The 72089-nt window shown below is 34.5% G+C and overlaps 4 protein-coding genes across 10 annotated transcripts; 1 reads left to right on the forward strand and 3 right to left on the reverse strand.

Annotated features, from left to right (window-relative positions):
- Nucleotides 1-16625: 16625 nt before the first annotated feature.
- Nucleotides 16626-22936, reverse strand: VIPP1 (membrane-associated 30 kDa protein, chloroplastic). Of its 7 annotated transcripts, none has more exons than XR_007795389.1 (13): nucleotides 22690-22936; nucleotides 22464-22570; nucleotides 22267-22377; nucleotides 21472-21536; nucleotides 21308-21389; nucleotides 20605-20679; nucleotides 19149-19219; nucleotides 18969-19051; nucleotides 18444-18508; nucleotides 17540-17614; nucleotides 17192-17321; nucleotides 17054-17104; nucleotides 16626-16823 (listed from the first exon to the last, which is right to left on the reverse strand). XR_007795389.1 is itself a non-coding variant. In NM_001427046.1 (12 exons), exons 1-11 carry the CDS (start codon nucleotides 22796-22798, stop codon nucleotides 17193-17195), a joined length of 972 nt encoding a protein of 323 aa, NP_001413975.1. In that variant the 5' UTR covers nucleotides 22799-22923; the 3' UTR covers nucleotides 16692-17104; nucleotide 17192. The 7 variants fall into 7 exon arrangements, 3 of the variants coding, with proteins under 3 accessions (XP_050899683.1, NP_001413975.1, NP_001413976.1); XR_007795391.1 differs by having other exon boundaries at nucleotides 17054-17112; XR_007795390.1 differs by having other exon boundaries at nucleotides 16626-16853; nucleotides 17054-17112.
- Nucleotides 22937-29362: 6426 nt separating this feature from the next.
- LOC127106437 (peptidyl-prolyl cis-trans isomerase FKBP16-3, chloroplastic) lies at nucleotides 29363-31003 on the forward strand. Its single transcript, XM_051043730.1, has 7 exons — nucleotides 29363-29531; nucleotides 29613-29896; nucleotides 30025-30108; nucleotides 30253-30302; nucleotides 30409-30457; nucleotides 30544-30618; nucleotides 30695-31003. The coding sequence occupies exons 1-7, from the start codon at nucleotides 29495-29497 to the stop codon at nucleotides 30812-30814; spliced, it is 699 nt and encodes a 232-aa protein (XP_050899687.1). The 5' UTR covers nucleotides 29363-29494; the 3' UTR covers nucleotides 30815-31003.
- Nucleotides 31004-31150: 147 nt separating this feature from the next.
- Nucleotides 31151-36838, reverse strand: LOC127106436 (GTPase-activating protein GYP1). The gene is made up of 10 exons (XM_051043729.1): nucleotides 36563-36838; nucleotides 35900-36056; nucleotides 35615-35804; nucleotides 34957-35027; nucleotides 34419-34556; nucleotides 34238-34329; nucleotides 33453-33724; nucleotides 32614-32699; nucleotides 32100-32201; nucleotides 31151-31643 (listed from the first exon to the last, which is right to left on the reverse strand). Exons 1-10 carry the CDS (start codon nucleotides 36649-36651, stop codon nucleotides 31482-31484), a joined length of 1359 nt encoding a protein of 452 aa, XP_050899686.1. The 5' UTR covers nucleotides 36652-36838; the 3' UTR covers nucleotides 31151-31481.
- Nucleotides 36839-68529: 31691 nt separating this feature from the next.
- Nucleotides 68530-68904, reverse strand: LOC127104347 (uncharacterized). Its single transcript, XM_051041530.1, has one exon. The coding sequence runs from the start codon at nucleotides 68902-68904 to the stop codon at nucleotides 68530-68532; it is 375 nt and encodes a 124-aa protein (XP_050897487.1).
- Between the last annotated feature and the right edge of the window lie 3185 nt (nucleotides 68905-72089).

Below are 72089 nucleotides of genomic sequence, written 5' to 3' on the forward strand. Positions count from 1 at the left end.
AGGTGCTGACAGAATTGACAACAGGGTTGGACTTGGATTGTTGAAGCAAAGCTAAGATGCTGTCATACTGCTCTTTAGTAAAACCAAATGATGGTGTGGTTGAACCTTGAGGAGATACACTAGACGTACTGTCAGTATTTGCTGCAGCTGCAGAAATCCCTTGAGATTTCGCTTTGTTTCGAAATCCTGGAGGGTATCCATGCTTAATGAAGCATGTCTCAACAGTGTGATTGTTACGCCTACAGTGAGTACAAACACGGTTGTTGCTTCTCTGAGCATTGGAATTATGATTTCTGGGACGAGAAGAGTTTGTGCCTTGTTTAGAGGCATAATTGCCTTCATGTGCCTGAACCTGCAATGCAGAAGCATCTTCAGCAGAACCTGCAGGAGCAACAACACTAGATGCCACACTATCCATTTCACGTTCTTCTTGAATTACAAGAGAAAAAGCTTTGTTGATGTCAGGTAATGGATTCATTATCATGATCTGAGATTTGGACTGAGCAAATTTTTCAGATAATCCTTTAAGTAAACGTATAACGTAATCTTGTTCCCTATACATCTTAACAGAAGCTATATCACCACACGAGCAAGGGATTGCGCAAGAGCAAAAAGGAATTGGCCGGTAATTCTCAAGTTCATTCCACATTACTTTCAGCTGAGTGAAATAGTTAGAGACGTCAAGAGTACCTTGCCGGAACTTGTATAAATCTTCTTGAATGTCAGAGATGCGGAAGATGTCGCCGTGAGAAAACCGTATCTGCAAGTTGTTCCAAACGCCAGCAGCATTGTCAATCCATAGAATCAATTTCGCAATTGACTCTGAGATTGAACGCTGAATCCACGCAAGAACCATGGTATTACAACGAATCCATGGCGCATATAGAGAATCAGATACCGGTGGCTTGGCTAGGGTTCCGTCGATGAACTTCTCCTTGTTCTTGGAGATCAGCGCGATGTGCATAGAACGCGCCCAAGTGTGATAGTTCTTGTCCGTGAGAGGAGGCGTAACGAGAACAAGAGCGGGATTCTCGTTAGGATGAAGATAATGCGGATTTGCAGAATTGGTTGTGAAATCGGCATAGCTCTGGTTTGCCATTGAAGAATCAAAGAAAACAAGAAAGAAAAGGTGCGATCGGAGAAGAAAAGGAAAAACGAGAAAGAAAAGGTGAGACTTGGTGATCCCTCTTAGTTAAAAGATGAGTTTTGTTATCTAGGTTCAGTGGCTCAGTTACAATTTTCTTTGGATGGTGTTCACTACACTCCATGTAGTGATCACACGCCTTATGGAAACCCCAAAGTTATCTTCCTGTACTCTGGATTCCAATATTTGGATGCGCTCATTCCACATCAAAACAACTTCATGGCAGAAGCACCCCATTTTTGTCAAAAACTAGTCTGAAATTTTATCATAGGATATATTTCAGATTCCAATTTACGAAATTGCAGGCGGGAAAATAAATTTGGTTTCACCTTGCATGTATACTCTCTTCAAGCTCTTCATGATCATAACACTTTTTTTGTTAAAAACTACAAAAACCTCCTTCCATTGTCACTCAATATTTTTACTTCAACAACATTCTTTTGTATTTTGGCCTTAAAGGGAACAAAAGAAACTGAAATTTTAGGTAATGTACATGTATTTCATTGCTCATACTTTAGATCATCTAGTTTCGTGAGTTGATAAATGAATGTTGTGTGCGGATTGTATAATCTAGATTATGTTCATATTGTGTTCGTAAAGTGAAATACTGACTGTTTTGATATGAAAGTACGAGATGCAACCTAAGAGGGGTCGAATTAAGGTTGCCCGATTTTTATCATTTTTGCATTATGATCTTAATTTTATTTGCATATGAAAATGATATGTTCTTAACAGTATTAAGTTCTGAAAAATTAAAGTACAGAAAATTAAAGATCACTAGAAATTATACTAGTTTCTCTTATCAACCAAGGGCACATCTAGATCATTCACACCTTGAAGGATTTTTCACTATGTTAGATCTTTGTACAATCCTCACACCAAGATCTCTCATATGATCTTTTAACATGAACATTAAATATATGGTGAACTTTGAATCAACCCAATTCAAAGGATCTTTTCTAAAATCATCAAACACTAGGATGATTCTCACATAAACCAGAAAGCACGCCATTTTTTGTTTACAACATTTTTTAGAAACCACATCACTTTCTATTACAAACAATTGTCACCATACTCTTGGTGATCAAAACAAATTTTGAATGTAAGAAATATTCTTGAACAAATTCCAATAGAAAATTGATCTTATCTTTTAATGTACAATTCAAATATATTAATCTTAATTGCTCATAAATGTTTTGCAAGGATATGGCATTTTATGCAGAAAAAGCTTCTATGAATTTTGAGAGTGAACACTTGATAAGAATTTGAATTGTTTGAAAATATATGTGAAAGAGGTGATTTGAAAAACATATGTATTTTGTCTTAAATACATCCTAGAATACCCATTGGATTAGATACAATGGTTTGGAAAAGTTCCATAAAGAATTGTATTGTATAGAATTCAAATGGTTCATATTTTTCAAAAAATTGCAGTGTGTAATCGGTTATACATTTGGTGTATCGATTATCACCTTTGATAAGTAATGAAAAATTGTGACAAAATGTTGATGTAATCGATTACACATATAGTGTAATCAATTAAACTATTGTGAAGATTGAAAGATCAGTTTGAAACTTGCTTGACTTGAGTGACATTGATATGTGGATGCCTCAGAATATTAGAGATGAAAATATGAATTATTTTCTGAGAATCTAAGGATATACATAATGTGAATTGTAATTGAATATCTTTGTTTCATGATTAATTTATTTTAATACAATATCCAAAGACTTATGCAATCTTGATATTTGAATGAGCTTAGACTTCAATATTTTTCTTTTTTGATAAGTGTCTTCATCAAAACTAAACTAAGATAGATAATGAATATCTTCTTCACAATCTTCCCATTTTTTATGATTAAAAAATATATGAATGAAAGTTTTTGTTTGACACTTGATGCTCCTCCTATCTTGTATATTTCCCCATTTATTTTGCAATTCATCCTTTGTATCCTGAAAATAAAGTTTTAAAAAACAACCATCTCTTATCTCCCTTATTGACATTATCACTATTATAAAATATACCTTTGGGAATATTATTTTACTACGATCTTTCATTCCACCGTTGTAATATCTCAAATTGGAAGCGCCTGATTTTATTTTATTTTATTAGAAGACATTTCATTACAGTTGTTTGAAACAACTGTGGTGATAAATTATTCGGTACAAGCTTTAAATCTCAGGAACAACATTTTTCAATTTTTCCTATTAAAAAAAGTGTGTGTCCGTTAAACTCTAAAGTTAAACAAAAATTGAAAAATGTTTAACTACGGTTTACTTATCCAGCATGGTAACATGTTATGTATTTCATTACGCTTGTTCTTATCAACCGTGGCAAAAGGCTTTACTGTCGATTAAAATAAAACAAATTCATTATTTCCTTTATAACACGCCCTAAGCGAACCAGACGACTGCGATAGCGAACTCTTCATCTTCACCATCTTCATTCATTTGGAACGAAAATCTTCATCATCTTAATTCATTTGGTCTCTTCCTCCTCCTTGAAGTACGATATGTTACTTTTCATGGTTGATGTTCATTGCTTTTATTCCCTTTTTGATGATTTTATCGTTACTTTTCATGGCTTATTTTCGTTGATTTCATTGCATTTTTGAAACTCCACCAACTTCGTCAAAACAGTACAATCACAATGGACATATATATTACAGTGTTCATATTATTATTGTTTCAAAGTTTATGGCGTTTTTTTTGTTAAATATTATATTATTATGATGGATATACATATGTTTTAGGTTTAATGTTATATATATTATTGTTATGAATATGTTATAGGTTTAGACTTTGGTGTGTCATTCACATTATTCTTTTGATATAAACTTCAGAATTCATTATGGATCGTAGTTGGATGAAAGTTGATAGATTAGGTCTGATATATGAGAAACAAGTTTTTGAATTCCTTGAATATGCTGAACAAAATCTTCTCGAAAATGATGGTATCTTTTATTATCCTTGTTTTATTTGCGAGAATGTCAATAAACGTACAAAGGGAGAAATATTCCATCACCTTTTAATGAAGAGCAGGGGTTTGACATGGATCTTAAACCTTTAATCGGGGATGAAGTTTATCAACAACAAAAACACATTGATGTTGTCTTTGGAAAGAGAGAAAAAGAAAAAGGGCAAGTTGAGAAAATATATGGAAAAAGAGGTATGTGTTTTTTGACTTTCCATATTGGTCAAGTCTCGATGTAATACATTATTTTGATGTGATACATGTGGAGAAAAGTGTGTATGATAGTTTAATTGAAACACTTCTATATATCCCAAGAAAAACTAAAGATAGTAAGAATTCATGTCTTAATATGGAGGCGATGGGTATACGAAAACAGTTGACTCCAATAGAAGCAGGAAAACGAACTTATCTCTCTTCGGCTGTCACTCTATATAAAAAAGAAAATGAATTTTTTTATGAGTGTTTGCATGGTATCTGTCATACCCCAAAATTTGCCCTTTAATTTTGCAAGACATTTTTCAAGGCACTCCAACTCATTACTCAAGGCATTGATCTTAAAAGAACAAAGACCCAGCACACAAGTGGTCAAATCCAGAAAATGACTTAAAATGGCTTGCTCGCTAGGCGAGCAAAATCATTTGCCTAGCGAACTCTTCGCTGCACCACTCAGAAACTATTATAAATACCAAGGACCTCATTCAGAAAAAGGGGAGATCAGTCAAGACAGAGGCAGACGGACAGAAACCCTAGCAAGGAAACCCTAATAGAAGCAACACAGCAAACCCTGGAGGCTAACCCAGAGAATTCAGAGCAACCCTAAAGGAAACCCTGAAGGAAACTCATCTGCACCAAGGTTACCTCCGCCCAACTCAATCCGGCGCCAACCCTAAGGGTGACTTGCCAATTCAAGGTTGCTATTCAGTTGCAAACAGGTTTGCACTACCGTTACCGCTTTATGCTCTTAATTTACATGTGGCATTATGATTGAATTTATAAAAATATCTTAAGTTTTGCATGTGGATTTAAGTATGCATGGATGTCTTAAATGTTTTACCATGTAATTGTTGTAATGGATGCCATAGGGTTTGGAACTCGCTGAAATCGTACTGTTCTTAAATTCAAAACCCACAGCCGTTCGCTAGCACATCGCTAAGCGAACCTGTAGCGAGTGTTCGTTAAGCCCTCGCTAGGCGAGGCAGCAGCGAACGTGACAGTCGCTGACTTTTCTGTTCCGATCTTTGCTAATCTGACATGTTTTATCATAGCCATGCATTGTTTACCTGAACCTATTACTGTTGTGATTCCTTTTGTTAGGTGCAATCCTCGATTGCACTCTGATTTGGTATTCTGACCTGTTTGCTGAATTTTGTAAGGGTTCACATATTCCCGGAAAAGGTAGCTTGCTAGGTATTCCACTTTATTTGTGGGATACCCTTGTGGAGATTCATCCTAATTATCTAATTGATTATAATGTGAAGATTCATCCTAATTACCTAATTGATTATAAAATATTACCTTTGAATATGTGATCTTGGACCTCTCTTTGTTGCCTTACGGTATTACGGTATTACGGTATTATGGTCATGTCCCGCGAATGTGGGGATACACTTAGCAGAGACCCTCCGATTAAATCATCATGTCCCTATAAGATAAATCATAGTCCCTCGGATGTTGCCTGCGAATATATGATTTTTGTCCCTCGATGACCCGTCGTTGTCGCCTACGGTTAAATGATGATCGTCCCTTCGAATGCTAAGGTATCCTTACATATGTTGCCTTCAATGACCAAACGATGACCCTACGATGTCCCGTTTACATCCAAAGGATAAAACTACTTACTTCTCAATAGAAAGGACAATTTTACCCTCATAAGGATAGGAAATGCCCATAAAGACCTTGGGTAGGTATAACTCTTAATTGCTAACTCACAACCTAAAACATTTTTTCATACATCACACTTTGCAAAACATCTACTAGAAAATCACCACTTGGTATACATTCATACTAGAATCATTGCCAAGTTATATTTTTCTAAACAGCTTTCAAAATTAGACGAGATAAATACTTTGTATACATTCGTACAAGAATCATTACAAAGTTAAACTCTCTTTTCAAAACATTTTCTAAGCAATTCACAAACACTTTTTTCAGACGAGGAAAATAACATAAGTGATCAAGCAATTAAGAGCCCATGGATAACCATGGATACAAAGGGTGCTAACACCTTCCCTTTGTATAATGTACCTCCCGAACCCAAAATCTAATTAAGGTCTTTCCTGTTCTTTTCCACCTTTCCTTATTGGATAAAAGAAAAGTCGGTGGCGACTCTTGCTATCCGCGACATTTGCTTTCCAAAGCAAAAACACACAAAGTCAGTTCACCGTATGACAGTATCAAAGTTCCCCAAGGTTACTCATAAAACATCAAGAAATTTGTATCTATGAAAGATCTCAAGTTAATTGGTTTAAAACCTCATGATTGTCATGTCTTGAAAATGATGCTTCCATAACCTTGTGTCAGGAGATGTATTTTCCTCCATCATTTTTTAAAATTATGGTTCACTTACTTCTTCATCTTGTCAGAGAAATCAAATTTTGTGTCCAATTTATTTAATATGGATCTATCCAATAGGGTGATACATGAATATTTTTAAAGGATATACGAATAATCATCACCGACTGAAAGATTTGATTGTTGAAAGGTAGATCACAGAAGAAGTTGTTAAGTTTTGTACAAACTATTTGTCGAAAGCAGAGTCTATAGGAATTCCAAAGCCTTGTCATGCTGACAACTATGAAGGTAGAGGTACTCAAGGTTTTAGTGTTAAGTCAATGGCTCGGGATTTAGTTATTCAAGCAGATTTCTATATATTGAATAATCTTGATGAAGTTCAACCTTACATAGCTATTCATAAAACATTTGTGAAGAAAACAAATCCCCGAATGAGTGACAAGTTGTTATTGACAAAGCATAAAAATAAATTCATTGATTGATTTAATAAAGAAATATCTAATGATGATATTGCATCCGAGATAATTAAATGGTTGTCGTACATGCCAAAATTTAATGTGATAACTTAGGTTGCATACGATATTGGTCATTTTTCCTTTTATACAAAATCTAAAGATGATTGCAGTACAATTCAAAATAGTGGAGCTATGGTTGAGGCCAAATCCATGTATTTCTCTAATTCGAATGATAAGAATCGTATATTGGCATCTAGAGTGTTCTATGGTGTCATTGAGGAGATTTGAGAGATTGATTATGTTATTTTCAAAGTGTCTTTATTTAAATGCAAGTGGATTTCCAATAATAATGGTATATAAACTGATGACTTAGGATTCACCCGGGTTGACTTAGGGAAGACAACTTATATGATCGAACCATTCATCATGGCTTCTCAAGCAAAACAAGTTTTCTATATGAATGATCCTTCAGACATATCGAGGAGATGGTCAATCATTCTCCAAGGAAAATATGTTCCTCGTAGTCATGAAAGTTTTGATATTCCTTCCATTACTTCTTACACAACACTTGCCTACCTCGTATGTTAAAATTGATAGAGATGATGTGCATGGTATTCGTAACTATCATAAATTAGGCAGATGGGAAAATTAATAAGTATAGTATTCTTTATTTATAATTTATTATTGTAAGTTATAATTTCTAAGTTTATTTACTAACAAGTATGGTTATTTGAAATTATATGTGTTTAAAGTAGGCATGACAACATAACCCGTATCCGTGGGCACCCACTCAAACTTGTCCTAAAGTTACGGGGGAAACCCGCTTTGACTGAGTTTGGGTTTGGGTTTGGGTTTTTCCCGATTAAAAAATATGGGGACGGGTCAAGTAATAGGGACACTAGTTCCCACCCCGAACTCGCCCCGTTTATTTCATTGTGTACATTATTATTTTGTTTTGATAATTTTGAATATTAAATATGTGGCCAATGTTTTGATATTTTGATTTATATTAATTATTAATTATTTAAAAAGTTTTAAAGGTATGTATGAAAAATTTTGAGATTGTTTTACTTTATTATTTGTAATGTAATTTAATTTTGAAAAAAATAATTTTTTCTTTTTAAAAAATTGATTTTACTAAATCGATGGTGACGGAGCGGGGATACCTGAACCCAACCTGAACCCGTTTGGGACGGGTTTGGATTTTAATTTTTCATCCCCATTGGGGTTTGGGGCAGGGAACGAGGATTGTTTGGGAGATTCGGGTTTGAGTTTGGGGAAGATAAAAATTGTTCGTGACCCACCCCTTGCCATGCCTAGTTTAAAGTCAAGACACCAAGAGACAAGACATCAAAAGACAAAAAACCAAAACACTAAGATACAATTGTTTTATGTAATAATGTGTAAATTGTAGGTTATTTTGTGTCATTTTGGTTTTGATGTAATATGAAACATTTGGATTTGATGTAATATAATTTTTGGTATGATACGATTCACAAATGTGTGTTGTTGTTTCTGATATGATATGATTCACAAAAACACAGGTTAAAAAATGAAAAAAAATATATATATATATATATATATATATATATATATATATATATATATATATATATATATATATATATATATATATATATATATAAAATAAGTGATTTTACCACGGTTGCTAAATCTAACCGCGGTTATATGTTGAACGCTATCCAGAATAATTTAAATCCCAAAAATGACGTTGATGGGAATCAAACCAATGACCTTTAAAATTTTTACAATGGTTATGTATCACAATTGTGGTGATAGGTAGCATCATTCTAGTTTTCTACAACGGGCACTAGATCATGATTGTAAGTAACGCATATACAACCACACCCTACTTAACAATGACTCATCCTCTGTGATTATGTATCTTTCTCAACCGTGATTGTATGTGTTTTTCATAGTAGTGTATCAAAAATAAAAAGATTAAAATCCAAAGTAAAGTAATATAGGGAAAAGATACATCATAAAGTGCTTGTCTTCTTCACAATGATTTGATGTCAATGTTAATATCAATGTTGATGCTCTTCTAAAGTGATTATGTTGATACCAATGAGGTTCTCTTTAAAGGATTCAATCTTTTAAAATCAAATGAAACTTTAATCTTACCATATTAGATGGTTCTCTTGTGTTTTGAACAATCCGTCTTTATTTTCCAATTCTAGCATATGGTCTCCAAGTAGACCTGCAAAATAGAATTAAAAGTTCTTTCAAGGTATCCTATTTTTTTTGGGTCCTCTTGGGTTAGTTCTTTTCTCAACCCATACATAATTTCCATTAGGTACACGAATATTTCTAATATAAGATGCATTAGAGGTATGACATTTACAATTGCAAGAAAAGTAAATAAACTTAAATAAATTAGTATCTTTAGAGACATAAGAATTATCTTTAATATAGGTCCTCTTAGGATGACTTTCAACTTGCATTTTTCTTGATTCCACATTATTGAATTTATTTCTAGTCTTAACAAATATAATTTTGATTGTACTTGGTTTATTAAATTTTGAGTATTCAAGCTCACTTTTATCATTAAAGTACTTTTGTTTGCTTAGAAAATTTTCTAGACCAAGTTGTCCTTTATCATACTTCTTTAGGACTCGATTCAATTCAATAATTTTTTGTTCAAGAGTTTAACATTTACTACATGTTAAATCTTTTACTTTGTCTAATTTCACTTTCATGTTTGACTTTTTTTAACTCCACTTTCATATTATTAGTCTTACTTTATAGAGATAAAATTATTTTCCTTTGTTTTGAACATGTTCTAGAAAGAGACAAACATTCTGCATGCAATTCAAGAAAAGTATTATGCAATTCATCATATATGGTTCAAGATCACTAACCTCATTTTCTTCATCATCAAAATGGTGTGAAGCTATTAATGCCATGTATACTTGTTCTTTATTTGAAGATGAACTTTTCTCATTATCTTTCCATGCCACAAAGGCTCTTTTTTATTTTATGTCCTTCTTATTATTGACTTTGATCTCGTTTTGAAGAGTGGGGCAGTCACTTTTGACATGATCTCTTATTACACAGTTAAAACAAGTAACGTTCTTTCTTAAAGTTGATGATTCTCTTTGACTATTTCCTTTGTCTTTTCCTTTCAGATTAAGATTTTTCTTCTTGATCACTATCATATTTAGTCTTCAAAGAAAGGGATCTTACTTTAACTTCACGCCCTTCATGCTTATCTGAGCCAATTCATGTATTTCCAATCGATCAAGTTCCATTTCATGTTCTTGAATTTTTTCAAATAATGCAGCCAATGACATTTCAGAAAGACCCTTCTTTTCGGATATTATAATCACTTTTGATTTCCATGCTCTAGACAATGATCTAAGGACTTTCAAGTTTAGTTCATCATTGGTGAGAACTTTTCCAAGAGCGTCCAAATGATTAGTTCGGACGATGAACCTTTTTGCATATCAAGAATACTACCATGGGGTAGCATTCTGAATAATTCATATTCTTGTAATAAAGAGTTTAGTTTAAATCTTTTCACTTCCTCTGTACCTTCATGTGTTACTTCCAAAGTATTTTAGATTTCCTTGGTTGTTTTGCAATTTGACATTTGAAAGAATTCGTCAATTCCTAAAGCAGATGCAAGTATATTTTTTCCTTCTTATCATACAACACTTTCTTCTTGTCGGCATCGTTCCAAGAACTTTGTACTTTGCTTGTTCTAAATTATTTATGACAATTGTAGGAATGAAGGTTCCATTCTTTACAACACTCCATATTTCATCCCCTTGTGCTTCTAAGTACAATTGCATACGAATTTTTAGAAATCATAGTATTCAGCAATGAAACATGGTGGTTTGTTGTTATTGTTGCCATCTAATAAGAACGGTTTTGCAGAAGCCATATCTACCCGGATCGAGGAGCGAGTTACCTTAATCATACCTAATGTCAATTGTAAATACGAGATACAACCTAAGAGGGGGTGAATTAAGGTTGCCCGTTTTTTATCGTTTTTGTGTTATGATCTTAATTTTCTTTGAATATGAAAATGACGTGTTCTTAGCAATATTAAGTGCAGAAAATTAAAGAACGCGAGAAATTTTACTATTTCCCCTTATCAACCAAGGATGTATCTAGTCCTTTCACACCTTGAAGGATTTTCCACTATGTTAGATCTTTGTACAAGCCTCACACCAAGACCTCGCCTACAATCTTCTAACATAAACACCAAAACTATGGTAGACTTTGAATTAACCCAATTCAAATGACCTTTTCCCAAATTCATCAAACACTATGATGATTCCTATATAAACTAGAAATCATGCCTCTGTTTACAACACCTTTTAGAAAGCACACCACTTTCTATTACAAACAATTGTCACAATAAACTTTGTGATTAAAATAAATCTTGAAACATATTTGAATGCATGAAATGTTCTTGAATCAATTCCAATAGAAAATTGATATGTTCTTTTAATGTACAATTCAATATAATAACCTTAATTACTCATAAAATGTTTTGCAAGGATGTGATATTTTATGCAGAAAAAGTTTCTATGAATTTTGAGAAAGAACACTTGATAAGAATTTGAATGGTTTGAAAATATGTGTGGAAGATGTGATATGAAAAACATATGCATTTTGCCTTAAATACATCCTAAAATACCCATTGGATTAGATGTAATGGTTTGGAAAAGTTCCATGAAGAATTGCATTGCATAGAATTCACAATGGTTCATATTTTTCAAAAAATTGCAAGGTGTGATGTATTCGATTACCATCTTTGATAAATGCTGAAATTTTTTGGTAGAATGTTGATGTAATCGATTACACATATAGTGTAATAAATTACACTATTGTGAAAATTGAAAAATAAATTTGAAACTTGTTTGACTTGGGTGACATTTATACATAGATGATTAGGAACATTGGAGATGAAAAGATGAATGATTTTATAAGCATTTAAGGATATATATATCATGTGAATCATAATTGAATACCTTTGTTTCATGATAAATTTCTTTTAATACAACATCGAATGGCTTATGAAATCTTGAAATTTGAAAGAGCTTAGACTTCAACCTTTTTCTTATTTGATAAGTTTTTGTCTTCATAAAAACTAAACTAAGATAGATGATAAACATCTTCTTCATAGTATTTATGATACACTCTGATGTTGTCCTTGATGCTATCTCTGACACTACTCTATTTAGTAATGTTAAACCGGGTGATGCCTATGTAGATGTTTGAAAATAATTTACAAATAAACAAGAGTTTGATATATGTGACCATATGTTTCAATGGGTTCTTATAGAGACTGCAAAATTAGGATTTGACATTTTAATCAGGAGGTCAAATTTTGGTTATGGTAGAAGACTGACATTTTTGGACGATGAGATGTGAAAGAAGTGGCAAGTATACAACACATATCCAAAAGTTGAAATGCAATGACACTGAAACGAAGAAATATGAGTGTCTTTTTAAGTTGTGTGGGTACTTCAAGGCAAATAATACATGGAGAATTAATGTAGTTTATGGTATACATAATCATGTTTTATGTTACAAGTTAGTTAGCCACCCCATTTTATGTCGTATGAATTTTAAAGAGAAGAAAATTGTCTCTGGCATGACGTTGAACATGGTTCAGCCCAAAAAATACTGTCAATTTTGAAAAAGAAAATACCTAAAAGTGTCTCAAATATCATACAAGTCACAAGGTTCACACACAAACAACCAGGCGAAAAGAGGTCGAAGATCCGAAATGCAACAAATGTTAAATATTTTGGATGACGATCATTATGTATCTAGGTACAGAGTTTGTGAGGATGAAAAAATTTGTTCGAGGTATATTTTCGACTGATCTTAATTCCATCAAGTTGTTAAACATTTTCCCCAGTTCTCATAATTGATTCAACATATAAGAATAACAAGCACAGACTACCACTTTTGGAAATTGTTGGTGTTACTTCTACAGATATGACTTTTGCAGTTAAGTTTGTATCATTGGAAATTGAAAAAAGGGACAGTTTTACATGGGGTTTAGAAGTGTGTCAGACTATGTTGAAAGACCAAGAAAACATGCCATAAGTGATCGTCATTGATCGTGATGCCTCACTAATGAATTTGGTTGGAAAGGTGTTTCCTACGTCATATGTATTACTGTGTAGGTATCCACATAAAAATGGGACAAGTAGACTTAAGCCTACGGTAGGGACCAAACAAATCAAGGGTGAAGAAAGGAAAATGGTCAAACCTAGTGTATTATTGGAATGGGTAATGGATGCCTAGAAATTTATAATAAATTCTTCTTTGGAAGATTTATATGTTAAAACTGTCATATTGTTCAGAAGGTAGTGCATGGCATATCTGTATTTCTTGAAATATGTTGAAAGCATAATTCTAGACTAAGTGAAAAGGAAGATTGTTTATGCTTGGAAAAATCAGGTTATACACTTTATAAATATTACAACCAATAGGTTGAATCTGCTAATGCCCCATTAAAGAACTGGATGAGAAATATTAAAGGAGATTTGTATATGGTCTGAGAATCGCTTAACTAAATGATTCAGAATCAACACAATAATATCCAAACATCATTTGAACGAATGATGTATAGTCTTCCATGTGCTTGTTTGATTTCCATAAAGATGAAACTTGATTGGCCCATATGTATGGATGAGGTTTACTCGCACTAGAAAAGGTTTTGGTTTGAGGATGATGGAGCCGTGAAAGATAGCAAGTCAAATATAACTATCATGGGAGAATGAAAGGTCATTCAAGAGATATTTTTGAAAGCTGGTGATAACATGAAACTTCACATCAAAGAGAAAATGAAAAAGATTTTATATCCATAAATAACATATTGGAAACCACCCGCAAAATTGGTAAAACAAATGGAGTTTCTAAGAAATTCAAACAAACATCGAGTAACATTTCAACCAAACGGTCTTCATTTTATTTCAAACATGTCGACACACTTTTTTCAGACTCTCCAATTTCACTATCCAAAAGAAGTTATTTCAAAGGTGCTCGCATCAATATATCATTCCATTCACCGTCTTTACCAGTGTCACCACCTTACCAAAACTAATACACATTAAAAAGATGTTGATTTTTATTCACAAATATATTTACCTATTGGATTAGTCTATTGGAATTTTTAAAAGAATTTGGAATTCTAATTGATTCAAATTATTCAATTGAAATCTATTATTTTTTAAATTTGCTTGTTCAAATCAAGTATTAAAATGATTTATTGTTACATTTTTTGAGTGGTTTTTATAAATTTTAAAAGTTTTGGATCATATATAAAATTTGAAAAATATGGATCACTTTGCAATTTTTAAAAATTTAAAGAAACTAATTTTTAAAAATAAAAATAATTATTAAGGATTAATTTGTCAAAAAAAAGTCGGGGTCAATTGAAAAGTTTACAAATATGGGGACCAAATTATAAATTTTAAAAGATAAATAATTACCAATTTGATATTTACAATGTATTGAGTGAGATAGAAATTTCAAATTTCTTACTTTTTCGTGTGATGTGAAATTTCTTAAATTTAATTTGGAAAAAATACTTTATATGTTTACATTATTTTAACAAATTTTCATATTTTTTATCCAAATAATAAATTTTCATCAAATTATTTTATATTTTTTCAAAAAATTTAATATGCCTCATTAAGATGCTTCGTTCAAACAAAAATATTTTGTAGCATAAATGTTTCTAATAGTGTTAAAGGCGGGGTAGCTAATATTCCAAATAAGCAAGTATCTCAATCTACCATCCATTATTGGAAGAAGTAGAAAAACTAATTTTTAGTTTATTAAGTAGAGTATGGAAAAAGATAAATTCTTGGAATAGTAAGTGTCTTCATCATATGGAAAGGGAGACTCTTATTAAATATGTTCTTCAATTTATTCCTTTTTATGTCATCAGCATTTTCTTGTCGCCGTCATGGTGAAATTGAGAAAATGATAAACTTCTTTTGGTGGGGTGTAACAGGATTCATGCTAAGGGTATTTGCTGGTTGTCTTGGAGCCGTTTGTATATGCATAAGAATGATAGAGGTATGAGTTTCAGAAATTTAAGTGCATTGTACTATGTTATTCTTGGTAAACAAGTTTGGAAGTTTGTGACAAATCTAGGTAATATGATCACACGTGTATTCAAAGCTAAATATTTTTTTAGATGTGATTTCTTTGAGTCACTCGTTGGACATATCCTCGGTTATGTGTGGCAAAATATTTGGAGTTCTAAGTTTGTTGTGCGAGGAGGTTACATGTAGAGTATGGAATTGGGAGAATTTATTCCGATTTGGAGGCACAATTGATTGTATGATAGTTCATCGTTGGAAAGTCCTTGGTCAACTATTCTGCTAGTAGAAAATTTAAAGCTCTTTAATTTGATGGATATTTATGTAAAATGGTGGAATTCTAATTTGATTCATATTGTTGTTGAAGAAAAAAAAACCGAAAAAGTTCTTAAAACTCCCTTGTTGTATAGAAAGGAATATTGATACAAATCATCTAAATGTCCGGGAGAATTGAGCCCTCCTATGAAAAATAAAAATAAAAATTTTCAATAATTTCCTTTAGCATCTCTATAAGAACAGTGTGCAAAATGACATTATTCAACAGGTGGTGGCGAGAGATTACATTCTTTTCACATATATTATTTTCTCTCTTTTACAGGAATTAAATCAAAACCAATATCAGCCATTATTCGGAGTATTTAGAATGGTAGAAATAGTCATATTTGAAATCATATAGAAGATTCAGCTAAAACAATTTGTGATTGTCTTGCATGCTTTTGGGATGGTTCAACATCTTCAATCGAGAAACTATATTCAAAATAAAATCCCTATGAATCTCAAATGTAATATAGACACATCTTTCTCAACGACTTCTAATAAAATAGGAATACGTGTTTGTGTTCAAGATATAGATGGACAATTTATATTAGATATCACCTATTATCAGGGTTGATATAAGGGAGGCTTTAGGCTTTCTAATAGTCATTTAATAGGTGCATGAACTCAACTTGAATGGAATAACTTTTGAGATAAGTTCAAAAAACGTGGCAAATAATGTGAATAGGCAACAACTTGGATCGAGTGGATTTTGAAGTAGATTTAAAAAACATCATAATGGATAGTCTACATGGATAAATGATGGTAAATGTTGATACTTTAATTTGAAAATATTTTAAAAATTTTAAAATTTTTGATGTGTTGTAAATATTTATAAAATGTACATGAGTTATTTAAATAATTGGAAGCTATAAAATAATATTAAAAAAATTTAATTGAAAGTTAGACGTGAAAAAGTGATAATGATATTAAGAATCAACGAGATATCCTTTAACAAGTCATAATTTAATGTTATCTCCCATTTCCTTTTATTGATATGTTAAAATAAAAAGAATAGAATGCTTTTAAAATATTTAAAGAATAGACCGAAACATGTATAAAGTTGTTTTTTTTTGTCCCATCATATCCCTACCTCGCATCATCTGAGCTATATTTACGGAAAAATGTTAATGGAAAAATGTTAATGGTTATTCATTTTATATCATTATGACACATTAATATCAAAAAGTTCAATAAATTATTTGAATGCTCGTGTACTGATTTTCTTTCAAGAGTAACCACAGCAAAAAAGTTCCTATAATTCCAATTCTGAAACAACGAAGATTCTACTTCACGCTATCAATATATCTTTCTTGCTCCAAATACTGCTTTTCCATATCCATGCAGAGTTACAACTTCAGGTGTAGCAAAATTTGAAAAATATGCACAACGAATAAGCTATTATTTGGATGGCAAAATATACTCTATTCTCCATATAAACTTGGCTATGAGGTGTGCATAGTTATGTGTGTTCAAAATACAATGTAAGTACCATGCCTCACAAACATCATAAGAGATACTCATATTATAAACATTATATGATGGTGTTGCTAACCTTGCTCCTCGTTGGAGATGTTCACATCCAAACTCAGGAGGCCACCAAAACCTGCGGTTCTGAGTCAGTTACTTAATGTAATATATCAAAGAACTGAATTCAACCATAAAATATGAAGAGATGAAAAAGATTCCCTACTTTAAAGCTCCTTTGATCTTTTTCTCAGTTGCTCAAGTTCTATCTCAATGTCAGCATCTCGAAATGGATTTCCAGTCTTGGTGCTAGTGGTGCTAGTGGTGCTACTTCTTCCAGGAGGAAGCTCTCCTTTCTGCTCGTATCAAGTAGTCCAAGAATGAAACGAAAAATCACATCTAGAATGTTTCCATAATATAAATGCTTTTTGAAAAATATATCGTTGACTCCTTTCGCAGTTTTGCCAACTTCTGGATGCAAAACAGGGAAAGGAAATAACTTGCAAGGAAATTATTTAACATAAATATACCCATCCTATTTTTAAATTCGTTCTATTTGCTCTTTGAAGCCTACCTTTGAACTACCAGCCAATTCTTTCTTCAAATTTGCAAGGTCATCATCAACTGATGAGGTCTCAAGCATTGCAAACTGCAAAAATCAACAATTTTCATCCATTATCATGCAAAACTGTAAAAATAGATGAGCGCAGCCCCACAGGAGAAAGAAATCCAAGAATATCACATATAATTATGTAATAAAGGAACAAGTTTAATATTGCAATTCCAAATTCAAAAGATGCATGACAATTGATGGATGAGGTAAACCTAGATAAGACTGACTCCTAAAGAATATATTTTACTATGGATATAGATTGACAACAATATTTGGAAATTAGACTTGTAATTGCAGTTTTGCATAATTTGAAAGAATCATGAGGATAATGAGATTCGCATTGTATAGAATAAAGAAGAAATTTCAAACTCATAGTTTGAAGGTGTTATTTAAAATAAATATATAATATTTTCATAGCCTTTTTGGCATGTCATTTGCAGGTATTAATTAAGAACCCGCTGGGAAAAATAGTATATCTAGCTATGAAAACATTACAATTTTACTTTTAATTATTTTTAATATCATCTTTAATTAAGGAGAAAAAATTAGGTTTGGTTACTTTGATCACGTTTCTCAAAAAATAAAATAAACCAAGGGTATATTGGACTTTTGAGACAGTTTTTGTTTTCATATCTTATTTCACTTTTACTTCAAAATTCTACATTGTTAGCACTTTCTTGATTTCAAAATTTTACGTAAGAAATTATTTTGTTTTCAATACTATACAGAAAATTGGAAACAAGAGATAGAGTGAAAAGCATGACCCTGGGCTTTCTTTCTTTTCCATCTCTAGCATTTCAATTTCAAGCTCAAAATATAATTCATAGAATATTCAGACTCATATGATTAGTAAATAGTCACTTACCTTCCCTTCAAGATCGTCAGTTGTCAACTGGCCCAGAGCTTCAGCTTGGGACTCCATTGTCATCACTATTAAGAAAATAGGAACATAATTAGAAAGAAAAACAATTTCAAATGCAATGATGAAAGCACGTGAAAAGTTTGTGTACACAACTCTAGGCCATACGTAGAATGTAGTGATGCAAATGTTTGCCTCCATTTTATTACATTAATTGGGCCGTAATTTTTTAAGCGTGTCACAAAACTGACCAAAGTCAGTTTCAACTTAACTCTAGACCCTTTCTCGTATACTATCTTTTAATAATGGATCTAACAATTTTTTCCCTGATTTCAAATCTCATTTATATATTGATAGGTAACTGAATGGAAAAAAGAAAATGAAAGCAAGACATGAAGCATAGAGCTTCAAATGTTTCTCCGCATGCAAATGAAAGAGTATGCTTGTGGGGAAACATCAAGTGCAGATCAGGTTATAACTTATAAGTAATATTTATGTATAAAGAGTGGACTCGATGAGTATTCTTCTTACCTTTCTCTTCCATTTTTTCAAAAGCTGAAAGAGCACTACTTGTATTGACATTTCCCAGCATCTCACTCACCTTGGTTGCAGTCCTATAGAAATGTCAACCAACAGACATTACTAATGGAACCAAAGAATACATAATGGAATAAGATGGAAGTCAATGGATAAAAGATTTGAAAGACAAACTTTGCAGATTGAGCTCTTGCTTTTAGAGTATCCTTCTTCGACCTCGCCTCTTGTATTTTACTTTCCAAAAGCTACAAAAATGAACAACTTATTTCAGAACCGAGGTAAATAATAAATATGTTGCAGCTAAAGATGCATGTATTAGAACAGTGAGCTAAAATTGTTAAACCAATTTCATTTATTTCTAAGAGAATATACGTCTCCCAAAATTTAGTGGACTGAAATATTATCCTATGCATTATGAAGGTGAATAATATGCATAAATAAAGGTGAGGTAAAATGGTAAATTAATGTATTTTACTATTAAAAAGCATACATGCATTGAAAATCATGGTTTATGGATTCTAAGGTTAATTCATAGAAGGATGTTCTGAACCTATCAATGGTTGATTATTCAGTGATTGGGAAACGGGATTATTCGCCCGTGAGTTTATTGGACCAAAAAGAAAGGTTATGCAGAGGAACTAATTTTCCCTTCCAACTAGAACTTTCTCTAGTTCTCAAACCAAAAATGAATCCTTCTCTTCCTAGCAAGATGGTTAATCCTATTTATAAGAGATAGGACTAATTGTTAAAAAAAACAATACAAGAAACAGAAAACTATCTGACTTCTAAACAGAAACTAACTCTAACAACGTGCAAACTAAATTAACTAATCACATTCTTCCCCTTGTTCTCCCTACGATAAACCCTTAAGGGTTTATTTTGGTACCTAACAAAGGAACATAAAGACTTCCAAGTAGACAATGAAGATCTGACAGGCAAAGAAAAATAGGTTTTGGTTGGTAGCTGGTACAAGTGAAGTTTGAAAGAAGCAAAGTGGAGATAAAAAAGAAGTAAATTAGCCTAGGCTTTCGCATACACCTATAGTTCCTTCCTTAGGCATCATACCTAGAATTTGGATTTCTTGCAATCAAGAGTACAGCAACTTCTACAATAATTAGTATAGATGATCATTCACCTAAAAGATTGCACTAAAAAGTTGAAATAGATTTCCACAGGTTGGGAATGAACACCCAATTTTTCACACAATGCAGAATGATGCTTACTACTGCAACCAAACCTAAAAGGAAAAGTTGAATATCAAAAGAATAACCAATCATACATAAATCCAAACCTAACAATAGGTCATTATCAGGGGTAACTAAAATTACTAGGCAGGCCTAATGGAGAATATAAGATGAGCTCAGGTAAACGTGTACTCATTCTGAGAACTTAAAATATAATTATGACCTAGTAAGGGTTTAATAATACAACCACAATATAATCAAGTGTCAAAACTAACCCAGAATGTTAACCTAAATTGAACTTTAAACTTGCAATTTCTTGATTCTACCGCGTCCAATGTCACCATTATGTGGCTCCATAAAGAAAGTTAGTTCAGCTATTCGTGAAACATGGCATTTGAGTGTTTTAAGGTACTGACTCTACTGAAATATAAAAAGATTTAGCTTACACGTGTATTTGAGACAAGATTGTCCACAACACTCTTTTGCTGATCAAGTTGAGCTTTCAAAGAACTGGCATTATCCTGTAAAATATTAAAAGCATATAATGAGTTTTTCAATGATCCCGTAGTATGTGTGATAAGGCACTACTTAGAAGTTGGATTCTTTCCCTATATCATCCAATGAAATGTCAAACTAAAGCAAATTCCAAAATTTCCAATCAACAATACTGACATAAGTATAAATGTATGCATCAAAGCACTTTAAAAAAGTCAAACATTGTGAGGTCTGCCATTATCTAAGATGTCTGAACTGACTTCAGCTAATCAAAACACATCATGACCGACGGATGTGCCAACCAGAATGATCATTTCATTTACAAGCTTACATATTTATTATGTATTTGAGTTTATATAAATTAGGAACACGTGTAGAGTTCCAGACAAGGTTCTACACAAGCCCGTAGGAGTGAGAATTATATAGCAAATGCAAACATCAAATGTTGATTCAATATTGCTAACTGTGTGAGGAGCACAACCGACAAAGTACTGATCGTATAGCAAACATGTGAAAATAATTGAACAAGTCAACAACTTTATTGATTGACTGATTTACTGCAAAAAATAAACAATCCCCTTTAAAATCTAAAGTAGAAATTTACAAATATATTGACAAAACAAGCAAAAAATCTTGAACATAATGCAAACATACGGCAAAAGATTTACGCCGCTTAAGTGCTTCACGAGCAAGATCTTCTTCACCTTTCTGAAGAGCAAGTTGTGCTTTACGATACCTATATCAGACGTAAAACACAAGTGGTATTCAAATGCCAAATACTGCAAGCAAATTAAGACAATAACTCTTTCATACATTACCACTCTTCAGAAGCTTGTTGTGCAGCCTTGTATTTATTTTCCAATCGCTTTTGAGATGCCAATACCTCAAGAAAGGAAAAATAAATAAAATAAGATAATTTTATAATAAATAAAAATAACTTGCTATTTTGAAGTCTGCTTTCAACAAGTCATTTATACCTCAGTTAAATACTTGAACAAACAAAACACGATAATAATCGAAGAGTGATATTATATGAACATCTAAAAATCGACGTGTATCTAATATCGAATATTAATACATCATTTAAAACAGCTGATATGACCGGAAAATAGAACCTATATTATCAATTTCAGATAGCGGCGCGGCACAGCCATCCCAAAAAGGGAACGGAATGGGAGTGGGGAGCGGAACGGATGATACTAATACAGTTATTAATACTAATGAACAACTAGTTGTTAAAAACTAAAATAAACTAATCAAAATTCATGAAATATTCATATTTAGAAATAAAAACCATAAGTCGTAAGCAAAACATGCTTCCAAATGCTAATAAAATAACTTTTCTATCCTTAACAAGTTAATGGTAATATCATATACAGCTGACGCGGCCGGAGCGGCCACGTCAGAAAGGCGACTTTCCGAATCCAATCTCACTATCGCAGTCGCTCTAGCCGAGTCACCCATCTATGACGGAATGGCACGGCCTGACACCGTTTTCTAGGTTTTGTTGTTCCGAAAATTGTGTATACATAACATTTCTCTACTTCAAGGAACACAAGGATAGAACAAAAACAATAATTTCCCAAGTCCAAAATAAAATGATTGAAACTAACTTGTGCTGTAGCTTGACGCATTTTAGTCAAATCATCGTTCATTTCAAGCACAGCTTGCTCCAAGATTTTCTCAGGATCTTCAAACGTACTTACAAGAGCATTTGCATATGACTGCATTACTAAGATGACAGATGAGAAAAATTAAACCTAAAACCGAAAATTTCAAAAACAGCTTCTTATAGAGTGATTTCTTTCACCTTCACGACTCTCGCAAACCTATCAAACAGGTTCATTCTGACACCAATCGCTCCTCCGCCTCGCACCGGCTTCGCAATCCTCATGACTCTGAATTTCAAAGTGTCCACTGCGAGAATTGAAAATAAAAAGTAGTTAAACTAAATTAATCACGCGCTAAGTGTTGAGATTAATTGAATTCATTGAAAAAGTAATGATTATGTGTAGCAGAAAGAAAAATGAGAAAACCTGGTCTGGTGCCGAACAAGGTAGTGGCGAGAGGCTTCTTGAGAAGGGAAGAAGAAGGTTGAAGTGGTGCGGAGGGTAATCCAGAAAATATTTGGAATTTCGTCGTCATTTTTTGTGATCGACGAAGAGAAGATTCTGGAGTTGCAGATAGAGTTGAAGATATTGCAATTTCCAGGACACTAAATTCTGAACCTTACTCCTCCTAGTTGTTCGATGCTTGCTATCTCGTTTGTGGAAGGGGTTTTGTTGTTCTACATGATTAATTGGGCCTTTATTTTTAAAGCCCAATCCTTCTTCTTAAACTTTGTGGATTTCTTAATGTACGTGTATATTAGTAGCATAACTTCTGAAAATATAATAATGCCTTTAAAATTTATCCAAACAGATACAATTAAAGATGATTTAGGGTCACGTCTCATCTCATGTCTATGTATGTGTTTTTTTATCCGTAGATGTATCTTCGTAAATCTTACGGAATTACATTTTCGTAGCATACTAAAACAGAAGCAGAAAAATCAATAAAGTGTAGGTTGACAAAATAAAATCATCATTGATAACGTAAAATAAGCATTACATAGGTAATGTTAACATAAATCAAACATTACATTTCAATATTCAGTAGCATATTTCAACGTCTTCATAGTATCTTCGACCGATCTCAAAATTGTCGCATCCACCTTGATCAAAACTTTTATTTTTAAACGGAAACAAGTATTTCACATAGGTCTTACATTGACACTCGTCTTTAGCTCGAAGTTGATAAACTCAATCTTCCATTTGTTGTCAATCGACGGTGAACGGTACTCGAGCTTCATAACTTTTCGATACGTAAGATAAGAGATTTTGTAGTATGTATTTCACATCTGTAAAAGGGGTGTACGCATTGAAATTAAATTCAATTGAGGGTTTCCCATCGTCGAAGTAGACATATATAACATGTCAATTAATGTTCATGTTGGTGTAATGTGTTTTGGTATGAAACATGAGACAAGAGTCCATATTTACCGTAGTTGTAGAATAATATGGACATCTAAAATTCTATCTTGTTCTAAGGAATATTCTGGAGATGCATCCTTGATACCACCCTATTATGTTATTCTGGAGATGTATTTCCGAAACCACTCAGAATAGAATGAAATTTTGTTTTAGACAAAAACATAATATGTATCAAACACAAACTTTTTAGGAAAACTTTAAAATGTATTAAAATATACAAAAATTTATATATTAGACATCATTAACATTAATACAAGATTACATAGAATACATTGTTGAATAAAAACTAAAATGAACTAAAACATTTGGCGCCGACTAAATCTGTAATATATATATATATATATATATATATATATATATATATATATATATAGAGAGAGAGAGAGAGAGAGAGGTGATACATCCTTTGACTTTTGTTTATTTGATTCTCTTTTAATCTTGCTCAATTTAGTGAATTCTTGCATCATTTTCACAAAATGGTTTGGTTAAGTCTTGGCTTTTGTTGTTGAACGAGTTGTCCACTCCGGTGATGTAAGTGGTATAGAGCATACCAGATTCAAATAAACTTGAATAAAGTTTCGCATTTTTAAAGGACGTCGAATACACATAATACGATCATTTGGATTTTGAGGTGGAACGGTGCGTAGAGAAAAAAATGTTTCCAAGAAATTGTATCTTGTAAGATCAATACACACTCTATCATACACATTTGCTATGAGATGATCCATTTCAGGGAAGTGTGTCCATTTATCCTTCGATTTCGGTCTACTAATGCAATGAACAAGAGATTCGTAAATTGTATCAAAATTTTCTTTTTTTTCGTATAATTGTGTGTATGATTCTTTATGGCCCCTCAACTCTTGGATAAGTTGATGACGGACAAGTGTGTTATGCTCTTCTCCTTTATCGAGCAAAGCATAAATAGCTTGAAAACTACAGTTACTGTCACCCTTAACATTGACGATCCGTTTTATTTATTTGTGCATAAAAATCGGCACCTTGTCAATGAATGAATTTTTTTGATGAAGGCGGTGGTTTACTAATGCAAACTCTTTTGAAAACACTTTTTTTGAGATTTTGGAGTTGGTGAATCTGGAAGAAGTTTGTCAACATGCTTAAAATATGAAGGATACCACATTGTTAAATTGTCACTTGTTGTAGGTTTGATCTTCTTCAGGGTACCTTTTGTTTTTATTCAGCTGTCAACATGCTCAAAATACGAAGGAGATATGCATTTTCAAATCTAACCTTATTCATCCTCGTTATTTGATGTTCGCAAGAGATTTATTGTTCTACATAATTAATTGGACATTTATTTTAAAATTCATTCCATCTTCTTAGTCTTATTGATTTGCAATATTTTTTCTAACTCCTCTAAAAAAAAGTTTTAAAATTTTTAAAATGTAATTTGATCGTAAATTAGAAATAGAATAAATAATTAAATCAAAATTAACTATTGGTGTTTGAATTCTACAATTTAAAATGTGATCCGAAATAAGAAGAAAAAAACATGAATAACTATATTAATATCAATGATCAATGATAAGATAAATAACTACTCCCTCTGTCCCATATTATAAGCAAATTTCACCTTTTTAGATTCATTAAATAATTAATGTATCTAGTCTATATATAGATTAGATACATTAGTTATTTAATGAACTCTAGAAAGGTGAAATTTGCTTATAATATGGGACGGAGGGAGTATATCATAATATCTTTTCATATGCCTAGTATAATTAATTCTCTAATCATGTGCATTTTAATCATAAGCATATTATTTCATATATATGATTAGTTCTCTAATCATGTGCATTTTAATTCATTTTTCTGGTTATATCTCTTAAGTTAAAATCTTTCACCTTTTTGTTAGGTTTAGATTTCATATCATCTCAAAACACATAAACATTTTAAGAAGATAATTAAACTCACACCCCGATGCTTCCAGATAACAGATTTATTCTTATAATGGACTTGTAAAAGATGATGCAAAATACTATTGAAACATATTTGTAATAAAAACCATTGCTCTTATACACGAATAACAACGATTGTAAATATAAAATAAGAATAAAATAAATTAAATAGATGAAATCGTTGGTATCTATATATCCAAAACAAATGAGGCGTTCGATTTCTTTTGTTGCATCTTGTAATAGAAAAATGTTTCAAAATATCCATATACAAATATTAGAACTGCAACAAAAAATCTCATAGCTGAGACAATCATTCACTTATCCTCAAGCATTGGATCGATTCTTGTAGGAGTCATAGTGTGTTTGATTCATAAGTATGAATTTACATGTGTTATCACAATTATATTCACACATTTATTAGCTTATCGAAAAAATGAGTAACATGTAAAATCCATAATTTATGCTTATATTGAAAATTCCTTTATTTGGGAATTGATCTTGATTTATGGTTGTTTGATGTAAGCGAAACCAGTCAGAAATGATAAAAATCCAAGTCAAATGAAGCAAGGGACAAAAGGCATTGAATACCAAAGTCAATATGTATTTGTTAAGCGAATAAACCTCACCCAATGAATCAAAAGTAGAATTTTATGCTTATAAGGGGTAAATTCACTTAGCGAATTTAGGCGTGTCCAACGGATTTGACAATATTTCGTTTAGTATAATTAACAGCATTTTGCTTAACAATTCTTTTGCTCGTTCGACTAATATAATAGCACAACAAGGTGCCTTATAGGTTTCTTTGACACAAATCAAGCCAAGTTTTGAGCAAATTATTGTCTGCCCAACAAATTTAAGGCAGGTCTGAACTCTACAATAGAGACCAACCTCCACCTTCATCTCTACTATCTTTATCCTCTTCATCATTACAACCTCCCCACAACTCAGAAAATCCACTTCTCTACCATTCCATGCATCCCATCAACATCAACAATTTCATGTTCTTCATGATTTTCATCCCCAACCAAGAACAGCCCCAAAAACCAAAAAAAATAATTGTTCTTTCTCAACCAAGAACCATAAACATCCTTTAATTTTTTTTCATAAACACAAAAGTTTCCCTTTAACATTCATCGAATCAGCATTCAACCTTTCCACTCTAATTTTTTATACCTTCTTACATGATATTTGTGTTTGTCACCTTTTTCCCAATTCTTTCCTCATTAAACTTTCTTCTACCTCCAATTTATCCATAGTTACCACTGATCCATTTACAACATACAATACTAAGTAACCTGACTCTTCTCACTCTATAACCTAACCTGCACCCACTCAAACCATCACAATTCCTCCTCATCTAATAAGAATTTTCTTTTGACCAAAATTAAAGACTCAAATAGTCTTTATCAACATTACACGTTTAACCCTTTTTCATGCACCCTAATGACAACCATATCTCTCCCCTTGTCTTTCCATCTCTCTCCAATACCAATGATCATTCATAGTCTCGCTCAATTAAGGTCGTTCTTCGCTCCAAAAACAAAATAGGGTCCACAGATGGAACCCTCATTTTCCCTACAATTTCATATTACACTCAAATTGCTTGGGACTGCTGTAATATTATGGTGATGTTATGGACCACCAATTTAATAAAATGCAGTATTTTAGAGAGTGATCTCTGAATCGATAGATCCATTGAAATTTGGGAAAAACTTCGCGAAATATATCATCAAGGAGATGTTTTTTTTTGTAGATCTAATCTTCAAGAAGAACGTCATTCCCTCCAAAAGGGAGAAAACACCATCACTTAATATTTCATTATCCTCAAGAAGTTATGGCAAAAGTATGACAACTTCAAACCGCTTCCTCGTTGCACATACAACATAACTTGTAGTTATGGGTCGATGTCTACAATCAAAGCATGGAGAGAGAGAGAGGGTGATTATGTTATCTATTTTTTCAAAGGGTTGAACGAGCAATACACACCGGTCATATCCTAGATCATGCTTATGAAACCTCTCTCTTCTATTAAAGAAGTTTTTTTCTACTTACTCAGCAAGAAAGGTAGCAACGTAGGAACATTAATGACACCAAACTTATTGCACATTTCAGAAAAAACCTCAATTCCGAGGTAAACATTGATATCAAGCTCTTAGTACTCTTATCACAAAAAGAGGCATTAAATTTGTTAATATTGCAACAAAAGGGGTTACATTATTGGAGTGTGCTTCAAGAAATACGATCTTCCACCATATTTGAAGAAGCCAGGTATCACACAAATCTCTCAAGAATTACCTAATTCTATTTAAGCTCGTCAATCTGCAATTTAGGATTCTTCTCAAAAAACTGACAACACTGAGTTAACACTAGACCAATAGAAATCGTTACTCGATCTTCCCTAACAAACACAACAAACTTTGTCATCTACCATACATCATCTTCAATCTACATCTGACAATTCTCAAGGTAATCATATATCATTCCTTAATCATTCTCTGTGAATTATTTTTGATCCTAATGAATCTTTGATATTGGGGCAATAAATTATGTATTCCACTCCATATCCTTTTTATCTCACCTTATTGGAATAAACCTCGTTCACATTCGGCTTCCTAATGGAGCCATGATCACTACTTCTTTTCTGGTGCTATTTAATTTAATAACAATTTTTATTAGAATGATATTCTCTATATTACTTATTTTTCAACTAACATTATATATGTCCCTAGAATTACTCAAGAACTTGACTAAAACTTAATTTTTAAATCTTCCGGCTGTGTGATACAGGGGAACCATACCCCTATGATGATTGGTGCAAATAAACTCATTAATGGCTACACATGCTCACCTCCCCTATCATCCCTGTCATACCCCAAAATTTGTCCTCCCCTTTTTCATTTTTCATCCAACATATGACTTGAGATTCATCTGCATTCATATTAACACCTTCTCATAACCATCATAGATTCAAACCTTGGGGATAACGAAAACTTGGTTTTGCTTGAGGTTTGTGACATTTGTTCATCATTGGGGCAAAACCCTAACTCCTTAATCTTTGGGACATGGTTTCAAACATTTAACATGACATCAAAATCATAATTCTTGTCTTTGTTCCTCTAGGATCTTGTGATTAACTCTTGAGCATTGCCTTGGTCATGAAACCCTAATCAAGGATGCATGGTATTTGGGTGTCATTTGGAGTTGGCCTTTGATAGGTTGTACGGATGTTTAAAAAATATATTTAGTTATTTAAATAATTAAAAAAATGTTATAATCGTAAAACATTGAGTATGATTCATTTAAAGATTTCAAATGAATGATGGATTAAAGTTCTCTAAGATCGTGCCTTATGAAATCTTTTAGGTTTTAATGCATTTTTGGTCCCCTTATTTTGATGTTTTTAAAATTTTAGTCTCTCCATTTTAAAAAAGAATTTTTTGATCCCTCAACTTTACACCTTTTGAGATTTGGTTGGTCCCTTTCAGTTTTGCATATATGGCCTCCTCATTAATGAAGTGGCAATGTTATAGTGGACCAAATCATATTATATTATATTTTTTTAATTTTAAATTAGGAATTTCATAATTTATAAATTAATAAATTGTGTTTAAAAAAAACAATTAAAAAAATTAAGGAGCTCCTTTTTTTTCAATTTTCTTTTACTAGGAGGTGTATCAAAGAAATAGATGTGCGGATAGCAACTCTCCAAGCTCTAACTCTACTGAATTCATATGATATCTATCTGCCACGTGGAAGAGTATCTATGGCCCTGAAAAACACACACACCACAATCCAATGTTCCATGTTTATTGTTCAAACTAGATTTGCTTTATCCATTTGCAAAAAACAACATCATCACCATCACATGACACAATATTACAACACCCTTGGATATGCCTAGCATGGCTTCCTCTCTTCTGCTTCCACTTTGTAAGTCATTTCACTTTCTGTTTTCCTCACAACTCTTCAATTTCAATGTTAATTTATATCTGATTTGTTCCTTTTTGGTAGATTCTACTTGTGGTAAAATTCCTTCTCTTACTGCTGCTCCACAAGGCATTTCTGTTAGAAGATTTGTTCTTAAAGTGAAGTCCTCAGAGACAAGAGAATCCACTTCTAATGCTAATGATAATGCCATGTTTAGTACCAATTCACGTAGAGAGTTTTTTGGATTAGCATTAGGAGGAGTCTCTACACTTTTTATCCATTCATTTGATGCTGCTAATGGAGCTGGTTTACCAACAGAGGAAAAACCTAAACTATGTGACAGTACTTGTGAGAAAGAGCTTGAAAATGTATGGTGAGATTACATTACATTACATAGTCCTATTTCTATGCCTTATCTCATTGCTGAGAATGCATTCACATTTCGCGCGGTTGGTTGCATCGCGTTTAGTTTTTAATATCGATTTTATGCATGAAGGTACCTATGGTAACTACTGAATCAGGTTTGCAATACAAGGATATTAAGGTTGGGCAAGGCCCTAGTCCACCAGTTGGATTTCAGGTGTGTTGTAAAATCTTCTGACTTGTCCGGTTTCTTTTGCATGCTCGTGATCGTCTCTGCCATTTTCAAAAAGGCAGCCGATGCCAATTTCGAACGAGATCGATAAAACAAGTCTGACTATGTTTTCATATGTCTCTCTCACAGGTGGCTGCTAATTACGTTGCAATGGTTCCATCTGGACAAGTATTTGATAGGTATCTTCCAGTTACAAAGTTCTAGCAATCTTTCCTTAAGCCTGTTAGTAAGACCCTAACAAAGGTGCATTTTATGTGCTGTTCTTTTCCTTCTTTCAATTTGCAGTTCATTGGAGAAAGGCCAGCTTTACATTTTTCGAGTTGGATCTGGTCAGGTAAACCCTAAATGTAGTTTTGAGGCCTAAGTGTGTTTAATAGTCCTTTCGAAGACTAACTGATATTCGACTCGTTGAGATAACAGGTGATAAAAGGACTCGATGAAGGTCTTTTAAGCATGAAAGTAGGCGGGAAACGCCGACTGTACATACCTGGATCAGTAAGCTTCTCTCTTGATTGGATGAGTATTTAATTCTAACTGTTGGCTAAATATCTTTGTTTTTCTTGTTTGGCAGTTGGCATTTCCAAAAGGGCTTAATTCTGCTCCAGGAAGACCAAGGGTGGCTCCAAGCAGTCCAGTTATATTTGATGTAAGTTTGGAATATGTACCCGGCCTCGAAGTGGAAGAGGAATAAGATTAGGTTATCCGTTGCTCCTTGATTGTACGCGGTCAACTCGAAATCAATTAATCACACCATCACTTCACTATCTTATACAATTGTTAATTTTTTGAGGAATGAGCTTAAAACTTATGGCTGTGTAGAGTATATTGTTTGAAGTTTACCATATCAAGTATATTGAACATGAATTTTCTTTGCATATAATTTTCATACCTAAAATGGTATTGAACCGGCTATTGATAGTTTATGTCTGATTCTCTGGTCTCCAAGAGGGATATGAAATCCTTATTATACTTGAGCTTCTGGTCAAACAGTGAAAGTTTCAGCCATATTAATACCTGGAGATTGGTCTGTTAGCAATTTAGCATATCCATTTTCGCCAAACAAACACTGTTTTAGCATATCTCTATAAGTAATGTGTACAGGCATACATTAGAAAAGAACACACTTGTGGACACAAACTGGATATTTGTTTATGTTCTGGAAAATATATAAATACAACAAAATTGAGACAATCATTTATTTGTCTCTCCTTTACAAAAATATTTAATCCGTTGAAATAAAAAAACCATTCGTCGACAATAAAGCACCATACACTAAGCAAGAGCAACACTGATGGAAATCAGAGAGAGGGAGGTAGAAATTGAAGGAGAACTAAATTGAGAAAACCACAATTGCCTGCTTAGCTAGAGAAATGGCTTGGAGAGTTGTTGAACATGCTGTGCCACATAAATGCCCGAGAAAGCACCATATCAAGGTCCTGGTGAGTCCAGTTCTGAGTTGGAAGGTGTTGAAGGAACATTACCAACTCCTGGAATTCCAAGCTCGGTAGCTTGTCTGACCACTAAAGAAAAAATATATATACATTTAGAAAAATCAGTTCTAGTTTCTACATATTAATCATCGATGGAAAGTAAGAGGAATGTGTTAATAGTCTAAGCAACCGTTTGAAATACATCAAAAAGAAATGCATAACAAGTGTGTGTGCGTCGAAGTAGACATAGACAATTAGGATATACAAGTATATCCATGTTCAATGCACATTGAAAACATCCAGATACAGAAGGGCATCTCTAGGAAAGGTGTTGTTTCTCTTAAAAATTCGTTTTAAAGCAAACAAAACTTGAAATCGGGTTTAGCATTATCAGCCGGTATGTAAGCATAAGACTACATATTTTAGTAAAAGATGAGATCGAATGTAGCATTTTCAGCCTGTATGTAGCAGACATGACATGACTAAAAGATGAACTCGAATTCAAATACATTATTTTAGTAAAAAGGCCAAAGTAAGCTAGCTCACCGTTAGAAGGAAACTGGCAAATATATACACGAGGAAGTCTGGTAAGGCATCTCCTTCAGCTAGATATGTGTCCCAAAGGCGCGTGATGAGAACAAATGGTATCTAGTTATACAATCAGATATTAGCATCAGTCGAAGCATAAATCAACCCATGTTTATCATAGTCCGTTTTACCGTTCAGTCACTTTATCAATGGCACATACAATGTTGCTCTCAAGAAAGATACAATTTAAATTAATTTTTAATTTAACCAGAGCTTCTCAATTTTTTTTTTATGGTTCATCATTTCAAAAAGTAATCTTGTAAATGTTTATTAACAAGTTAAAAGAGAAAACATCTGAAAAAATTAAGCTGCATAACTAGTTTCATCTTATACAGTTATAAATGAAACTACTATTTTAAAAAACTGAGTTATTATAAGACAGAATATTTCATTTTCCACAAGTGCTTCTGGAAACTTTGTCCAAGGTGATTCAAATTATCCTACTTATAAGGGGAAAATGGCCAGGACAAACCTCGCGGATTAGAAGACAGTTGAACCAGCGGAAAGCAAATTGAAGAAACTCAAGTCCCTGATCCTCTATATGTTGTGAAACAGGCTCTGGTGCAGCTCAAAAGTTTCAACAGGGATCATCAGATCAGATTATATTTGAAGATATAATAATAATAATAATAATAATAATAATAATAATAATAATAATAATAAAGCAAAAAAATAATGATCGGGTTCATTAATTCATATCAACGAATTGTGTATCTTTAACCAATGGATAGACAGGATAAAGGTAAATAAGATAGTAAAGTTTATGTTTAAAAAGATTGAGTGAAATATTGAATTGAACCGTTCAAGCCCTTGTGGCACCCAAACAGATTCTTCTCCTCTGTCTAGAAAAATTACTTCAAAATGAACACACAAACTAACTAAAATTCATAATTGATTGTAAGCAAACATCAGGAAGAGTTTCTATAAGAATATAGGGTGGCAACAACAAATGCTTCAAACCTAAAGAATGGGAACAGTTTTCCAGCATCTCTTTTACATTGGCTATGAGGGTAGAATAATAGTGTTCCTTAGTCTGATAAGTTATGTGTTCTCAGCTTCAAGAGTTCACATTCTTCTCTCTCTCCTAATCGACTGGCCATAATATAAGAGTACTTTTACTCTGAAAACTTAAACTAATTATTAATTTACTAGAATTTAGAATTGAGAATACTATTTGAAAATAGAAAATGAGAACAGGAGAATATCAATGGTATGAAATCCATAAATAGGTGGTAACTAGTGAGGCATGTAAGTTCATGAAACTATAGCAATTCTTAAAGGAAAATAAAATGCCTTGGAAAAAAGGTGTACCATTGATCCTCCTGACCAATTCCTTCAATTTAAAAACAAGCCTTTGAATTCCAGGTTGAGCAAATGTGTAATGGTCTTGCATACCATCAAGCAACTTTGACAAACACCCGTAGCAGTCAGCCTCTATATTAGAGATTTTGTCGGAAGATAAATCAGACATGGACCAATCATCAATACCTCCTTCTAAGTATTCGGATATAAAAACAACCAAAAATGGTGTAACGAGATCATTTATCCCCTGAACATATCCACTTGCAGGATGTCGAATGGCCCTGACAAAATATCGGGAAATTATATAAGTAAAATCAAACCATTTCTAGAAGGGAATGAGTGACTATGCCCCTTCCAAGATTCACCAAGAGTATCACTCAGTACTATGCGTAGTTTGACAATTGAAATCATATGTACCAGTTTACTTAAAGGAAATATAGCAACAAATTCTAACACAGCAATAACACCGTCTGGTAACTCTTTTTGTACTAGTACTAGATTAAGTACAGTATTTAAAAAGCAAGTAGAAGTCCCATTTTCTAAAACTTGTATAACATATGATGCATAGATACTCCTAAAGGATTGTCATACCAGTAACGGATACGTATCAAATACCAGTATCTAGTGGGTACACAGTGGTACATGCTAACATGCCCTAATACTGAGAAAGTTGTGATGTATGACTCTTTCATAGCCAAGCTAAGACCCATACTTCACCTAAGAAAATTATCCATGCAAAAAATACTAGACTAAGAATAGTGGGGCCAAGAAATGGGTAACAAAAAATATTTTACCATGCATAAAGAATACGTTCCAATGATTTCTGAACTTGCTGTTGCTGGAAGAAAGGAACATCAGGTACAGTTCTTGGACAATCAACGGCAATCTAACAACCATAAAATGGAAGCTGTCAAGAAAAATAATACTGTCTTCACAAAACAATCAAGATATGAATAATATTAGATCTGAGAATACCTGGCGAAGCATGGTGACCTCGTCATCTGAACGTTCTGAAGCAGGAATATCATAATACTGAGATATACAGTCAAGATACTCTCCACGCTTCCTTCTCAGAACTCCCTCCTTTCTATCTGAATTAGGTGGTTCATATCCCTGTTGTCAGTTTATCTTTAAATTTCCAGGAAGACAAAATGTTGTCTGTAAGAAGGTGTGATGGGGATGTCAATTAGTTTGACCCCTTAACGGTTATCTATATGACAAACACACTAAATTCTTCTTTTTCTAAAATTTCCCGTATAATTTTGTTGCAAAACACGTATGTGGCCAGCATCAAGGTCTCTTATAAGAAAATAATTCCATAGCTCAGCCTCGATGAACAAAACTTTTATGTTAAGACACCAATAAATAAACTAAGAGGTATGATCAACAGTTCCTTAAACTTAAATGAGCTCAACAGTTCCTTATTATCACGCTTGCCGCTTCATATGACTGAGAGGTATGATCAAAGCATAAACTAGTGCGAGCGAAATAGCTGAAAGTCCATAGCGCTTACCAAGAGGAGTCTCCACACTTTAGGACGCATATAATCCGGAACACCACTCCAAGCTAATTCCCGCAATTTGTCTACAACATGGATGTCAAATTGTCAAGGAGGAAATACTTTTCATTGGTAGGCCAAAATAGGTTTCCAAAAGGCTAACAGCTTAGTAAGACAAAATGGATAAAGTTCAAGCAATATCATATATCACGAGCAAGGCTTAATTTCTGTTGCAAACTATTTTGAACCTTATTGCCAAAAATATCAATACGTTAAGGCAACCATAATGCGGGTAGTTAATCTGAGAACACGGATTTACATGCAATACAATACATATATCATAGTTATAAAGTTTTAGATAGAGAAGGAGAAGAGAAATAAATAAATAAAGACGTTAAATTGAGGTTGTTAGGACGGGGCAATGATATGGAAGACTGCAGATTAATATTGATTTAAGCTAATACTAAACCCCTAATCCAAACTAAGAAAAAAAGCATAAAATATAAACAATTGTGAAAACTAATCCTAAGAAATAATTTGAGATACTCTAAGATAAGATCAAGATATTATCATTCAAAATTATCTAGCAACTACAATAAGTGGATCTGGCCATGTAGGAGTAACAAAGAAGAAGCTAATACATAGGACAATTGAAGTATGAAAGTTAATATACCTAATATAACCACTGTTCCAGAAAGCACTTTAGTAAACTTTGTAACTCTTGCTGAATCCGTAGCTCTGGTGCCCATCGTATATTTGCGGATATCTTCAGATAAGTTATCTCTTTCCACAAGGGAGGTTGATATTTTTAACTTACTAACATTAGCAACACTGACTGGTTTACTTGTACTCTGAACTTCCTCCTGCATTAAGATTACAAGTTCCAGCTTGGTGAACGATTCCCATCAAACTTATAGAAACATATAAGAAATGTTATAGTTAAGAATACTAATATCACCTCTACTGCACCAGATGGGTGATTGCTCGTGCCAGCATCATTTTGCGAGAAACTCCTTTTGTAAAACGTTGCGGATACCTTCGGGTTGAAGTTATCGGATGGCTCTGACCTTCTGCTCAGCAATACTTTACCGGGCATGCTACGACCTTTGAGTAACCTTAATGAAAAAAGGGACATAAATTGCTATCAATAACTAAACTAATGTGTGATTCATTCTCAGACTACGAAAAATGACATGAATATAAATGAAAATGACTTAAATATATTTAGATATATTAATGTATATGAATCTAAACCTAAATGCAAAATCAATGCTACAAGTAAAAATCATTTTTTTTTGTCTGTAATAAAAAAGAATCCAAACATAGTGACCTATCTGATTCAAGTTGTGGCTGAAACTGAATATACAAACTAATAAAGGGAAAAAGAACACAATTTTGATTAATTAATGAATCTAATAGAGATAATTACATGAAATTGAAATCCTAATTATTAACTATGCGAATCCTAGATATAACTCAATAATAATAATAACAATAAGAAACGAAGAGATAGAAGGGATTTGAATGTGCAGATCATGAATTGAGGAATTGAATTCGATTACAAGAATGAGCGAATCGCGAGATCTGTGTGAAAATGAGAAGAGAAAGGAAGAGTACGCACCCTTGAACATTTCGTAGGGTTTGGCTGAATCTGGAGTCGAGAGTAGTAGCAGTGTTGTTGCGGTCATCTTCTCGTGGAGGCTTGTTCATGATGCTTTCGGATTTGTTTGATTCGGACACACGCACTGCTACTTGGTTTGCTTTAGAACGTAGGCAACAGAATTTCTGTCTATTACCGCCAAAATAACATTTTCACTTCCTTTTTCATTCTTCCCATGGTTTTTTTTGTTGTTGTTGTTCACTCTTATAATCATGTTTTTCTAGGAAGGTACTAATCATGCTTAGTATTAGCCAATCTTGTTGATTTTTAAACCCATGCTTATGGGTTAAGTTATGTTTGTATATTTTCAAATAAAATAAAATGGATCCAGTGGAATGGAAGAAATGCATAAGAGAATATTTTTTGATGTTTGGATATGTTACAACGGAATAAGATCATATTTTTTTATCACCCAAATCGAAGATATGAAAAGTCTAGTAAATGATGAGATGGAATAAAGGTTATTCAATTCTATGTGACTTACGCTGATAGGATGGTCGATATGAGACCATTGGGACATCCAGTTGTAATGGTCAAGTGTGTTCCTTATGTTGCTCGTCTAATGGTCATTTCTTGTCTCGCTTTGACTTTAAAGGGATGACTTTTTACTAATGAGGAATAACTTAAACATGAACTTGCCCGACCTCGAGAAGATGCTCGTTATGATATGACTCGAGTAGAGAACTTGAGAGACAATTTGGCTAAAGATGAAAAAGTTGTGGCAATGTTGGAGTCTTCTATAAGCAGCAAACGAGAACTATAAAACTTAAAGGTGGGAAGTGGAGGACCTAAAGGGACTGAAACACCAATTCTTCGTCCTTGTTGAGGAGTGTATTGTTGATTCCTTGGTGACTATACAATTAGAGGAAAAATAAATTGTCGAAGGCCAACTGCAAAAGAGCTGGAGAGGATATCACATTTCTGACTATAGAGAATGTTAAGTCAAGAAGTTTTGTGCTTAAGATTAACTGGAAAAAGTTGAAAAGAAGATTAAACTTATTACTATAAAGAACGTTAAATCAGGGGAGATTTATGTTGAGGCCGAAGAGAATACTTTGAAGTTATCTCATATTGATTTTAAAATGTCATTTTGTTCAAATCCAACTCCCGAACCCTAGAGTTCTCCTCGAAACCATGAATATGGATTTTTGCAAGATTTTTAAGGATGTCACGATTAAATATATTATGGTTTTTAAGGGTCGTGGTGGGTATATCCAGTCCCATATTTTTGTATCGTTACTTGCTCTAGGTGTATGGACCGGGTCTTTATGTCTTTTGTTTCATTTTCTTTTGATATGTGTATGTTTTTATACTTTTTTTTATACTTTTTTCGCGTATATCTTCGACGAGAGCTTCGTCAAATAATGTGTGTCCTTCATTTTCCCATAAACCGGTTTATGGCCTCAGACAAAGGGTAAATCTCTTTTGATAACTCTTCAACTTATCAATGGCTAATAGATAATATATGTCTCATAGCCATCTTAGGTTGCTCATTTTTGGATCTTGCATGTCCTCTGTTGGAGGAATGGCACCTTGTTTTTTGTCTGGCCTCCAGGGAACTGTTATGTTGATGTGTATTTTGCTTGACTATGCCTTTATGGGTTATGTCTTTAAATAATGCATATTTATTATTTCCTTGAGCGAAAGGTTGGGACACGTCGACCTTTTTGTGTGAAAGTTGGTTCTTTTATTGAGTCTGGCCATATTGGACTATTATTACTAAAAAGGTAAATGAAAAGTTTTTTTGGCAAGAGAATTCCGTTTATGGATATACAAAAGATGTAAATTCTTAAGCATGTTGAAAAATAACAAAACTAAATAAAATTGTTGCTTTCAAGAATCATAATCGTTGATAATTGTTAATGGAACAATGGGGTAGGCTCTAGATACGATGGTGTGTGTCTTCGATGCGGCTACGCGGGGGTGGACCTACAAGGTTAACACTCCAATACTCAAGTGAGTTAGCAAGTAAAAAAAGGATAAAGTGAATTGTGGTTGAAAATAGTACCGCTTATTTCATGTGGAGGTCATTATATATGAAAGTTGGTTGGGATAACAACAAAACGATGATTGGGCCTTTCCCTCATTGGGCATGTGACTAATCCAAAACAGCGGCCCTCAATGTTTGTCGTGTCATAGCAAATGAAAAGTTTTTTAAAAAATTTGGCACACTTTGTTACACATAGAGGTGGGAATGACATGGAGCCGGTACGAGAAGCCTATGAGACAAATGTATTAAATGTTAACCTTGTCATTGAGATGTTTCACAGACCCTTTCTAACACACGGCATAAGTTACTAGGCTAGGGCATGGCGCTTCCCTCTAGGATGGTCAAATGCACTTAAGTGTCGTTTTATTTTTGAGGCAAATCTTAATAATTATTTTTCATCTTTCCATTTTCTTTCATTATAGACAGTTGATCTAATCATTTCATTGTCTTATATAAATGTTGTTTGTTCTTTCAAACAAAATTTTGATCTTTGTGCAAATTAAGACTTCTTATTTCAACATTGTTACCGTCATCTTTTAGCTCAGGTGACCCTTAGTTTTACCATCCTATTTCTTTGTTTGTATTGTGCATTTCATTATTCATCGTCGTCTCCAAGTTTATTTTGCTTCAAAATTCTTATTTGATTCACATATTTTCTCAGGTACCATTTCTAGCCCCCATATTTACATTTTATTGCTTTTGCTTTCTTATCTTTGCAATGGCCAACCTAGAAAATATACCTGCGAACATGATGAACATTCATGTTGACCCTTTACAGGTTAACTAACCCAACCCAAACCTCATCATGCTTAGCGATAGTTTTTGATATGGTGAGGGTTCTATAGAGGATGATGATGAACTTTATAGTGCCTCTTATAACGAGAGCACTGGTGAGTATTCTAAAGGGGCATGATGGATGGATTACAATAATCTAGTTGTTAGGGATGTAAATGTTGGCCCTTATTCTCCCGTTCAACCTACTATAGATTCAGATTATGTAGAAGTTAAAGGTAAAAGAAACATAAGAAAGAGGGAGTTTGAATTGGATTTCTAAAGTAAAAATATTTTGCCATCCAAGACAGTAAGGAGAAAATTAAGAACAAAAATAATAAATACAATTATTTTTATCCTGGTTCGGTGTTAACAAAGTTACCTCTAGTCCACCCGCCAAGGTGATTTCGCCTTATCACAAGGACTTCATCCACTATGACCAAACTTGATTACAACCACAAATACTAATTATCAATGTCTTCTTGAGTGATTTTGACTATAGCCTAGTCACTTAAGGAAATACAACTTAAATATTGAGATACAAAGTGTATTACAAAATGCTTCTAAAGAGCTTATTACACAGACGAAATACAAAAAATTACACACAAAATATTTTCTATGTATGAACAAAAGTTCCTGTGTGTTTGCTTTTCTTTCTCTCAAAATATTCACTGTTTGCAATATTTACGTGATAACTCTTTGTGCCAAAATGTTGTATATTATGTTGCATTCTTGCCATTCTTCTAATACTCCTTTGTATATGCAATGAAAAGATCCATTGGAGGGTAGAAATGGAGTCTACAAATGTAGTTGTATCCTTGCATAACAGTTTGGGAAAATGTGAGACACCATGATACAATAGTATAGTCCTTTTCCCACAAAACCAATATAGTGGAAGGAATATTTGATCTTCTATTATGTACTATTTTCTCATGTAAAACATTTTAATCTTATCTTCAAATATTCAGGGGCTTCAGATAGAGAGTTGATGAAGCATGCATATAAGAAGAATCAAAGTCTTATGAGAGAGTCTTCCGAAATTTGATCTTCAGAGTCTTGGTCCAGTTCTTCATAACCTAGTCTTTACAGTCTGGTGACACAGTTCATCAGAGTTGTTGAGCACACGACTTCAGAGTTTTACAATATCAGAGACTTTTCTTGTAAGAGTCATAAAGCTTTAGATGAGCAATGTTCAGAAGCATTGAGCAATCTTGTAGTATACACATCTCAAAGTCAGAGTGCATTGAGTTCATAATTTGATGACGTCACACGTCACTTCTTTAGAGTTATAACATGTATCTAGTATTTACACACTTAACAAAACTATTAGGGTACAAATTTTTTATTTATGAATCTCTGTATTGTTACCATCAAAACATAAGGCCAGATGCATAACTAAATCTTGTTCTTACAAAAATTACCCTATGATGAACGGAGGACCCACTACTTTATTAGATCTTTTAGGGCAGTGAATGATCGGGACCCTAATGATATAGAGATTAGGGATCACAACAATTTTGCGAAGTCATTTTTAAGTACATCTGTAACACTCCATTTTTGGTAGATAATTTTGTTTAATTTAATCATGTCTTTTGTGTGATTTATTTACTTGTTGTGTCACTGAGATAGAGGTGTAGGGAGAGACGGCAAGAGGTTGGATAATTGTTTAGAATTAATTAGAATGTTAATTAATTAAAATTATATAAAGGTATTTGATTTGTTGTGGGTAATAATTAATTAGGGATGGATCATAAGGGTGCATGACCTTCAGGTTAAGGCTTTAGAGAGAATGAATATTATTTAGAGTTAATTGTAGTTAATTTAATAATAATTGAATAATAGTAGATTATTTAATTTATTTAAATTAAATAGAAAATAGTGAGTTGGGGTGGAAAGTGTGAATTATGGATAATTAAAATAAATAATGTAAGTTAGTAATAAGTTGGGCCTTAGTGGAATATTAGAACGATAGAATTAGGTTTTGATTTATAATGAGAGGAGTGAGGGAAAAAATTCACAATACGCGAAACTTTTGGAACTGGAGAAAAAGAAGGATTAGGCAAGAGAAAGAACAAGATAAGGCTTAAGATAGAAAAGTTTAAGAATCGATCAATTGTTGCTGGAAAATTCAGGTAAGGGGGAGAAAGGGCATTCAATCTAGGTGTATTGCATGATGGGGTAGAGAAGAGAGGTCTTTACTCTCCTTAGGGTTTATGTCTTTACAATGAATAAATGATTGATTTTTATGGTTTCTCGTAAATCCATGATTGAAGGATGATTTGTAATGTTTATATATGTGACTGTGTGGCTGAAAAGTATGTTAATTTATCATGAATTTATGGGTATGAATTTTTGCCATTGATGAACGTGTGAAGGTTGTGACCATGAAGTGTGTTAATGATGATTTAGAGATGATGAACATTATGTATTGTTGATTAGATGTTAAGAGATGATAAAAATCCATATGTTTTCATGTACCATGATGTAGGGTATAATTTGGTACTGTTAGAGGTCAAAACACGGGGTTTGGGGTCGAATGGACGACTGAAAAACAAGAGCGACCGCACAAAATTACGAGAAAATGTGGTTTTCTGGGCTCTGCTACGGGCCATAGCAGCCCTCAGGTTTCTGGGCCATAGGCCATCCAAAAAAAGGGTTTTTGGATGGGGATCACTATATGTTGTAATGCATGCTACGGGCGGCCGTAGCAGCTCCCTGGATTTGTACTAAGTGAGACGTTTCCGAGTGTAACTTGAGTTTAGTGACTCGGATTGAGGCACAGTTTAAAGTGTTGGATAGATAACATATAAATCTACCTCATTATAATCCTTGGTGAAATAATTTAGTAACATTTAGGTATATCCTATAGGGATAATTATGAAGGTTTTTGTGATTGACTAACAAACTGTTAAGTTACAATAATAAGATGTTAATGTATGACGAATTAACATGATTGAATACTGATGATTATGATATTTTTGAGTTGCTGGAGTTGATGTTGTTGTTGGTTATAGTGATATTGATTAATGTTTGCGTATGGTATATGATGTTATGTCATGATGTTGAGAATAATATTGATGATGTTATTGTGATTGGTGAATAATAGTTTGGGTAGGGAGGACTATTATTGGGTCAATGAATGTTTTATTGTCGGGAAGGGACTTTAAACATTATATTGTTTGTTGCATTGACGTGTTTGACATGCATTCATGATGTTGTTGTTGATGATGAAAGAGACAAGTTGCAATCCGAGCAGGGTAGATTGGCGACTTGTCCCGAATTCGAGCATGGCAGATTCAGGGTTTGAGCAGGGTGAACTCAGTTCACTGAGGAACCCTTTGGTGATATGGTACCAAATGCATATGAGTTGTTGTCGTTGTCATGAGTCACATAGCATAAATGAAATGGATGCGTGAAATATGATTATATATGATTAAGATAATGTTGTGTATGTTGTTGATGAGGATTATGATGTTGTTATGTATAATGGGCTTGATGATTTGGGCGTGAGAATATGGTGTTTTTGTTGATTGTGTAATGAATGTATACTTATTGTATGTTTATCTACCTTAACATTCCTTACACTATTTATAATGAATGTTGTTTCTCACCCTTCTGTTTGAATGTTGCCTTTACACTGGCATCGTGGAGATACTCATGAGTAGATCTCACCGAAGTAAGTGTAAGTTGGCTCTTGGAGTACTTCCTTAGTTTATCATTTTGATTAGTGGTGTCTTGTTATAATTATGTAACATCAGGTTGAGAACGCTTGTGTTACTTATTACATTGCTTATGTTGAAGTTAAATATCGTTTTTATTTTGTGGAGATTTTGACTGATTCGTTCGAGTTGATTGATACAACTCCTTTTATTTATGTTATGAGAGTTAAAGTTTGAGACTAAATGTCATGAGATGTTATACCTTTAATAATTATTTAATGATGATTTCGCTGCGATGATACCCTAAGTGAAGGTGGGCATGCGATGATAGGTTTTATGTGAATTAATGTAACGCGTGTTATGAAGCAGGATATGTCTGATGTGTATGACACCCTATATGGTTTTACTTTTTATTAAATTATATGATAATTTATATGTGGGGTTCTAGGCTGTTACAACATTATTGACATTGTTTTTTCATGATAGTTGGGCGTACATGGTTCGAAAAGGATATGATGGTCTTCTGGATCCAGTTGATGCAGATCAATATCATTAGGTGGATCCTATAATATTAGGGAATATCTCCTTCTTTGGCAACATAACTAGCATGGATAATTCTTACTCAGGTGCGGGCTCGTCTTTTGACTGGTTGTTATCTCATATTGATTTAGGAAAGAGGATTTGTAGTTTCTTAGATGGGTGTTTCATCCCCTTTTATGAGTTCTTATTTTCCCAGTTAAAATTTATGATGCCCTTCAATGAGTTTGAGGAATAAGTGCTAAATCATTTAAGGATTTTCCTTTCTCAAATGCACCTGATGACCCAGGATTTTGTAAAAATGTTCCAAAATTAATGTGAAAACCAGAATCAAGATCCATCTCTGAACCTTTTCTTCAATATCTTCATTGTGACACGTGCCTCTAGGGACAATTTCCAAGGATATAGGTTGATCTCAAAATGTCAATTGTCTATATTGTTTGGCATCTACCTTAAAAGTTAGAAGCACATTAAGGATCACTTATTTTTGGTGAATCCTAAGACTATAGTGGCTTATTCCTTATTATACACTATCCTTGAGGGAGAATTTCCCACGTCCATCCCCCCTAGTTTGGAGTCAAAAAAGTGTAAGAATAGGATATGGAAATCTGGGGTTTGAAGCCACTTCAACCGGGAACCACACATATATACTGCCTCAACTGACTCTTTGACCCTGTAAGAGGTGTTGATGAAAGAGGCATTGATAGACTTTTGGGAGAGGGGTTACAAGGAGGGAGACGTGTAACACCCCGTTTTCATTAAATTATTTTAGTTAAGTTAATTTTGATTTAGTTGTGATTTATATGTGTTTTATTTAATTATTGTGTGTCGATAGATAAATAAGAGGGTATGGATGTATGTCCTACGGATAGAGGTGTAAAGAATAAGTTGTGACTTGTTGGAGTTGATAGAAACTATTTAGAAATTATTTAGAATCTTGATAATTAGAATAAATAATATTTTAATTGAATAGATAAATAAGTGTGATAGGAATTTGGAGAGTAATTAGAGGTCGGTAGATTTTTTTAGAATTATTTAATTAAAATAAAGTTTTTGTTTATTATTTAAATAAATAAAAAAGGAATAAGAGTTTGTAGAGATTTAGGGGGTAAGGTGGGAATTAGAAAGGAAAGTGAGGGTAGGGTAGGAATATCCTAATGAGGGAATTTGGCTTTTATTTTTAAAAAAAAGTTAGGAGAAGAGAGTGATATCAGTACGTAGAAAAAGTGAAAAGAAGAAAAAGAGAGGAAGAGCTAGGGCAAAGAGAAGAACAAGAGGATAGCTAGAGCTTGAAGGAGAAAAACAACATTCAATTCATAATTTTTGCTAGGAATTAAGGTAAATGGGGAGATGTGATTCTCTAACGGGTGATAAAGCATGAGGGGTATAGTGTGTTGGTGTAATCCCTATAGGCCAATACTTTTGGTACTTTTATCAAATTATTTATTAATAATAAAAGGCCTTTTCTTTATTATGTTTGTTTAATAAAGTCTCTAGAATAGCTAGTCCATTTAATGTATCAAGTGTGACTTAATCATGAGATCCCATTAAACATAAGGACATTATTCTTAAAATACTTGTAGTCGAGCTTTGTTGTGAAGTGGGATAACCTTAAGACTATTATGTATATAGACTGATGATCACATCTCATTGATCATGGATAAGGAGTTATCAAGTCTTAAACATAGGTATGAATATTAGGAGTAATATTTATACTGGATTGACCTGCTATGAGAATACTACATAGAATGTTATGCAAAGTGTCATAAGTTATTATCATGGTGATAGTGGTGTATACCACCATTCGACCTGAAACCACTATGGACCCTAGATGTAGAGTCGAGTGCTTTATTGTTGATCAAACATTGTCCGTAACTGGATGACCATAAAGACAGTTGATGGGTACTCAACGAAGCATGCTGAGAGACATGAGTGACCTAGATGGAATTTGCTCATCCTGCATAACAGGATGAATGTCTAAGGGCCCAATATTGAACTGGACAAGAATGACACGGTATCTGCCTTGTGTTCAATATATACATAAGGGCAAAAGGATAATTATACACATAAGTATTATCACAAAAGGATTTGTCAGATCACATGAAATTTTCGTGTCTTGGGTAGCAGTGATGTGTTGCTAGATACCACTCACTATTTATTATATTAAATACGTGATTTAATATAATTTCCAATGCCGCGAAAACCTACAGGGTCACACACAAAAGGACGGATTGATGAGAGATAGAGTAAATAAGGAACACTGTAAGGTACGGTGCACTTAAGTGAATTGTAGAACATCGTAAGGTACGGTGCACTTAAGTAGAATACGAAATATGGTAAGGTACCACGCGCTTAATTGATTTTGGTATATCATAAGATATGGGCCACATACACTTAAGTGGGATTTTTATCTTACAACCCACACAAGTGGTTCTATAAACAGAACCCTTGTGCAGAAGCATTTGATTAGATGAAAATTTTGTTTCCCTTTCTCTCTCTCACTCAAAGCATTCATTTGTAGCAGCTAGCACTGAGACTGAAGGAATCCGTTCATGTGGACTAAGTAGTGGCGTTGACACCATTCAACGTTCGTGATTACTTCTTCGATCTGCATCAAGGGTTTCAATCGCCACAAGAGGTAAAGATTATATCACTTGTCATGCCCATTCGTAAGGATCACTAAAGGAGAAATTTTTTAATTTCCGCTGCGTTTTGGATCGCTATTCTCCTTCATAGTGGAGGTTCCCTTAACCTCCTATAGGATTTGTTCTTCCTTTGAGTTATAATAAATGTGATGAATAACATGATTTTAGTTATGTTTTTATGCTATGATTAATTGCAAATTTGTGTACTTTATTTGGGGTAATTATTTTGTATGCTATGTGTTCATAAACATGAGTTTTGTTGCGAGATTGGGATTTTTAAAGTATGAACAACTCTGGTTTTTTGAGTTAAATCAGTGTAATAAAATGTTATATTAACAGGAGTTAACATGATTTTGTATGGTATTCATGTGCTATAAGTTTTTGGACGTTTGGGATCAAATCTGGGAAGGTTTTGGAGGTTCTGCAGTGCAAAATTGTATTTCTAGTTTCTGTCAGCTTTGTCTGGTGAGCCCTAAGAGAGCTGGTCTCGATGGGTCTTCGCCAGGCGAGGATAGGGTGTTTCTATACTGACTTACCTCGCCCCTAGCCTGTCAGGCAAGTGTGTTAGCACAAAGTTATTGTTTGCGACTCAAATCATTCTAACTTGAGTTTCGGGACTTAGATTGAGACGTGGTTCAAAGCGAAAGCTAACGCAATTTACCATCAGATGGAATTATTTTTAGCGTCTAATTGTGTCGTGATAACATGAATAATTGATGAGGTTTATGCATAATCATTAATGTTATCTTGTGATGATGGTATGGTGTTTAGAATATTATTTTTTGTTGATTCTAAGTGTTGGCAGCAATTTTGGTAAAACAAAGAGTGTTCACAAGATGTCATGTGTGATGTCTTAACATAAGATATCCTTTGTACCTGCTGGAGTTAAAGAACATATGCAAGTAGGATTGTTTCAGAATGCCACATAAAATGACAAGGCTTCTGATATTGGTTGTACCTGCTGGAGCTTAACTGGAAGACATGTTCATGCAGGATTGTTTCAGATGACATACACAATGTCATGGTATCTGATATGGCTGTACCTGCTCTAAAAGGATATTGGATTATGCAGGATTTTTCCAGATGTCAGACCCGATGTCATGACATCCTGTACACAAAACATTCAGTATGAATGTCTGGTGTTTTGTGATTGCATAATCAATGACAATCATTGGTTGATTGAAGATATGGCTAGCTGGCGCATTCTATCAGGGATTTCAACCAGATTTACTTATTTTCCAGGGAGATCTATACATCTGTTATAAAAAGATTTGATTGGAAAATAGATTTAGGGTTTTCAAGATGTCCAATGTTTCTATAAAAAGGGACTCAGAAAACCTGTTTGTACACACAACCAAGACTGAGTGAAATTTAGAGAGAGAGCTAGGGTTTGTGTCTGTAGGTCATTCAAGTCATCCATTGATGATTGAATTGGACTGATTTGTCTTCTTGATCACAACTTTGAAGCAAGATCAAGAGTGTGTCTTCTTGATTGAAACTGTGAAGTAAAATCAAGAGTTTGTAATTGAAAAGTATTTTCTTTTCACAAGGGATTGTTGTTTAAAATCACGGGTGTGTGATTGTAAGGGAAGTGAGTGGGTTCTCATATCTAAGAGTGCCTAGGTAGAAATTACACGGGTAGAGATTAGGTGAGAAAGACTGTAACTTGGTGAAGTGTATGGATAGTCTTTGAACTAATTCTATTATAGTGAATTTCCTTCCTGGCTTGGTAGCCCCCAGACGTAGGTGAGTTGCATCGAACTGGGTTAACAATTGCTTGTGTGATTTGCTTTACAATTCTGTTTTTGTTTATCCATTGTTTATAACCAGATATCAGTGTCGTGACATTACCTTCGACATCTTATATCTGATACCAGAATTTCAATTGGTATCAGAGCAGGCATCCTGCTCTGGTTCTGGGTGAGATCTAGGGGCAATACTTTCTGGTACAATGGAGAGAGATGGAGGATCTGTTCATAGGCCACCAATTTTGGATGGTTCTAACTATGACTATTGGAAACCTAGAATGGTAGCTTTTCTAAAATCCCTTGATAACAAGGCCTGGAAAGTTGTGCTAACAGGTTGGGTGCATCCTGTCATTACTAAAGAAGGAGTAGCCACCACTAAGAAGAAGCCTGAAGAATAATGGTCCAAGGAGGAGGATGATCTTGCTCTTGGAAACTCTAAAGCCTTGAATGCAATATTCAATGGGGTAGACAAGAATATTTTCAGGCTGGTAAATAACTATGAAGTGGCCAAAGAGGCTTGGGACATTCTCAAGACCACTCATGAAGGCACATCTAGGGTAAAGATGTCTAGACTTCAGCTGCTCACCTCCAAGTTTGAAAACTTAAGAATGAAAGAAGATGAAAATATTCATGAATTTTACATGAGCATTCTTGAAATTGCCAAAGCCTCTGGAGCTTTGGGCGAGAAGATGTCAGATGAAAAGCTGGTAAGAAAAATATTAAGATCACTCCCCAAGAGATTTTCTATGAAAGTCACAGCCATAGAAGAATCTCAAGACATCTCAAATATGAGAGTGGATGAGCTGATTGGGTCCCTCCAAACATTTGAGATGGGAATATGTGATGGAGCTGAAAAGAAGGCCAAGAGCATAGAATTTGTGTCAAACACCGAAGAGGAAGATGAGGTAGGTGGTCACGACATTGATGAAGACCTGGAAAATGAGATAGCAATGTTGGGAAGACAGTTCAACAGACTAATGAAAAAGGTAGATGTCAGAGCTAAGGGAAATGTCAAAAACATCACATCTGACATCAGTAAATCCAACAGCTTTGGTAAGACCACAAAGTCTGAAGAAAAGCCCAAAGAAGTTCAGTGCTATGAGTGTAATGGATATGGTCATATTAAAACTGAATGTGGGACATACCTCAGGAAACAAAAGAGGAGCCTTATAGCCTCTTGGTCTGATGGAAGTGAAACTGGAGAAGCTACAAATCATGTGAATGCTTTGACAGGAAGATGGGGGTCTGAGGAAGAGTCAATTGATGATGAAAGATCCTTTGAAGAGCTGGACACTACCTACAAAGAGTGGTGCCACAGAAGGGTAGGAGTGTGCAAACAAGTTGAAAGACAGAAGGAAGTGATAGCTCAGCTGAAAAATGAGAAGAAAGAGTATATGAAAACCATCTCAAAATTGGAAACTGAGGCTGTATTCTTGAATTCCAAACTAGATGAGATGACTAAGTATGTAAAAGTGCTTAACAATGGATCTGCCACCCTAGACAAGATTCTCCAGACTGGGCAAATAACTGGAAACAAATCTGGCATTGGATTAAAGGCTGAGTGCAGTTGCAAATCAAAATCCAAACCTAAGAGCAGCCATGGTAAAAGCAAACCTGAGATGTCACATCAGATGTCACAACAGCAGAAAGGGAACCATCAAAGATGGAAATGCCAATATTGTGGAAAATTTGGCCACCTGAAGCCCTTCTGTTATAAGCTATATGGCTATCCTGGTCCTGTTCAGTCTCAACACCAATCTAGGTCCAGACATCACAAGACTGTCAGCAGAAAGCAATGGGCTCTTAAGACAAAGGTCACAAGTCTAATAGCCCACACTTCCCTCAGAGTCTCAGCCAAAGAAGATTGGTATTTTGACAGTGGTTGCTCCAGACATATGACTGGGAACAAAAACCTGTTGACTGAACTTCATCCCCATGCCATGAGTTATGTTACATTTGGTGATGGTGCAAAAGGGAAAATCAAGGGAATGGGTAGGCTGGATTGCCCTGGAGTTCCTGACCTTGATGATGTTATACTTGTTAAGGGATTAATTGCTAATCTTATAAGCATCAATCAACTATGTGATCAAGGTCTGAACGTAAACTTCACAAAAACTGAATGTCTGATTACTAACAAAGAAAATAAAGTAATCATGAAGGGAGTTAGATCCAAAGACAACTGCTACATGTGGAGCTCTCAAGAAAATGGATACTCTTCAATGTGTACCTTAGCCAAAGAAGAAGAAGTGAAGATATGGCATCAAAGATTGGGCCATTTGCACCTGAAAGGTATGAAGAGAATCATATCAGTAGAAGCAGTTAGAGGGATTCCCAACTTAAAGATTGATGAGGGAAAAATCTGTGGGGAATGTCAGATTGGAAAACAGACAAGGATGTCACACCAGAAGCTCAGACATGACACAACTACCAAAGTCCTGGAACTACTTCATATGGACTTAATGGGACCCATGCATGTAGAAAGCCTTGGTGGTAAGAAATATGCATATGTGGTGGTGGATGATTTCTCCAGATACACCTGGATCAATTTTATAAGAGAAAAATCCGATGTGTTTGAAGTCTTTAAGGAGCTGTGTCTGAAACTTCAAAGGGAAAAAGAAAGTCCTGTTATCAAAATTAGAAGTGATCATGGAAAGGAGTTTGAGAACAGCAAATTTGCTGAATTTTATTCTTCAGAAGGAATTCATCATGAGTTCTCATCCCCCATCACTCCCCAGCAAAATGGTGTGGTGGAAAGGAAAAATAGGACTCTGCAAGAATAAGCCAGAGCTATGATTCATGCTAAGAAGTTACCCTATCATTTTTGGGCTGAAGCCATGAACATAGCCTGCTATGTCCACAACAGAGTGACATTAAAGAAAGGGACTCCCACAACTCTCTATGAAGTCTGGAAAGGAAGAAAACCTACAGTAAAATACTTCCATGTATTTGGTAGCAAATGCTATATCTTAGCTGATCGTGAGCAAAGAAGGAAGATGGATCCCAAAAGTGATGAAGGAATATTTTTGGGCTATTCAACAAACAGCAGAGCCTACAGGGTCTTCAATTCCAGAACTAATGTGTTGATGAAATCCATTAATGTAGTGGTTGATGATCAACAGACTGATGTCACAGACGATGTCGAGACATCTCTGAATGATTCTCCAGCTGACTCCTCAGACAAGAATAAGGAAGAAGAACCACCTCAAGCTGAACCTGAAGATGACAAAATCAACAAGGGACCCTCTATCAGAATTCAGAAGGATCATCCCAAAGACCTTATCATAGGAGACCCAGATAAAGGAGTCACTACTAGATCAAGAGAAGTAATCTCACATGGCTGCTTTATGTCAAAGATTGAACCTATAAATATCAAGGAAGCCTTGACTGATGAGTTCTGGATCAATGCCATGCAAGAAGAGTTAGGTCAATTCAAAAGGAATGAAGTATGGGAATTGGTTCCTAGACCTGAAGGAGTAAATGTCATAGGTACAAAGTGGGTATACAAGAATAAATCTGATGAACAAAGGGTTGTTACTAAAAACAAAGCTAGATTGGTAGCTCAAGGATATACTCAAGTTGAAGGAGTTGACTTTGATGAAACTTTCGCTCCTGTAGCTCGCCTTGAGTCCATTAGATTACTGCTTGGAGTGGCATGTATTCTGAAATTCAAACTGTTTCAGATGGATGTAAAAAGTGCCTTTCTAAATGGCTACCTAAATGAAGAAGTATATGTTGAACTGCCTAAAGGCTTCACAGATCCAAACCTTCCAAAACATGTGTACAGATTGAAGAAATCCCTCTATGGGTTAAAACAAGCTCCCAGGGCTTGGTATGAGAGGCTCACAGTGTTCCTCACTGACAATGGATACAGGAAAGAAGGTATTGACAAAACTCTGTTTGTGAAGAATGAAGGAGGGAAACTCATGGTGGCACAAATATATGTAGATGACATAGTATTTGGTGGAATGTCAGAGCAGATGGTTGAACACTTTGTTAGACAAATGCAATCTGAGTTTGAGATGAGCCTTGTTGGAGAACTGACTTACTTTCTTGGGCTACAAGTCAAACAGATGGAAGACTCTATCTTTTTGTCTCAAAGCAAGTATGCTAAGAACATTGTGAAGAAGTTTGGCATGGAGAATGCAAGCCACAAAAGAACTCCTGCTCCTACACATGTAAAAATATCCAAAGATGAAAATGGTGTTAGTGTAGATCAAAGTCTATACAGAAGCATGATAGGCAGTCTGCTATATCTCACAGCAAGCAAACCTGACATTGCATTTGCTGTTGGTGTGTGTGCTAGATATCAAGCTGAACCAAAAGTCAGTCACATAAACCAAGTAAAGAGAATACTGAAATATGTCAATGGCACCAGTGACTATGGGATGTTATATACTCATGGATCTGGATCTATGTTGACTGGATACTGTGATGCAGACTGGGCTGGAAGTGCTGATGATAGGAAGAGCACATCAGGAGGATGTTTCTTCTTAGGAAACAATCTGATTTCATGGTTCAGCAAGAAACAGAACTGTGTATCTCTATCCACTGCTGAAGCTGAGTACATAGCAGCGGGAAGTAGTTGTTCTTAACTGGTATGGATGAAACAAATATTGTCTGAATACAATGTCACACAAGAAGTCATGACATTATACTGTGATAACCTGAGTGCTATAAATATTTCCAAGAATCCTATTCAGCACAGTAGGACAAAGCACATTGATATCAGGCACCACTTCATCAGAGAACTTGTGGAAGAAAAGATCATAGCATTGGAGCATGTTCCTACAGAAAGGCAATTAGCTGACATATTCACAAAAGCCTTGGATGCCAATCAATTTGAATGTTTAAGAGGAAAATTGGGGATCTGTGTGTATGAGAATCTATAGTAATCAAAGGAGTCTGGGGATAGTTCTCACAAAAAGAGTATGGAGTTTTGTGAGGTATGGTGTAGCGAAAGATGTGATTGGTGTAAAGATTCTATGAGATTTATTCACCTTTGGTCAATTTTGACTAAAAAGGGGGAGAAGTGCTTGATATGGAAGTTGGATGTGGCTGAACAGTAGTACAACTATTATTGAAAGAGGTGCACAAGTGTTGATTATTGAAAGAGGTGCACAGGTGTTGATGTTAAAGCAGATGTCAGTATGACATTCTGGCTGGTACAGGTGTTGGAGTTACAGTAGCTGTTATTTGATGAATGCACAGGTTTAGGGGGAGAAGAAGTACCCTTGTGCATTGTGCATTTGTGTGTCTTACTAGTTGCATCCATAACTAGTAATTCTGTTGTTGTTGCACAGATTTAGGGGAGGAGAAGTACCCTTGTGCATGTGTGTATTACTAGTAGCCATAGCTAGTAATTGTTTTGCTTCTGCTACTGATTAAACTACTGTTATGTGGTTTAAACTGCTGATAGTTTGCCTTGTGAACAAAAAGGACAGATATATGTTTTAGCCAAAATTTGCCAAAGGGGGAGTTTGTTGATTCTAAGTCTTGGTAGCAATTTTGGTAAAACAAAGAGTGTTCACAAGATGTCATGTGTGATGTCTTAACATAAGATATCCTTTGTACCTGCTGGAGTTAAAGAACATATGCAAGCAGGATTGTTTCAGAATGCCACATAAAATGACAAGGCTTCTGATATTGGTTGTACCTGCTGGAGCTTAACTGGAAGACATGTTCATGCAGGATTGTTTCAGATGACATACACAATGTCATGGTATCTGATATGGCTGTACCTGCTCTAAAAGGATATTGGATTATGCAGGATTTTTCCAGATGTCAGACCCGATGTCATGACATCCTGTACATAGAACATTCAGTATGAATGTCTGGTGTTTTGTGATTGCACAATCAATGGCAATCATTGGTTGATTGAAGATATGGCTAGCTGGCGCATTCTATCAGGGATTTCAACCAGATTTACTTATTTTCCAGGGAGATCTATACAGCTGTTATAAAAAGATTTGATTGGAAAATAGATTTAGGGTTTTCAAGATGTCCAATGTTTCTATAAAAAGGGACTCAGAAAACCTGTTTGTACACACAACCAAGACTGAGCGAAATTTAGAGAGAGAGCTAGGGTTTGTGTCTGTAGGTCATTCAAGTCATCCATTGATGATTGAATTGGACTAATTTGTCTTCTTGATCAAAGCTTTGAAGCAAGATCAAGAGTGTGTCTTCTTGATTGAAACTGTGAAGTAAAATCAAGAGTTTATAATTGAAAAGTATTTTCTTTTCACAAGGGATTGTTGTTTAAAATCACGGGTGTGTGATTGTAAGGGAAGTAAGTGGGTTCTCATATCTAAGAGTGCTTAGGTAGAAATTGCACGGATAGAGATTAGGTGAGAAAGACTGTAACTTGGTGAAGTGTACGGATAGTCTTTGAACTAATTCTATTATAGTGAATTTCCTTCCTGGCTTGGTAGCCCCCAGACGTAGGTGAGTTGCACCGAACTGGGTTAACAATTGCTTGTGTGATTTGCTTTACAATTCTGTTTTTGTTTATCCATTGTTTATAACCAGATATCAGTGTCGTGACATTACCTTCGACATCTTATATCTGATACCAGAATTTCAATTATAATTGGTTAACAATGTAAACGTCAAATATTGATGATGTTGTAAGTTGTGATAAGTATGTGCTGATGTATGAGCATGATAGATGATGATGTTATTATGATGCCAATGATGATTATGATGTTGTTGCGTATCATGTTGATGATGATTTCGATGTTGTTGTGATATTATTTTTAGGATAATATTGATGTTGTTGATGTGATTGAGGAGTAATAATTCGAGTAGGGAGGACTATTATTGTTTGGTCAATGCATACTTAGTTTATTGTCTGAAGGGGACTTTAAATATTATGTTGTTGTTACATTGACGTGTTTTGACATGTATTCATGGTGTCTTTGTTATTGATGAAAGAGGCAAGTTGCAATCCGAGGAGGGTGTATTGATGAGTTGTCCCAAATCCGAGTAGGGTGGATTCGGGGTTCGAGTAGGGCGAACCGGATTCACTAAGGAACCTTTTGATGATATGGCACCACATGCATATGCGTAGAGTTACATAGCCGAGTTGTATTGCATAAATGAGTTAGATGTATAATTGTTTAGTTGTGATTGATTAATGAGTTTGGGTGTGAGATTATGATGATATATTGATCTGTTGTCGCGCACGAGTAAAAAATGAGTAATTAAAAATTGTAGTTTAGGGAAGTGACACTTGAGAGTCGTATTGCAAGGACTCTTGCATTAATTTTTACCAACTGCAAAGAATAATGAAGGGTTTTAAGTTTCGATTAAGATGAAGGTAAGCGATTAACAAAATTTTATGAACTAGTTAGTCTACTATTTTGGTTTCCATCTTATCACGGATTCTACCTCGCTAATTCCCTAAGCTCGATCTTTATTCGATCACTATATCGATTAATAAGCATAAAGGATACAATATTGATTAACACACCTATTATCCGAGTAAAGCAAACAGATTACAACAATCACGAATTAAGCAAACATGATTTTAACATATGCAATTTAACGATAAAGTTACGTCAAATGCGATTTTAGTTTAGGGTGCAATCATACGAAATTAATCAAAACTATTTCATGAAACAACAAATTAAGCAATTGAATTTCAAAGAACAGAATTGAAAGAGAAACAAAATTGAATTGATAAAAGTAAAAACCTCTAAGCCTTATAGAAACGTGATTCATCAAATTAACTGTAATTTCATACCCTAATTTTGATCCTGAATCATGAAATCAGTATATTCATTGAGACATTAACATCATTTGCATAACATAACACACATTTCATCTCGCATAATGCCTAAAATGTCAACCAGAATAATTTTTCGGATTTAAAGATCGATCAATCTGATTCTCAATTGTGCATGAAAATAGCGGGCGGAAAATTTCAAAACTAAGTTCGTGGACGTCAATATTCTTAATTTACGGTTTGCGTAGTTTAACCTGGCGTGCCCATTTTATTTTTTTGACTACTTTTTAGATCGCATTTTGATCAGTCTGAGCCTTTTAATCGATCATTTTTTATTTCAAAATCTGATCAAAACATGTATGTTTCCGAGATGTTTATTTCGCGTTAATCATTTTGGTGCATTCAGTTTAATTTTCCAAGCATTTTTTCGCCCGACTTTTATTTATTTTGAGTCTGTTTATTTTTCTTTTTTTGTCAAAGTATTCAAAATAATTAAATAGGATTAGTGATGCTCTTATTTCAATTTTATTTTAATGATTTTTTTAGTATTGAATTTTTATTTGATTTTAGTTAATTTCTTATATTTTATCATTAAATAAAAAAGGGCAATCTTTGTATTAGAATAAAAATAAAACCCAATATATCTCATTATATATATTATGTAGTTGACCAATGCATGGAGAGAGCAAAAACCTAGCCCAATCAACATGTGGCGCGTCCCAAAATGAATTACTAGCCAGAGAGAGAGAGAGAGAGAGAGAGAGAGAGAGAGAGAGAGAGAGAGAGAGAGAGAGAGAGAGAGAGAGAGAGAGAGAGAGAGAGAGAGAGAGAGAGAGAGAGAGAGAGAGAGAGAGAGAGAGAGAGAGAGAGAGAGAGAGAGAGAGAGAGAGAGAGAGAAACATGGTTTTTGCTGGACGAAAAGAGAAAAGTGTTAATCTTCTTTTTCCTTGGTATAGAACCTAGCTTATTTCTTTTGAAAACCCTGCACTTTTCTCTCCACCTTTCTATCATCACAACATCACCATTTCAAGATCCACCATGTAAAACCCTCATCATAACTCTATCCATCAACATCCACACACATGCAACCACTAAAGTATTTCATGATTCTCCTTCATACATGTCATTTAACACATACATAAATCATCCTTTACTACACTTCATTCACTTTCCATCACCACCACACCAAACACTACAAGATGCACCCTTCAATCTTCTCTTTCCATCGACCATGAAACCTTACCTCCAACTCCAAATAACACCATAACCACCATGAACCTTCACAGATTTCTTTCTCTCTTTTCAACTTGAAACACACGGCTACCATCATCAAGGAAAACCTTTTCTTCTAACTACACAAATCTCACATAATCTTCCACCACAACTCAAAGTTTTCATCCATACATAAACAACACACATAATATCATCATTGCTCATGCCTCCAACCATGTACACTCCTCCTACAAAACTCACCATACACATAGCCAACAACATCAATAACTTTCATTGTCACTACAAAACATAAACCACACAATCTCACCCACTACACACCATAACCACATGCAAACCATTATTTATTTTTCATAATACCTCCATATATCTCAACTTCCCCAACACCTCACTAAACCATATATTTCATCGATCATAATTTCCTTTTAAACAAAAAAGTTCAATATTGTTCACACAACTTCTATAAACCACAAAAGCATAACAAAAAAAATCAAACAATAAATCAGAAGCATCAAGGTGCAGTGGGAAAGGAAAAAGAAACCGGAAATCAACTTTCTTCACATCGTTGGAGTATAGCTCTGTCACTCCCTCTCAATGTGTTGCAATCGCACACAACCATTTATCTCCACCACTCGGAGTCGCGGCCAACGCAACAACCTCATTAGTCAAATACCGACAACAACAATAACACACCGAATTTGTACTACCTCCGGACGTAAGTTTGAGAGAGAGAGAGACCCGAGAGGAAGAGTGAGATATGAGAGTGAGAAGCATCATGAGAGAGGAGATTCGAGAGAGTGTTTAAGTTGTTGTTGTTTGTTCATATAGAGAGTGTGATTGATATGAGGAAGAAAGTTTCCTCTTTTCTTTTGTTTATTTTGCGTTTTTACAAGCATTAAGGTGAATAAGGTTTTTTTCTTCATTTTATTAAAAGTAACGCCATGTCATAATACTATTGGCTTTGGGATTGTGTTTTTGAAATAATATGGGCAAATCTTTGTGAGTGGGGGCTACGCCCTGTCATTTATTCTTATTTGTGTTTTTCTTTGTTTTTTTTATTATTAATTTTATGGTTTTATTATTTGTGTTTTAGGTTAAAGTTGGACTATGGGCCTTAGGACCCATCTTTAATATTTAGTGATACCCCTCTTTTAGCATGCATCTTCTTTTTGCGTTTAGTTTTCCTTTTATTTATTATTTTGTTCTACTTAAATTTATCCAAATTAGAAATTAATTGTTTGTTAAATAATTAATCATTTATGGTTAAGTTAATTTTTTTTATTGATCATTAGACCATTCGATTATTTATTGCATCGATATCTTTGTATTACGATTTTAGAAGTAAATCCAATTTAACTTTCGAAAACCATTTGAATGGATAGATATTTTCTCAGCTTCTTATAGAGTGATTCCTACATGAATCCACTCTAAATCAGCTCAGAGCTAAATTCTTCGCTTTCTATTTCGGTTGATTTTCGGTCCCGTGGCTTACTCTTGGGCCTCCTTATAATGAACTCTTGATCAATATCAAGATAGTTTTTATAATTTCAAACCAAAGACAAATCATTTTAATCAAAATAACTTCAAACTATTTTCAAATCATTTCTCATTTATATGAACCAAACCTCGATCAAACTTCAAGTGAATTTTCTTAAACCAAATGCAATATTCAAGTCGGTTGATAATAATCTCGAAAGAAGACGACTGTTGGAATCTAGCATTCCAGCAGAACCCTTGAATGATCGATCCCGAGTGAAGGTAGCTGACCGAGATTAGTGTACATACCAAATTCATCGCATGCTCGAAGGTACAATAGAGTCGCCACCGAACTCTATTTATCCTAAAAGGGGGAAGGGAAAATATCGATAAAACCCAGAAGGAAACAGAGAAACGAGTACGGGAGTCGGTTATGCAAGGGGAAGATATTAGCACCCCCCACATCCATAGTATTCCATGGGAACCATTTTGAATTCTCTTTCTTGGATAAGTGGTACAAACTTTATGCTTGCATAAGAGAAAGGGATTTAAGAAAAGGGGGTGCTCGAGGAGGATTGTGGCCCTCATGCCTATGTATTCTCATGGTGCAGTGAGAAAGTCAGAGCCTCGTAGTTCATGGAATCAGGGAGGACAAAGAAAATTTTAAAAAAAATGCTCGCAAAGGATTCACATCCTCGTGCCTACATATCCTTATAGTGCAATAAGGAAGTCAGGGCTTCGTAGTTCGGAGAACAAAGACTAAGAAAAAAATATGATTGAGGGGTGGTGTTTAAACCAAAAGGAAAGATATAGGGTTAACCATAAAAGTGTGTCCGTGAAAAAGAAAAGAGATTGCAATGGTGTTTAAACCAACAAAAAAGGAAAACTTGTCAAAGTTGGAGATCACATGACAAGGATCTTACCAAGGCACATGGACTAACATGGTAATGAAGAAAGCAGAAACTTGTCAGAGCACTGGGACTTACATGACAAAGATCTTACCTAGGCACGTGGACTGATATGGTAATGAGGTGTTTAAATTAGAAAAGAGGAATAACCATGAAGGCGTCAACCTAGGGAATAACCACGAAGGTGTCAACCATAAAAGGAAATGATTACAATGGTGTTTAAACCATAAAGGAAACTTGCCAAAGCCGGAGACTCACATGACAAGGGTCTTACCAAAACACATGGACTAAGATGGTAATGAAGAAAATGGGAACTTGTCAAAGCGCTGAGACTCACATGACAAGGATCTTACCAAGGCACATAGACTGATATGGTAAGTAAGGAAAGCAAGAACCTGTCAAAGCACTGGGTCTAAAATTGTAGGGATCTTACCAAGGCACATGGACTGATATGGTAAGGAGAAAAAGCATAAACTTATCAAAACCTAAGACTCACATGACAAGGGTCTTACCAAAGCACAGGGACTGACATGATAATGAGGGAATAACTATGAAGGTGTCAGCCCAGGGAATAAACATAAAGGTGTCAACCCCAAAATAAGTGATTATAATGGTATTAAAACCAAGAGAGATAAATAGCCACTGGGGCAAGTTGCAGACTTCATAGTGAATTAACATGGAATTACACTAAAGTCTATGAATAGAAGTGAATACTTTGAGCAGCTAGAGTCTACATCATGTGCGCAAAGGTACTCTAGACAAGGGTAGTGAAGATCCCCTTTCATCATTTTCTATTGCTTAAGGCTCATGGCATGCAAGCCTAGTCAATGACTGACAAGTTGTTGAAGTAGGTTCCTAAAGATGCTTGTGGGGATGAGTCAGATGATTGACTGCTGAGGAAAGATGTATTCCACTGAGGGTCTTGAACTTGTGGGGGAGGTTGAAGCTCCAAGGTGACAGAGGCAAGTCCCATCAAGCGACCAAGAGAGTTATGGTCACTTGATAAAGACAAAGGGAAAGAATAACAGATGAAATTATTTAGTAGATCCAATGTGAATTAGATCAAACCAAATCAAAGGAGAGGATTGATGAACAAACGAAGATGCGTGATCATACAAAAATAGCCTAGGGTCTCATTGTTAGGTAGTCCAAGAGAAAGCCATGTGGGTGCAAAATGTATTGTTCTATGTCTTATTGTTGAGCCCAAGAGAAAGCCATATATGTGCAAAGTGTATGCTAAACCTAAGTAGAAGAATGCAAGAGGCCTAAAGAAGGTGAAACAAAACACAAGCTCAAAAGCTCAATAGGGACAAGGGTAAGTCAGAGTGTCCACAGGGTCTTAGGATCAATGTCAATCCAAGTCAAGCAAAGGGACATAAATCCTAATTCAAAGTCCCAAGTAAAAAATGTCTTCAATACTCCAAATCAAGCATAAGATTAAGATTAGGTCCAAGTTACTTTATCATGTTTTGGTTCATTAAATTTTAACAAGTCAACAATCAAATAGGATAAGAGTAACAAATGAATATAGATGGACAAAGCATTGAATAATCTAATGATTAATGGGACATAAAATAAAAGTGCATTAAGTTAACGACATGAACTTAAATGACATAAACTTAAATGACTTGAGTTAGATGGCAGGAAATAAATGGCAATAATGTAAAGAGCAAGAATCAATGTTAGGAGTTAATGGTTAGTCAATTGTGTCGGGACATTTTAACACTATATTAAGCAATCGTAAGCAGGTCGGTCAATAACAATGCATGTATCAGACATGTTAGAGAATTAACACAAAGTTAATCTCCTACAACATGCAACACAATAGTTAAGACAAAAGAAAGGGATGAAAGTGGAAAGAATGAAAAGAAGAATCAAGGTAATAACAAGGGATCATTATATCCACAAATCAAAGGTCTCAAAATATGGCGCATCGAGGGTTAACCTATCACGGATGCAAACTATTAAAGATGATTCACAATCATCTATCAACAGTTTCAGATCAACGAAGGTTGATCAACCTCAAGTCCATCTATCAATGATTTGAGATGAGGAAGGAATTCATCAACCAAGCAATCAAACTCAATTCAAAACATCAAATGATCATCAAAATAAAATAATAATCAATTAATAATGATTTAATATTGATTAAATAAAGAAAACAAAAGGGAAAATGTCAAATAGGGGTCAGAGTATCAAACAAAAGTCCAACAAAAATGTGGAAGCTCAACAAAATTAATAGTGAATGGACCTCAAAAGTTGGGGTTAAAAATATTTTAAAATGATTAAAATAAAAATGAAAAAAGAAAATTAAATGGAAAATAAAAGATAATATGCATTAAATGCAAAAATGATTAAAAAATGTATAAAAAAATGGCATGAGGTAGAAAATGTTTTTATGGAATTATAGAAAAAAATGGATTAAAAAATGTTAAGGGAACTATTTAAAATTAATTTTAGAAGAAAATGAAATAAAATGAAATGATAAAGAAGAAATAAAACATTTGAATCCAATGGCTAGCTAAGTGGCGCGTTCTGATTGGAGGAAGGATTTGAATTTCCCACTGAAGCACGCGAAGAGCCTCGTCTTTAACCTCAGGATTTCCAATTTTGCAACATCGTGAACTTGGGCTTTTAACATGAATCAAACATGGACTCATTTGTGAAACATCTCATCATTCATGTCTCCCTGCATCAGAGCAATTGATTTCCTATGAGTAGGGAGAATTTGCTCAAAAACTCAAAGAACCCTAGTTCTTCAAAATTAAATTAAATGGTGAATACTGAAAATAAATGACGAGTAAGAGAGGGCTTTTGATAAGTGGAACAAGGCGAAGAGTGTGGTAACTTATTTGCTCAAGGTTGTAACTCGTATCTATCTGTTCGAATGAAGCTTCAAAAGTTAATAATGGTGGATCCGAGAGCTAGGTTGCAGAAGGATTCAAACCAAGGAAATGCTTCAAACACCTTCATAGTATACCGATGAAGGATTATGGGCAAAGAAATGGAAGGAAAATAGCTTGATTGGTTATTTGACGTATCAGGCTTCAATGGTGGCAGGGTTTTTTTGGCTTTCAAAGCTTTAAAATGAAGGAAACAAATTCCTATATTTATAGGGAATGTGTTGGGATCCAAATATATGTGAAATAGGCTTGAATTCATGTGAATTGAGTTGGAAATTTTCAGAACCGATCGTGTGAAATTTTAGTGCCAAACTCGTGATTTTGGAGCTTCTCAAATTGTTTCAAGTGATCATTAGATGCGTTTGATCATGGGTAATTATTTTTCATGCGTGAGAAGTGGTCCCAAGTTTGTTTGTGCAAGTTTCAACATTATAGGTCACTGACCAAACAAAGTTTAAGTCACCATGTTAAAGCTTAGGCAAATCCAATCCACTTGTGTGTTTTGTAATTTTCTTTGAGCTAAATAATCAGTTCATGGAGTAGAATAAGATGAAAAAATCATCAATCCCAAATGAGCTTTGAGTTGAAAGTTGTAGGCTTGTGAAGTTGAGGTTGTGACCTGTAAAATTGGGATAGGCAATTGGTCAAGCACTTTGCAACATGCTTAGTTATTTTGAGGTCATATGTTCATGATGCCATAACTTTTGATTCCCTCGTGCATTTTGAGCCAAACTTGGGAAAAATTATCTCTGACATAAGCTTAACATGATGTAAAAATAATGGGATCCAAAGAGTGCTTGAGATGAAAATGGGAAGGGTGGAAACTACGGGTCATGGCAAGGTTTTAGCCTATTTTGGCAACTTGGTCCTTTGCACAAATGAGGTCTTAAATGGATTAATTGATGTTTGACCCTTGAATAAAAGTTGTTGAGTATCTCAAAAGTCACATTTGACTCAAAGAATCTTGGCATTTGGATAAAAATTGAAGGAGTTATGGAGTTTGTACCAAAGGCATGACACTTGCAAATTAAGTTAAACCACCTTGTGCCCCTTTGTGCAAACTTGATATTTCCTTGCATTTTAAGCCATGATGATGATGGAATGAGCATATCTTGATGAAATATTGATTAGGGCTTGAGTGATATGGAACATGGCTTGAAGATTGAGGGTTATGGTATGGACAAACACACATGATCAACTTGCATTTCCTTTGATAAAAACCTTGACTTTGCTTTGATTTGAACCATGATCACCTACTTGAGTAACAAAAGCAAACAAGTACATCTATTCATGAATTTAGGGTTATTTGACAAGCAAAACAAAGTGAAACCCTAGGGTTAAGATACAATACACATGGTGTCCATACTTGTGATTTCATGACCAAATGCAATGGTCATGAATGATATGATTTGATGTATGCAAATGAGGTGTGTTAAAAGAAAGAAAAAGGGAGGGTAAGTTTTGGGGTATGACAGCGAGCCACGCGTTTTGGGTTAACCATTAATTATTTTTTCTCGTTCTTAAAACACTTAAATCAACTTCGACAAATAAGGGTTGTTGGAATCAAGCATTCTGATGTAACTCTTTGAACACTTGATTTTTATCAAGAGTTTGTTGTCCATCAAACAATTGTATTAAATAATTTTGAATGAAAAAGGACCATTGGAATCTAACATTCTGGTGGAAGCCCAAATGATTGATCCCGAAGCTTATGACTCGTTCTCATTGAGTGTCGTCATTCACGTAAAAAACATCCAACACATCAAACTCATTTCTCGCCGCCGTGCTATTAATCTTTAAAAAAAAAATTCAAAAACAAAAGACATTTTATCTTAAGATGATGCAAAGCAATGCTTTATCCATAATCGTTGAGTAGAGATAGGTAACGTTTTCCCATGAATGTTGATTTGTAAATCCATTTAATGTGATGCAAACGCTCGCTCCTCACCTGTTTTGGGTAAAATAATGTTTTTATTCGATTAATATAGGATAGATTTCGCTAAAATCGACCAAAAAACAAACATTTTCTACCCAGTAGTACCTAAGCCTTGAATTTTCTATTGTACCTAGAGATACGTAGGAGCGGGATTGTGAAATCTTGTCAGACCCCCTAATAATAAAATCTTTTTTAGGTCCTTTCTCATTAATAAAAATTCGAAAACATTTCTCTTCTCTCTCTTTTTCTATCCCAAATAAGTAGAAGATTATAAACTAACATCACGCTAACACTCATTCGAAACTAACTAAATGGTTCCTGTTGAGTACAACGGACGTGAGGGGTGCTAATATCTTCCCTCTGTGTAACTGACTCCCAAACCCTGATATTGGTTGCGATGACCATATCTTATTCTTTCTTTTAGAGGTTTTATCGATATTTTCTCTTTCCCTCTTTGGGAATAAATAAAGTTAACTGGAAGTGCCTGAAGCTCTTTCCTGCGAGCGTGCAATTGCGCTTCGTGAGGTCGTGCTCTCTTTTTTCGAGGTACGACTCGTAAGGATTGGTTTTCCATGAAAATTATAAATCAAAGCTAGAATCATAAATAGTGAATAATGTGATAAATAGTAGCACAACTGCTTTTAGTTTAATGAAACAAGGAATTAGGTTTTAATCCCAATCGGGTTGAAAAACATAAAAACCGGTCCAAAACTAATTATTTTCTAAAGTCTGAAACTAAAATAATTTATTCGAGTTTTCTACACTCTGAATCTGCTTCTGACTACAACATTAAACTTTTAGCTTATCCTCTCAAATTTCCAACTCCTATTGTAACACGTCAATCTGATTCTTGTAGCCCAAGTTATGACATACAAAGCGAGAGGGTCTAAATCACAATTTATCCAGAAAATACCATACGAAATTAAAATAAATGTAACAATAAACTAAGTTAAGGAAACACGTTAAAATAATAGAAATAACAAAATACGCTCTAGAATTATTGCAACATAATAGTGAAAGAATGTGCATGAAAATGCACTGATCAAATTCTTACACACTTGACGTTTGCACTCCGAGCAAAATTCTAAAGTTAAAATTCAAAATAGAAAAATAGGAACAAAATAAAGCATGCAAATTCAAAGACTTTCAAAATCACAAGGGTGCAAGTAAAATCCTCATTCTAAGATTCAAGAAACATGGTGTTAGTGAGTAAAATTCAATGACATTAAAAGGAAGTAAAAATACAATTTACTAAAGATTACATCAAAAGCAGAAAGATCTTTACAAGATAAAATTGACTCAACTCTCAAGTGTTTAGGTTATTTATTACACTCAAAGCACATCATAAAAGTTAACACTACCATAAGCTTGAAAAAACTCTAACATTCACAATTGAAATGCATGCACACAAAAATCAAAATGACTTTTATTTGGGTTATAATTTGGCCAAGGTAAGGGTGAGATAAATCCTAAGGGTCAAAAGAAAATTGAAAGAAACTGCGGGAGTTAGACTAAATAAAATTCAATTCACTTTCAAACAACAACCTTGCAGCTAATTTTCTTTTCTTTTCTCTTTTTATTCTCTTTCTTTCCAGAAGGAGTATGTATTATCATCCTTCTTTTCTTTTCCCATTTTTTTCCTGCCAACCTTTGAAACATCACAACTATATTAATTCAACCATACACAACTCCAAACAAGACTCTTTTAACCCTTTGAATAGGGTGATACCATCATTTTTCATTTTTCGGCTAGTAGTGAGTTTTAAACAAAGAATGGGATAATAGACTCAATGGGTTTTCAAAAAAGGGATGGTACACTCAAGGTTGGCTTTCTGGCTAATTGGCTAAAAAATAAAAATAAAAAAATAAGTTGCCTTTATTATATCAGCATGCACGAGTAAACAAAAAGCTTCAACAAGAGTCAATTCAAGTTCTAGAGACTAACAGACATGAGTGAAAACACACAAGAAAGAAAAATATGGATTTTTGAATGTTATCCATTATTAGACTCAAAATCTCACAAGGTAAATGATCTACCACAAATGATGCACAATTCAAAGTTTATTCCTACTTAACATACTAAGAATGCACATCAAATTAATCGCATCATACCACAAGTCTTTAATCAATTGAACAGAGAAATTACTCACACAACACTTGCAACCCAAAACCTAATGAAAAATCATGCAAATTCTTTTATTTAAGAAAATAAACAAAAAACAAATAAAAACAAGGAAACCCGAGTGAAAGAAAACAAAGTAAATAGTTTCCTCCCCGACACTTAAAACATACATTATCCTCAATGAAAGAACATAAATATAAAATAAGAGTGAGAGAAAGGAAGAAGTGTTATATAATCAAGTTGCAGTGTATGTGGGCTTTACCAAGGAAAGCTCTTTTATGGTTGCATATTCAGGCACCAAACTATCATGAAATAACATCAGGCGCTTCCAGTTAACTTTGAAAACCTTATTAGTACCTGCACTTCTTATTTCTACTGCACCACGAGGGAAAATATTATTAACAACAAAGGGGTCAATCCACTTGGATCAAAGTTTCTCAGCCATAACTTTTGGGCGGGAGTTAAATAGTAAAACTTTTTGGCCAGCAGAGAACTCCTTCATAGAAATCATCTTATCATGGAAGTGCATAGTTTTTTTATTTATAAATTCTAGAGTTTTCATAGGCCTCTAGCATAATAAATCACATGCAATAGTTTTTCCTTTCTTTGTCGTAGCACTACCCTCACTGCATTATCACTTGCATCATGCATGGTCTCAAAAGGGAGAGACCAATCAGGGGCAATCACGATAGGAGCAGACACCAACTCCCTCTTCAGGATTTCAAAAGCTTTGCTGCACTTTTTGTCAAAAAGAAAAGGTGTGTCTTTCACAAGCAAGCTCGTTAACGGTTTGGCGATCTTAGAAAAGTCTTTGATGAACCTGCGATAAAAACCCATATGTCCCAAGAAGCTTCTTATACCTTTTTCATTCACCGGTGGTGGTAAATTAGTTATTACCTCCACTTTTGCTTTGTTTACTTCTATGCATTTGTTGTAAATTTTGTGTCCTAACACAAGGCCTTCACGTACCATAAAATGACACTTCTTCTAATTTAGGATCAAATTTATTTGGTGGCATCTTTCTAGAACAAGAGACAAGTTAGTCAAACATTTATCAAAATAAGAGCCGAAAACAGAAAAGTCATCCATAAACACTTTCATATGCTTTTCAAGCATGTCCGCGAATATGGATGTCATACACCTCTGAAATGTGGCAGGTGCGTTGCACATACCAAATGGAATTCTCCTGTATGCGAAAATACCATAAGGACATGTGAAAGTTGTCTTCTCTTGATCTTCAGGGGCCACTGCAATCCGAGTGTACCCCGAGTACCCGTCAAGGAAACAATAGTAATCATGACCGACTAACCTTTCCAACATTTGATCAAGGAATGGCAAAGGGAAGTGGTCATTTCTTGTTGCAATATCCAGCCTTCTGTAATCAATGCACACTCTCCAACCTGTAACAGTTCTTGTTTGAATGAAATCATTTTTTATCACAGTAGTTCCTCCTTTTTTTGGTACCACATGTACTGGACTAACCCATGAGCTATCAGATATGGGGTAAATCAACACCGCATCTAACAACTTTACCACCTCTTTATGCACTAATTCCTTCATAGTTGGATTAATTCTTCGTTGTGGTTGAACCACCGACTTATGACCGTCTTCCATCAAAATCTTATGCATGCAAACGGTCGGGCTAATACCTTTCAAATCCTCAACCGCCCATCCAATAACACTCTTGTATTTCTTGAGTACTTGGATGAGTTATTCTTCTTGAAAACTTTTTAAGTCAGAATTGATAATGGCAGGGAACTTCTTTTCAACATCAAGAAACACATACTTCAGATTCTCGGGTAGTTGTTTCAAATTTGTTCCCTTTTTCGGCTCTTGGGTATTTTCTGATGGTTGTGGTGGTTTTAAATTTTCCCACCGGTGTGGTTTAGATCTAATCCACTGAGGTTGTACTTCTATCAGGGTTAGCACTTATAACTCTCTCTCGTCTTCATCACTTTCAAAAAATGACAAGCTCAAAACACGTTCTAACGGTAACTGAGGTGTTTTCATTTCAATTTCTTGAGCAATCACTTGATCTATTACCTCTACAGTGTGACTCATCCCAACATCATATTTGTATTGCATAGTGTTTTGAACATCAATTTTCAATTCTTCGTCATAGACTTTGAGGGTCATTGTTCCTTCCTCTATGTCTATTATACACCGTCTTGTTTCTAAAAAGGGCCTGCCTAATATGAGAGGTATCTCCTCATCTTCAGGCATTTTAAGAATGACAAAGTCAACTAGAAATACAAATTTATCTATCTTTACCAGAACATCTTACACAATTCCATATGATCGCCTAACTGAGCGATCAACAAACTGAAGGGTCATCCTAGTGTCTTGAACGGTGCCAAGGCCCAATTTTGTATAAATGGGTAGTGACATCAAACTCACACTAGCTCCCAAATCAATCAGAGACTTCTTGAATTTTCGATCACCAATAGTGCAAGGAATAGTAATAGAACCTCTATATTTCTTTTTCACATGAATTTTCATACCTTGGAAAATAACACTGCAAGTTTCAGTGGGGATGATTGGGTCCACATTTGTGGAGCGCTTTTTGGCGATGATGTCTTTCATGAATTTGGCATATATTGGCATCTGCTCTAGAGATTCCGAAAGTGGAATGTTTATCTCAAGTTTCTTAAACATTTCTAAAAACTTCTCAAAATTCTTTTCATGTTGGTCTTTCTTCTTTTGTCTCGGAGGATAAGGAGTTTGATGATTGGCTTGACAGCTTTTGCTTTCTCCTTCATAGGCATTATTATAACCTCCTCCTCTGTTTTCTTTGTTTCTTTGATTTCTAAATCGACTTCCAATAACCCATCTTCTTCTGCACTATTTTCTTCTGGTTCCTCGGTAGGCTTACCACTTCTGGTCACTACACTGTTAACATTATTATGCTCACGGGGATTTGTCATTGTACCACTAGGCAAGGTACCTGGAGCTTGAGAATTTGAGGCTAACTGTTGTGCTATCTGACCCATCTGAACTTCAAGATTTTTTATCGAGGCAGTGGTGTTCTTCTGATTGTCTCTAGTCTCCTCTTAGAACTGAATATTGTGAGCGACCAATTTTTCAATGGAAATCTCCAGTCTGCCTTCTTAGGAGCTTGTTGCTGTTGTTGTTGCTGATATTGAGTCTGATATTGACCTTGACCCTGTTGTGGAACATTCCCTCTCTGATATTTCCATGAGAAGTTTGGATGATTCTTCTAACCTGAATTGTAAGTGTTAGAGTAAGGATTATTTTGCTTCAAGAATTTTATCTCTTCAATTTTTTAAGGAGTTGCAAAGCAATACACAATGTGGTGAGGTCCATTACAGATTTCATAAGTGATGGTCTGAGCAGGTTGAACTTGAGCTACCTGTTGAGTACCTATATTCATAACTTTCAATTTCTTTTCTACTTCAGCAACGACTGTATCTTCCAAACGGATTTTATTAGCTTCCAGTTTTAGATCAGTGACTCCTTCAGGTTTGCTTATACACCTATCATATAATTCTAGATGCTCATTTGCAGTTATCACTTCAATGATCTCTTTAATATCGATGGCTGTTGAGAAATTTGTTGAGCCACTGACTGCTGTATCAATCAACTGTTTTGTCTTTATTTTTAGCCCATTAACAAACATCTGCATTTGTTCAGTCTGGTCCATATTATGAATGGGGCAAGCTACCAAAACCATTTTGAATCTTTTGTAGGCATCTCCTAAAGACTCACCCTCTTTTTGTTTGAAGTTCAAGATTTCATACATTTTTCTCAGAAATACCAATGCTGGAAAATACTCATTTAAGAAAGCAGTTTCCATCTCTTCCCATGATGTAATACTGCCTACTGGGAGAGAATAGAACCATTCTTCTGCCTCTTCAGCTAAAGTCAATTAGAACATTCTTAACTTCTTTGCTTCGTAAATATGACCATCAATTTTCAAAGTAGTACTCATGGTCAGAAATCTCTGCAAGTGCTTGTTTGCATCTTCATTTACCTTTTTGGTGAAAGGTTTGCTTTCAAGTTGATTGATTATGCTGGGATGCAGTTGAAAATTAGTCACATTCACCAGTTGGTTGACAATTGTTAATCTACTAACCGATGCATTTGCACCTCCATAATCACCAATGAGACTTTTTGGAGGTGGAGGTGGAACTGGAGGAACTTCAGCCTTAGTTTCTTTTTCTGAATTTGAATCTGAATGATCTGAGGGAACTTCTTATTTGGAATTCAATCTAGCATGTATGAGTCTCTAGTGAAGGGTTCTCTCAATTTCTATGTCAAAAATAAATTGAGCTGAGGGATCTCCTCGCATAAGCAGATTAGTGAATGAAATTATATAAATGACAGAAAAATAATTTTATTGCAGAGCAAAAAAAATTCAATTGAACTAAAATTAAACTCTATATTTTGGCAGTCCCCGGCAACGGAGCCAAAACCTTGATCGGAAAAATAGCAAGTGCACTATTTTGCCTTTTGCAGTAATAAAGAGGAAATTCCCCGAATGTCGATCTCAAGGACTGCGCGTTAATATCGGATTCAAATTATCGTTCAATTAAACAAAAACAAGTGTTGGAGTTTTTAATTCAAACTTATTAAAATAAGGGAAAATAAAATAAACACTGTAAAATTAAGGGTTTCAAGGAAAAAGTAACATGCCAAGGAAGGTGTATAATTTGTCCCTGTAATAATTCTGAGTCAATATTGGATCAACAAATATTAATTAACTACTACCAGTTCTCAAGGGTATTTTCTATGTCCATAGGAAATTGCTGGTGAAATTAAGCCTTATTATATCAAGGATCCTCTGGTTCATACATGGTATCCCTAGTCCTAGGCGATATTTACTATAGAGTAATCTTATGAAAACATTATCAATGGCGGTCCAACCTAATTGATAACCATACAACAATCTCAATTGGTCCGAAAGAGAAAGCATTAAACACGCCAAAAGATTACCGTAATTATGAAAAATAATATTGTCAATGCAATTGCAAACTCAAAGTCATTACAAATATAAATTAGAGACATCCCCATAGCATTTCAAGGTTTAACTACTCATATTGTTCAAAACAGACTCAAGATAAAAACTAGACATTACAAGTAATTGGATGACTTGGATCTTTAATTGCTTCCGCTCATGAAAATTTTCCGCTCTCCGAATTCCTTGATCTCTGTAATTCTCAATCGTCTGACAATTCTCTGTGCTCTGTTTTCTCCTCGCTCCAAAGTGTCATTTATTCCCTCGTAGAAACTCTTTTAAAATAGTAAAAATCCCTTGGCAATGGTTGGAAATCCCCAAAACATCCTTGCTGCTAAAGCCGAGGTAAAATCCCAAAATTGGAATATTTTGCGCCTGGGCTGACACGGATGGCCGTGTCAGGCCCCTACCTTGCCATTATCTTCTGTTTCACTCTCAAATGGGCTGACACGGGTGGCCGTGTCACACCTCTGTCTTGGCCATCTCTTGCAGCTTTCTTTGCCTTCATCTTGACACGACCTGTGTCAGGTGATACGGGTGGCCGTGTCACACCTCCTGTAATTGAGTAATCTCCTTCCTCAAATGCCAGATTTCTCTACTATCGTGCACTGAGTTAATTGGGTCTTCTACTTGTACCTGGAGGAAATAAAAGCAGACAACCAAAGCATAAACTTTCGAAAACATGAAATAAAACAAAAAATTGATAGAAAGCTCAACTAACTTACAAAAATAAAAACAAACTTGAAAGGTAACATAATGCAAAAAAAGTATTCCAAAATCCTTGGCTTCTTGTCGAATAAGTGATGAAAATACAGTAGAGATGGTGATCGATCAGTCATGTTTGTGATTTGAAAGATGTCGAGGA

This window comes from Lathyrus oleraceus, chromosome 7 (genome assembly GCF_024323335.1).
Source record: "Lathyrus oleraceus cultivar Zhongwan6 chromosome 7, CAAS_Psat_ZW6_1.0, whole genome shotgun sequence".
Lineage (NCBI taxonomy): Eukaryota > Viridiplantae > Streptophyta > Magnoliopsida > Fabales > Fabaceae > Lathyrus > Lathyrus oleraceus.

What these genes read in the sequence shown, in the direction of transcription:
- LOC127106436 (XM_051043729.1), bottom strand. Translation starts at nt 36,651, where the DNA reads ATGAACAAGCCTCCACGAGAAGATGACCGCAACAACACTGCTACTACT. An exon ending in TGGAACAGTGGTTATATTAG is followed by an intron (nt 35,028 to 35,614) that starts GTATATTAACTT and finishes TCCATGTTGTAG; the next exon opens with ACAAATTGCGGGAATTAGCT. An exon ending in AGGTCACCATGCTTCGCCAG is followed by an intron (nt 34,330 to 34,418) that starts GTATTCTCAGAT and finishes TATGGTTGTTAG; the next exon opens with ATTGCCGTTGATTGTCCAAG.
- VIPP1 (NM_001427046.1), bottom strand. Translation starts at nt 22,798, where the DNA reads ATGACGACGAAATTCCAAATATTTTCTGGATTACCCTCCGCACCACTT. An exon ending in CAACAAGCTTCTGAAGAGTG is followed by an intron (nt 21,390 to 21,471) that starts GTAATGTATGAA and finishes CGTCTGATATAG; the next exon opens with GTATCGTAAAGCACAACTTG. An exon ending in ATCTTGTCTCAAATACACGT is followed by an intron (nt 19,220 to 20,604) that starts GTAAGCTAAATC and finishes TCATTTTTGTAG; the next exon opens with CTTTTGGAAAGTAAAATACA.
- LOC127106437 (XM_051043730.1), top strand. Translation starts at nt 29,495, where the DNA reads ATGCCTAGCATGGCTTCCTCTCTTCTGCTTCCACTTT. An exon ending in GTGAGAAAGAGCTTGAAAAT is followed by an intron (nt 29,897 to 30,024) that starts GTATGGTGAGAT and finishes TTATGCATGAAG; the next exon opens with GTACCTATGGTAACTACTGA. An exon ending in GTCCACCAGTTGGATTTCAG is followed by an intron (nt 30,109 to 30,252) that starts GTGTGTTGTAAA and finishes TCTCTCTCACAG; the next exon opens with GTGGCTGCTAATTACGTTGC.
- LOC127104347 (XM_051041530.1), bottom strand. Translation starts at nt 68,904, where the DNA reads ATGTTTAAGAAACTTGAGATAAACATTCCACTTTCGGAATCTCTAGAG.